General features: G+C 43.2%; 2 protein-coding genes across 2 annotated transcripts in view; both read right to left on the bottom strand.

Moving 5' to 3' along the window:
- Window positions 1-3490, bottom strand: part of LOC116971570 (neuronal acetylcholine receptor subunit non-alpha-3-like) — a 9630-nt gene extending 6140 nt beyond the window's left edge. Inside the window, exon 1 of the mRNA XM_033018803.1 lies at window positions 3350-3490. Coding sequence (XP_032874694.1) covers window positions 3350-3490 — 141 coding nt within the window. The remainder of the gene's footprint in view (window positions 1-3349) is intronic.
- Window positions 3491-45181: 41691 nt separating this feature from the next.
- LOC116971239 (neuronal acetylcholine receptor subunit alpha-3-like) lies at window positions 45182-57923 on the bottom strand. The gene is made up of 6 exons (XM_033018231.1): window positions 57699-57923; window positions 57360-57499; window positions 57206-57250; window positions 51966-52075; window positions 50871-51846; window positions 45182-45633 (listed from the first exon to the last, which is right to left on the bottom strand). The coding sequence occupies exons 1-6, from the start codon at window positions 57757-57759 to the stop codon at window positions 45511-45513; spliced, it is 1455 nt and encodes a 484-aa protein (XP_032874122.1). The 5' UTR covers window positions 57760-57923; the 3' UTR covers window positions 45182-45510.
- Window positions 57924-72089: the final 14166 nt, after the last annotated feature.

The following is a 72089-nucleotide window of genomic DNA, read 5'->3' as shown; positions in this document are numbered from 1 at the left end:
AGAGGCTCAGTCATAGTGCCATCAACTGCGCCAGAAGTGCTCTGTCAACATACCTGTGGCAAGGAACAGAGCGGCATTCTGTTGGGACACACCCTGGTAACCAAACTCATGAGGGGCATTTTAATGTTAATCCCCCAAGAACCAGGTACTCCCAAATATGGGATGTGAGCATTGTACTGACCATGTTAAGAAACTGGTCTCAAGCTACAGCTCTGGCCCTACAGAAACTGACTATGAAAACAGTCATGCTGATGGCCTTGGTCACGGCACAAAGGGTCCAGTCACTACAGAAACTAAGGCTGGACAACATGACTATTTCATCTGGAAATTTAACTTTTCACATCCATGAATTAGTCAAACAGAACAGACAGGGGTCAGCAGGCCTAAAAACAGAATTCAGGGCATACCCGACAGATGATCGTCTCTGTATTGTAACACACTTACTATTATATATGGAGTATACTAAGATCATCAGAGGGAAAGAAATGTCACTTTTAATCAGCTACAAACAGCCACTCAAAACAGTGACAGTCCAGACCATCTCTAGATGGCTAAAACAGGTCCTAATAAGGCTGGAGTAGACACTAGCATTTTAAATCTCACTCCACCAGGGCTGCAGCTACATCGGCAGCTATGAAGTTGGATGTTCCTATGGACCAAATCCTCAAGACAGCAGGATGGTCAACGGAGAAAACTTTCCAACGATTTTATAACAAACCAGTCATTGAACCTGGAACATTTGCAGAAACAATTTTAAGTTCTGTAATATAATTTACCCCATAAATAGGGGCTATAATTTGGTGTTAATATATTTATCGTTGGGTTTTCAATATCGTATTGATGTCTAATGATGTTAACACTATTCTTCCCATAATCAAGGCAGATGTGATGCATGGACTCGTTTCCACGGCATGAAATCACAGAGCTTTAAAATCTTCACGTAGTCACTCACGTGACTCCGAAGTAAAATAGTAAGATTAAACGAGAACTTACCAGTTTGAAGTTTGATCGTTATTTTATGAGGAGTAACTTTGAGGGATTACGTGCCCTCCGCTGCCACCCTTGATCATATACTCAACTGGTATCTCTTCTCTAATCTTACTATGTTTAGTCATTACAGTTATCTGTGATTTCACACCGCTGCTTTGAAGAATGACACGCATGCGTCCTGGCGGGGTTCTTCACGTAATCCCTCAACGTTACTCCTCATAAAATAACGATCAAACTTCAAACTGGTAAGTTCTCGTTTAATCTTACTATTTATTTTTATTCTTGCTTGTGTACTTAACCAAAGTCTTCGTCATGTTTGCTGCTAATTTCCAACTTGCTCTCACTTTCACCTAGTCCATCTCTGACTCTCGTCTCCCCTTCCTTGACATCTTTACAACCACCCTAAGAGATAATTTAGCTGGCAATACCTATTGCAAGTCTAAGGACTCTCACAGCTATTCTGATGACAGCTCTCTCTGTTTATATCATTCTCCAGCTCTGCTTTATTTGTTCTGGCGATAAGTCTTTCCACACCAACACTTCTGTTATATTCCCCTTTTTACTTAACCAAGATCTCTCCTCAGCCACAATTGCCATAGCTCTCAAATGCTTCTACTCCATTTCCCACACTTTTGTTCTTACCTGCTCTCTCCCATCTAGGACAATAATAAGGATCCCTTGACCTCACCTTCCATCTGTCCGCCTCTGCATACAACGGATCATCCTTTCTAATTTCTGTCACCTTCAACATGATACCATCACCAGATATCTTTCCCCTGTTATGCATCCCTCTCTCTCCATCCCTCCCCCACCCAAGTTGTTGTACTAGTTTTGTCTTGTTGAGTCTCATTGTCTGTAACTCGTTTTCACCTAGCCCACTGCTGAAATTGCCTGCTTCCTTTATCATCGTTACTTTTTTGCATATCTTTCATTCATTTGTTCTATATCTCCCTATATCATCATTGATATCTCTCAAATCCCTTTCCCCTTACTCAGTCTGAAGAAGGGTCTCGACTGGAAACATCACCTATTCCTTTTCTCTGGATATGCTGTCTGACCCGCTGAGTTACTCCAGCTTTTTGTGTCTTCAGTTTAAACCAGCATCTCCAGTTCCTTTTTGCACTATCTTTCCCCCAATATTCCAATTGATATCTCCCTTCGCGATTCTAGTGTTCACTCCTGCATCTCCACCAGCAACCACTTTGCTTTTCACTGCACAGGAGAAACAATACCTGTCTTTCTACCTTTCCCCTTCCCATCATCTCAGAAACCTTGCAAATGAAAGTGTAATTCACTTGTAATTGTTCCAATTTAGTGCTCATGATGCATTGATAAGTCATTGATAAGAATAGGGGGAAAACAGGAATATGGTGTTTGGGAAAATAAGGATCATTCCTGATTATATTGATGGTTTGAATGGCCCACATCAGTTCCTATTTTCCATGCTTCTGTGCTTAACTACACTTATAGAGCTGTATTATTGGTTTAAACTCAAGAGTCCTGACCAATTGATCTGGACATGCAAGTTTAAATCACACCAACATAACAATACAATTTTAATCATATAATTTAGAATGTAAACATGGTATTAGGGCGGCACAGTGATGCAGCAGCAGAGTTGCTGCTACAAAGCGCCAGAGACCTGTGTTCGATCCTGATGCCTGGTGTTGTCTGTGTGGAGTTTGCAGGGAATTCTCCCTGTAAGCATGTGAGTTTCCTCCAGGTGCTCCTGTTTCATCCCACATCCAAAAACATGCAGATTTGTAGATTAATTGGCTTCTATAAACTGTCCATGCGAAACTGGGATAACATAGAACTAGTGTACAGGTATTGGTCGGCGCGGACTTGGTGGGCTGAAGGGCCTGTTTCAATGGTGTATCTCTAAACTAAACTAGACTAATTAGTGACATTGAACCTACTGGATTGTTTTTTTTTTTAAAGCATCAGATTGACTAATGTCCTTGAGGGAAAGGAATATACTGTATATCTGATTGACTCCTTATTGACTGTCTTATGAAATAACCCAGCAAGATACTCAGATCCAGGGGTATTTATGATGTGCATAAATGTTGACCTGACCAGTGACATTCGCTTCCGATTAATGAGTAGAGACAAGTCCAATTAATGAGTAGATCTTGGGGCTAAAGGAATCATGGGAAATGGGGAAAAAAGCAAGAATGGGGTACTGATTTTGGATGATCAGCCATGATCATCTTGAATGGTGGTGCTGGCTCGAAGAGCCGAATGGCCTATGCCTGCACCTATTTTCTATGTAAGTAAATTTAATTTTAAAATACTTGGGCTGGACTACCAGTTTAAGATGCATTTTGCACAGATACCAACTCACAAACCTGCTTACCACATCAACGAGCTGGGAGATTTCAAGTCCAAATTTTACTCTTATTGTATCATTGCGGTTTCTCACTGGTCTCTCCCACTTCTGATATCCTAGAAACAAGTTCTTCAAGAGAGTATCCTCCATCTCCGCAAGGAACTTCATCGTTCTTGCAGCTGGAACAGAGCAGGATGGAGGAGAACATCAAGCACGATGATCAGACAGCAAAAATCAAAAGCAGACTGATAAAAGCAAAACAGAAGGCATTTATTTTTGGCAATTGCCACATTGAAACATAGACATCTTCCAAGCACAAAGATCTGGGGAAAAAGTACAGAGGGAAGCATTGCTATATCTCAGCCCCAATAATCCATTCTGTAGTTTTAGGGTTAGGATAGGGAAAAACAAAGTTTGCAAATGTAACAAATTTTTTTTGCAGTGCTCAGAGAATAGTATTAAGACTTTTTTTTGAGGATCAGAGGGTTTCAATCTTGGAATATCAGAAATAGAAGCAGTAGTAGGTCCCATCGTTTGAGGTATCAGATTTATTAACTTTTTTCATAATATGGTTTGCCAGACTATCCCTCTCCCCTGACTCTCAGTTTGAAGAAGGGTCTCAACCCGAAACATCACCCATCCCTTCTCTCCAGACATGATGCCTGTCCCGCTGAGTTATTCCAGCATTTTGTGTCTATCATCTCTATTTAATTATATTGGATCAAATCCAGATACACAATATCTTTGGCACCATGTTTTTTTCCCCCCAAATTACCTTAAATTGCTCTTTTAGTAATCTTGATTCTGCAGCTTGCTCAAGACACTTGACATACTCCTTTTGTAACAACTTCTGGGAGTGATAACTAATTGATGCAAGACAAGCGTAATTGCTTACAAGATCCTCAGAAAGGATGTGATTCCTCCAAACCAGGAGATGCTACTATTTTCAATCTGTTCTTGCTCATCAACCTGCAATCTAAAAAGTACGCAGATCACATTTTATCAATCTTGCCTTGAACACAACTCAAGATGCCAGACCTAATTCACCTATTTTGATAAACAACTATACCACAGTCTAACCAACCCTTACAAATCAAGTCCAATGGCATCCTGGGAATGAGCAACTTTATTAAGTTAAAGGAACTGATCACGAGGTTAAATTTAATCCAAATCCGACAACTGCTAGAAAAGTGAATCTGTCTGGCATGCTTCCGAATTCACCTGTTAAGTTTCAAACCACGTAATGTATCCACGTGAAAGATATGGCATCGCTCCAAAACTGGGATAGACATTTGTAATAGACAATCAGAAGATCATCCGGTAACACAGCCGCTCTTCGATCTACCAGGACTGCACTGGAAAAAGGAATCAGGGCAGCGAAACGTGCCTACGCGGGGAAAATCCAGGGACACCTCTGTGACACAGGAGACACCAGGAGGATGTGGAAGGGAATCCAAACACTGACGGGGTACAAGGCAAGGCAGCAGGTAACTGACACCGACACTTCTCTCCCAGGTGAACTGAACAACTTCTTTGCACGTTTTGATGCAGCAAACACCACACCCAAGGGGAGAGCCAGTCCCTGCTTACAAACCGACCAGCCAGTCCTGACCATAGACCCGATGGACACACGGAGAACCCTGTCCAAGGTCAACCCGTGGAAAGCAGTCGGACCCGACAACATCCCAGGACGTGTGCTCAAGGAATGTGCTGAGGAGTTAGCAGATGTGCTAACAGGCATCTTTAACATCTCCCTTAGTCAAGCCATTGTCCCCACATGCCTCAAAACTTCCACAATAATCCCCATAGCGAAGAAACCAGTGGTTGCCTGCCTAAATGACTACCGCCCTGTCGCCCTGACCCCAATAATAATGAAGTGTTTTGAACGCCTGGTGAAACCCCACATTACTGCCAGCCTCCCCTCATCGTTAGACCCCCTCCAGTTTGCCTATCGCCCCAACCGTTCTACAGAGGATGCCATCTCTACCACGCTGCACACAGTACTCATGCATCTGGAAAACAAAAACACATACGCCAGAATCCTGTACATTGACTTCAGCTCAGCGTTTAACACCATCATCCCACAGAGACTTGTGGAGAAACTAACCCTGCTGGGCCTCAACACCACCCTGTGTCACTGGATCTTGGACTTTCTGACAGAGAGTCCGCAGTCAGTCCGTGTTGGCAAGAACACTTCAGGGTCGATCACGCTGAGCACCGGCTCCCCTCAAGGCTGTGTGCTCAGCCCGCTGTTGTTCACATTGCTCACACATGACTGTGCTGCCAGATTCAGGGACAATAAGATCATAAAATTCGCGGATGACACAACAGTGGTGGGACTCATCAGCGGAGATGACGAATCAATGTACAGGGAGGAAGTAAAACAACTAGTGGACTGGTGCGGCAAAAATAATCTAGAATTAAATGTCAACAAAACAAAGGAGATGGTTGTCGACTTCAGGGCGCAGCCAAAGCATACACCCCTCAACATCAGTGGCACCACAGTGGAGAGAGTGGAGAGCATAATGTTCCTCGGTGTGCAAATTACAGACAGTCTCACCTGGTCCAGGAACACCACTGGGACCGTCAAACGGGCCCATCAGCGACTGCACTTCCTGAGGAAACTCAAACAGGCCTCACTCCCCATCAACATCCTCAGGACTTTCTACAGGGGTACGGTGGAGTCTGTACTCACGTACTGCATAAATACGTGGTACTCCACCTGCAACTGCTCGGACAGGAAGGCTCTGCAGAGGGTAGTGAGGGGAGCAGAGAGGATCATTGGCGTCTCCCTACCCTCGGTACAAGAACTGTTCCAGAGCCGCTGTCTGAAAAAAGCTCAGAGAATTGCTAAGGACAAATTGCACCCCTTCCACATACACCTGGATCTCCTGCCATCAGGCAAGAGATATCGCAGCATCAAAGCCCGGACTACAAGACTGCTAAACAGCTTCCTGCCACAGGCTGTGAGGCTGCTAAACAGTCACTCTGTACTCACAGTCACCTGATTCTGCGGCTTGGCACGGACACTTTAATAACTGGCACTGGCCACTTTAATAACTGGCACTGGCCACTCAAATCAGCTGCCCCGGAAATTTTTATGATTGGTTTATTGTATTTTAACGTTGTTGTTTTACCTGCTTTTAACTATTTATACTGTTCCATCAGGGACTGGATTGTTTTTAGTGTTATTATGTGTGAAATGTTTTAAATTTCATGTGCGATGCTCCGGTATTCCCTGGGAAACGTCTTTTCATTTTGCACTGTACAACTGTTGCTTGCAAGATGACAATAAAGGTTGATTGATTGATAGTGAAGTGTGCTTTTATTTTCTATCTCCTGTATTTTGCTTTGTCCATGATGCTGATTGAAAGTTAGCTGTTTAGTTTAAATAAACCAGTCTATCTACAAAATCAATAGCAGTTATCAAATAGGGTTTCCTCTTTTAATATTTCAGCCAAAGGGGTCATCATCCTTATTCATTGCCATCAATTCCATTACTTTACATGTTTTTTTATAACAGACTAATAGGAATATAACTCATGGATACTGTTTGAATACTACTCAAAATTAGGTACAATATTAAAATTAATAGTTTATTATTTCTAAGACCATCTAACATGATAATACTTCACATTTATATTTGCTCATTTATTAATCTAAGAATCATCTAACGTGATAATATTTCACATTTATTCTTGCTCTTTCCAGCCGGAAGCATTTTATAACCAGTTTGCATATTTTCAATTACATCTTAACCAGTTAAAGTGAGGATGTTCGTAGCCTGTGGCGGGTTGATATCATGAAAACAAGCACAACTGTGAGATTTACAAAATGTGTTTACATTTTTATGCAAAGATGATAATTCTGATGCCATCATTAATTATTGATGAAATGTAGCAGTAATCACCAATCATCATATGAGCCTTGGGCACATTATATAATTCAACACATTTGTTGTGATCAGTTTTCATTAAGTTAACAAAATTAATATTTGGGCCAGATACAGTTTTCATAATGAACGTCAATGGCAAAGATGCTTTGTACTTTTGATCCATGTATGGCTCCTGTACAATCAGGATTATTTCGTCCAGTAATTAGCCACATTTCTTTAGCTAAAGAACCAAGAGTCAATATAAAATGAATGTAATAATTACTTAAGATTGCAGTGGTCATCAATGAGAGACAAATATGTTTACAGAAATTAGCACAGAATGATGTAGCACGGTAGAGGTCAATTTGGCCTGTTGTATTCATGCCAGGAGTTTGAAGGTGTCAATTAATTACTCTTTTCCCCCAGCCACTTCATACAACCCTGCAAATGTTTCCCACTATCCAGTGCCTCCTGAATGTTAGTGCAGAATCGGCATCCTCCATTTTTCCAGATAGTGCATCCCAGATCATAAGAGTGGTCAAAGAGACACAATAATCTGCAGATGCTGGAATCTGGAGCAACAAACAATCTGCCGGAGGAACTCAACGATCGAGCAGCATCTGTAAGGGAAAGGAATTGTTGACATTTCTGGCCAATTGCCTGCAGCAGGTCTATTTTAATGCAGGTTCTTAATCTGAAACATTGACAACTCCTCCCCCCTCCCTTCACCCCTCAGAGACATTGCTTAGTCTGTTGAATTCCTCCAGCAGATGTTAATTGCTAGGGAATAATTTTTAGTCTTCGTGCCACATTTCCTTCATTTGTTGATCAGTTTAAATTATCGGCTTTTTTTCATGACCCTCTTACCACTGGAAACAGTTTACCCGTAAGTATAATAATAAACCTTGCTTTCTGAAGTGAATAGTTTTACACAATAAAATATACAATGTATTTTATAATCTTCTTCTTATCGAGTCCACTTCACAAGATGGCGCCGACCTGTAGGGGGTATGGCTGCCTAGCCTGCAGCTGTCTGTTTTTCATTTCTTTTTTCTTATTTTTAGTTAGTTTAGTGTTTTGTTTTTAAGGAGTTCTAGCTTTTTTATGTGTGGGGAGGGGGGGGGGGGAAGGGGGAAACTAATTTTCAGGGTCCCTACCTGGTCGGAGATGCAGCTTTTCTCCGGGCTGCACTTTCGACCCGTCCTCGCGGCCTACCAGCGGGCCTGGAGCGGCATTTCCTGAGGGGACCGCCCGGAGCCTCGGCATCGGCATCGGCGGCGGCGGCATCGGCGGCGGCTGCGGAGCTGTGGGTCTGAGGAGCGAGGGGACCGCCCGGAGCCTCGGCATCGGCGGCACCGGCATCGGCGGCGGCGGCACCGGCATCGGCACCGGCATCGGCGGCGGCGGAGCTGCGGGTCTGAGGACGGCGGTGCAGCACTGGAGCGCCATTGCGGGGCGGGCGGTGCCTTGCCTGGGTCACTGAGCTGGAACTCCGGTGAGCTGGGTCCGTTGCGGAGCTGCGGGTCTGAGGAGCGGCTGCGGGCGGTGGCGCTGAACTTTCCATCGGGAGCCTGGGATCTCGCGACGAGATCGCCAGTTGAGCTCCATTCGGCGCGGCCTTGTCGGCTCCGGAAGCCATGGTCTCGAGTAGGGAGGCGGCCGTTCCAGGGTTCCCATGCCGCTGAGAGGACTCTCCCGACGCCGGAACATCATCACCCGGCGAGGACGGCCTGGAACATCGGGCCTCCGTAGAGGCAACTGTGGAGGCCTCAATAGGCCCGACTATGGGTGGACATTGGGGATGGGACTGGACTTTGTGCCTTCCCCCATAATGGGAAGCATTGTGGGGGGATGTTTTTATGTTAAAGCTATTTATTATTGTTATGTTTGTATTCTTTTTTATGTGCTGCATTGGCAAAGAGGATTTCACTACATCTAGGTGTATGTGACAATAAATCAACCTTTGACCTTTGAACCTTTGAAGATTAGAAATTGTTCAGCCAGAGCTGAACACACATTTCGGCATCTGCACAATGGTGTCCCTCTTGCGCTTCTTGTGTGTGGTGGTGGAAAGATTGGTGGAAACAGGGCTGCGACATGAACGCTCTTTCCTTGACCCCGACTTTTATAATGCAAAAGGTGCTACATAGGCATACGGATAAAATACGGTAAAGGATAAAGATGAGGACCAGGAGAGTGATAATATTAAGTTTCAGAAACAGAGAGGTCAGCATCAAATCTATTTGATCAGCAAGTCACTGTCTTATGATACAATCCAATATTCTTGAAGTGACATTTGTCCAAGGTTACTTTAAAATATGATGAAAGACAGTTTATAATATCAGCTTTCAGTTCTGCACTGAGCTGCTACCATCTCCAGGGTGATCGTGGGTCTAGATATGATGATAAGGTGTTTGCAGATGACTTGAGGAAATGGAAACCCTGTTATATACTTTGATCTGCCTGATTACATAATGCATTCACCATATCTTGGATATCAATTGACTGTATTAAGACTAATGATACAACCCGAGTGTACAAGGGCAATTTTCATATGTCCTTTTTCATTCAAAGTAAAAAGACTCACGGCCCTCAAATGGTTTAGTTTTACTAACAGTTATGCTGGAAATGCTCCTGGAGCTTTATTGTAAAGTGCTTCCCAACAATAACAAAGACATGAAACAGTTCTCTGGTAAATTAGAATTTGGTAATTTAGTAATAATGGGTTTCCCTTAATAACCTACTAATGTATTTTGTTTCTTTCCTGATATCCCCAATAGTAATTCTTATTACATCTTGTCAGGGAAGATTAGGTTATATGTGCTGAAATTAAACCAAGAATCAATGATTCTCATGTTTAAATTATAATGCCTGTATACGAAAAAAATATGTTAAATGAGTAGTTGGATACAGTAAATGAAAAGTTGTTAATTCAATTCAATGCATTAAGGAGAAAATAATAGAATAACCTATTGTAAAGGCAAGATGAAGTAATAAGCAGAGAGGGAAAAAAAATCAGAATTAGCCAATTGAGGCAATTGGCCCATGCTGCATAATTCAGTTTAAAAATAAGAATTATCAACTATTTGGGGACAAAAATGGATATATGCAAAATAAGATTTTTCCAAAATATTAATATTCTGAAAATATTTTATCAGGTTGCATATATTTAATATTAATATCATTTTATGTTAATTACGCTTTTCAAGTAGTGCAAGATGCATTTTTGAACGCCGTCAATGGCTTTGATAGAGTTAGTGCAGTCAGGCAATGAATCATGTGCCAACAAATTATACATAGTCTGCTGCCATACAAAGCAAGATGCAACATATTTTAACTGTTAGAGAGGAATGAAAGATGAGAAGGAATGATACCATATATCAAGGAAATAGGTTTGTATCTATTTCTTAAGCTAAGGAACTAACATAGTAGGGAAAGTTCAAAGAGAGAAAATAATAAAATAAAATGAAACATTTTAGTCAACTCTTCATATCACACAATTGTTTCAAGTCATAGATGAACTCTAAAAAGTGTTGTACTCGTCTTTGTTTAAATCTGCATTAATAAATTAAATCAAATTGCTAAAAATGTTGAAATTTGAAATTATGTTTTCATTTTAATATTAAATGTACATATAAATAGATCTAATCTATAATTATGTACACTTTATCCATCCTATACAATGTTAGTTCATTTATTTTTGTATTGTGTAATTACATTTGTGTAATTACATTACTCCTTGAGCCCTCAATTCTGAATGCTTCAATATATTTCAAATAGGATTAAAACATCAGTCTTATCTTTATCCTGATTAAAATAAAGGCTATACAGTTTGTGTCTGTTTTCCATGGAGTTTAGAGGAATGTGGGGTGACCTCATTCAAACTTATAATATCCAAAGGGGACTTGGCAAAGTAGTTATTAAAATATTTCCACAAGTGGGAGACTCTTGAATAAGAGACCATAGTTACAAGATAAAGGGATGGTTATTTCAAACTGTTATGCAGAAATCGCTTGTCTCAATGAACAGCAGACAACCCTGGAATTCTCTGCTCCAGAGAGTGGCGGGGACTAAATCATTAAATGGATTTAATGTGCAGATAGATAAATCTTTGGAAGATTGACAAATTAAGCGTATGGAGAATTAGTACAGAATATGAGATGAGGCCAGCTGAGATCAGCCGTGATCATACTGTGATCAGTCGTGATGGCCAATCTTGACCGACTTGGTGGCCTAATTCCTGCTAATTTATTGAGATCCTGTGTTTTGTGGTATAAGGTTGCAATTAAACTAGACACTACAAGCCGACCCACTGTGCTGTTTTAAAACAATATATATATTTCAGTTACCAGAATCTGAAACAAAGGAATTTTATTCCAGATAATATCGGGTACCGTATTAATCAGGGTACCTTATTTTGTTGCTTTCATAATGCTTCAGTTTGTATTCTTCTGTAAAAGTGTGTTCTGAACAACATGTTTCTGAATGCAAGCCAGTCGTTTTTGTTGACGAATACATTTCAAACATCATCAGATTAAGATCCATCCAGATGGTGGAGTGCAGAATCGTTTGAAATATTCATCTCCGCAGTCCCTGAGACCTTGCCGAGTTTAGTTACATAATCTACTTTACCGTTTGTTTAAAAAAGCGTGCACATTCTCTGTAACATTAACCCCTTTCTAGATAAGCCGTGCATTGTATGTGCTATCTGGGACGAACTGAATAATGTCTAAAAGTAATATGTATCTGCACCAAATCCTTTAATTTTTATCTACATCAGAAATCTAGCATTATGCATGGGCAAACCGGCCTGACATCAAATCATGCCCTAATTATTAACTTGGCCGTTCAAAGATTGGGCAGTAAACAAAATAATTATGTAAACATATGCCATTAAACTAAGTATGTCAGCGCCAGTGAAGTCACTGGAAATATTTCCTAAACCACTGATATCATTCTCCATCTTTTACAGCTGGTTCCCACTCGGTCGCTGAGTCCAACAAGATAAGCCAATCTCATAAATCAGTCTGCTATCCACCCAAGCCTCATTCATGTTTTAACTGCGAGCGATTACGAGGACAGAAACACATAAAACCCTTTTTTTTCCTCATATGACTTATTTGCAAATTGGACACTAAGCAACAGAGATGCAAGCACTTACCTGCGGTGTCTGTCAGCGACAGCACGCACATAATCTGGGCTATTAACAACTGCATATCACCTCTTCAAAGGGGTGCCGTTGCAAACTGCCAGCCTTTGCCATCCGCAGCCCGAAACTGCAGCTCAACTTCTCTAAACCCCTTGTGGATAAGTGGAACAGAAAGCAAATGGATCTAAGAAAATCTCATGATGCGTGAGGTGGAGTGTGTATGTTCGCGTTAGCGCCAGCACAGCCCATTCTCCGGGAGAGAGAGAGGGAGAGAGAGAGAAACATCAGGAGCAACGCCCTGGGTCCTAATTGCCGTCGAGTTCCATTGCCTCTGACTCGGTACAACACCATTCATCGAACGAGCATGAAATAGACCGCTTCATTTAATGTTTTTTTGGGGATAATACATGCGACTCAGTGGAGCACAAAATTAACCAGTCAAGCATCATGTCAGAGGAAGGCTTTCTAGGTTAATGAGGTGGAAACCTTAACTGTGCTGATCTATACAATAAATTGCATTCTATTCTATTCTATATCCTGCTGTATACTTTGACAGCTTTCCTCACTGTTCACAGTCCCAGCAATCTGGTCTCATCTGCAAACTTACTATCCAGTCCGTCTTCCTTTGTGTCCAAGTCATTTATGTATATCATAAACAGCAGTGATCCCGGCATAGATCCCTGCAGAGCTCCACTGGTCACAGACCTCCATCATGAATATTGTCCTTCCCCCACAACCCTTTCTCTTCAATCAGTAAACCAATTCCAAATCCATATGGCCAAGTCACTGTTAATCCCACACATCTTAATCTATGGGATCATCCTAATATGGGGAGCTTTATTAAATGCCTTACTAAAATCCAACATCGACCATCATGCTTTCATCATCTCCTCAAAATACTCATTCAAGTTAGTAAGACATGACCTCGCATGTTGATTGTCCCATTCTCTTCCAAATTTGAGTAATTCCTACTCCAAATAATGTTCTTCAATAATTTCTTTACCACTGACGAGAGGCTTGCTGACCTATAATTCCTTTGATTTTTTCCCATTACTTCTCTTAAATAAATGAACAACATTAGCTGCTCCTCAGTCCTCCAGGACCTCACCTGCAGTGAGACAGGAGGCAACAATTTTCGTCAAGGCTCCCACAACCTCCTCTCTTGCCTCTCTCAATAACCTGGGATAAATCCCATCAGGTCCTGGGGATTTATCCACCTTATTGCTCTTCAAGAGCCCTAACACCTCCTCCTTCTTAATCTCAAATTGCCCTTGCATATTAATATTCTCCACACTGATCTCACTGTCCTCCTTGTCCTTCTCCTTGGTGAAAATAGATGCAAAGTATTCATTTAGAACCTTGCCTACATCCCCAGATTCCAAGCACAAATTCCCTCCTTATCCTTCAGTGGTCTTACCTTCTACCTAGTTATCCTATAGTTTTTAATATGGATATGAAGAGCTTTGTGATTTTATTTAATCCAAATCACCAAAACCATTTTGTGACCCCTTTTGACCCTTCCACTCACCTGTTAAAGTTCTTTCCTCCTTTCTTTATATTCCTCAAAGGCCTGCATGATCCCAACCTCCTAAACCATGCATGCACTTCCTTTTCCTATTTGACCAAATTTACATCCTCTTTAGTCATCCAAGGTTCCCTTACTTTACCATCCTTATCCCACCTCCCCACTTGAACATGCCGGTTCTGAATATTGATCAACTGGCCTTTAAACAGCTTCCACACGTCAGATATGGATTTACCCAACAACAATTGTCCCAGTGTACCCTCCCGAGCATCTGCCTAATAACATTGTAGTTTGCCTTACTCCGATTCCCACAACGTCCATTCTTCTCGCTATTCAAAATCATTTCCAAACTTATGGATCTGTGATCACTATCCCCATAGTGCTCTTTCACTGAAACACCAGTTACCTGGCCACATTCATATCCCAACACATCCCGTATATTCTCTTCTCAAGTTAGTATCCACATACTGTTTCAAGAAACCCTCTTCACAAATTCTGCCCCATCTAAGAAAGTGGCACTGAGTAAGTCCTAGTCATTAAGACCACTCACTTAGTCAACCCTGTTGCTTTGGCATCTTTCGGTAATCTGTCTACATATTTGTTCCTCTATCTCCCGCTAGCTATTGGGGAGTCCAGAGCATAATGTCATTAGAGTGCTTGCACCTTTCGTATTTTAACTCCACCCATACTGCCACAGTGGACAAATCCTCCAAATGGTGCCATGATAGTCTCCCTGATCAGTAGCATAAACCCTCCATCTCTTTTGCCTCCCTTTGGATCATGTCTGAAATATCGAACCTCCAGAACATTGAGCAGTCAGTCATGTCCCTCTTGCAACCATGTTTGCACAGTGGCCACAACATCATAGTCTCAAGCATCAATCCAGGATTAAGTTCATCTGCTTACTCCACAATACTTCTTGTATTGAAATTAAACACACTTCAGCCCATCAGCATCACCATATTCCTTCACCCCACCCTGCCTGTCCTTCATTTGAGACTTACTTGCCCTAACCTACACCCAAGCTGTATCTTTCAACTGGATTAAATGAAAGATACAGCATGGAAACAGGCCCTTTGGCCCATCGAGTCCACGCCAAGCATCAATCATTTATTCCCTCCAGTTCTATGGGTTGAAGAAGGGTCCTAACCCAAACCACCGCCTGTCAATTCCCTCTACACATGCCACGTGATCTGCTGAGTTCATCCTGCACGTTGTTATTTGCTTAGGAATATTAACTGATTGTCACATTCAACTCCGTTCTATTCACCCTTCAGGTAGACGAACAGTCTGTGGCTGCAGATAGTCACAGTTGGTCCATATTCAGGTTTTTGCATCCTGGTAATAAGGAACATTTGTGACACAATATTAGGTAAAATCCATGTCCCGCAAAAGGGAATCAGGCATTCAATATGTGGTGGACAAAGCCAAATCTTACATCTTCTCTGTTCAGAACTGTAAAGTTAATGACAGAATTTTGTTTCTCCTCACCACTCCCTCTCTCTTTTTCATACTGGATATCTTCCCTCTCCATGTTCAGTCCTGATACAGGGTTTTGACGAAATATTAACCATTCATTTCCATCCAAAGATGCTGTCCGACGCTTTGGGTTCATCCTTCATATTGTTTGGAGATTTAATGAATATTCCTTAAATGGGTAACCTTCATTTTCTTGACAAACAGCCTTGGAACCCAAGGCTCACCAGCGTCTCTTCTTCCTGAGGAGACTAAAGAAGGTCCATCTGCCTCCTCAGATTCTGGTGAACTTCTACCGCTGCGCCATCGAGAGCATCTTTACTAACTGCATCACAGTATGGTATGGCAACTGCTCTGTCTCTGACCGGAAAGCACTGCAGAGGGTGGTGAAAACTACCCAACGCATCACCGGTTCCTCACTCCCCTCCATTGAGTCTGTCCAGAGCAAGCGATGTCTGCATCGTCAAGGACTGCTCTCACCCCAACCACAGACTGTTTACCCTCCTCCCATATGGGAGGCGCTACAGGTCTCTCCGTTGCCAGACCAGCAGGTTCAGGAACAGCTTCTTCCCTGCGGCTGTTACTCTACTTAACTCTGCACCTTGGTGATTGCCAGTCACCCCCTCCCCCCGACACTCCTTCCCCCAGTGACTGATCCCCCCCCCCCCCCCCGAAATTTGCACTACTGCTACTGTATGTACATATATATATATTTTACTGTTGCATTATTCTGTGTTCGCAATTCTGGGTGAGATGCTAACTGCACAATGACAGTAAAGTTTGAATCTGAATCTGAGAATCTCACTCATTTGAAGACTCTGCCAAAGTAGTTTAACGAAGACCAGGAAATGCAAAGCAGACTTGGGCATTAATGCCAAGAACATGAATGCAATGAGGCCTAAATTGACAGGTTTGTGTGGGAAAGGGAAGGGGTTGAATGCCAAGAGCGTCTCCTGTAATAATATCAGCAGGATTACAATCTGAATTTCTAACTGAAAGCTAAAAGATAAATGAACTTATTCTTAAGCATTTCCATTTCCATAAAAAAATAATCTGAATAGCATTCAATCATTCAGCATTTATCTTTTCTGAGATGTTCTGCTGATTCTTTCTGCCTTCCCACCTTCCTATCTTTCAAAGTGACCTCAATCTCTCATCTTTGACTGTGCCACCCATTCTCTGTCATGGGCTCCTCATGGCTTTCACTTTACCCCTGGTGAACGTTTATCATATATTTTATCTTTATTTGGTAGGTGCTCTGAGATGCCCTCTGCATAAGTGGCAAACCTTATCAAAATGAGCTGTACTTGACCACAGTGGCAAGACTGCTGCCCTTTGTAACTCAGATTGTGCTGATTTATATTCAGTTGTAGTAAAGATTTATATACCCTGCATCAACATGAAAGGTGCTTCCTACTACTTGCCTCTCTGATAAATTGCACATCTCCTATCATTAAATTATTTTATTGTCATAAATGACTAAGAGTAATGTGTGGAGTAGTTAATATATAGTTTGTATGAAATAATAATAATTAGTGGATTATATGCCATAATTCAGTCTAACCACAGATGTTGGATTTTAGTTCATTCGCAGCACAGGGTGCAAATAAAAAATGAAACTGAAAAGCTCCGTTCTTTAAGAAATTGTTCTCTGGCTCAGTCTCCATTGATAATATTTAAGCCTGACCAGTATGCTTTGTGCAACTGCTGCCATTTGCAAGACAGGCAGATGGAATGTTATTTGTGGAGATCTGCACTTTGAGAGGGAGGTCTCCATGCCGCATGAGGGCAGGTGGATGGGTGTTTGGGTCATCTCTGAAAATAATCTGAATGGGAGGTTGTGCAGGAGAGTCTGGATGTGGAGATCCCCCAACCAGAGTGCAGGTCGATTGCACTCTGTAATCGTGAATAGCCCCAACAATATATAATTGGTGATAGTACCAAGTCCACAATAGAGGGTGGGTTGCAGTTAGCAATTCATAGACACATCAGTCTTTGGAGAAGGACCAGTTTTTAAATTACACACATAAAATACACATTAAAAATGATGTGTCAGGAAATCGGGTGGTGGGGGTTGGGGTCACATTAATCACAAACATTTCACTGCTTTCGACATGGAGTACGACTCAATTTGTTGAGAGTTATTTATCAAGGTTGTTCATCATAACCAAAGTATAGGCATCGGCAACAATTTGACCTGGGCCAACAACATCAGCGCTACAGCCAACAAAGCACACAAATGTCACCACTTCCTCAGAAGATTAAGGAAATTCAGCATGCCTCCAATGACTCTAACCAATATCCACAGATGCAGCATACAAAGCATCCTATCGGGATGCATCACAACTTGGTATGGCACCTGCTCTACTCAAGAGCACCAGAAATTGCAGGAAGTTGTGGACGCAGCCCAATGTATCATGCATATGAGCGTCTACTCTATCTACACTATGCTGCCTCGGAAAGCACCCAATATTCTGGGTCCAGGATAGATCTTAAAAGATATATGCACACTGAGGAATTTGAAGTTTTCGATCTCTCCACCGCCCTCCCGTCGATGAAGACAGGCTTGTGGATCCTCAGCTTTCCTCTTCTAAAGTCAGCAATCAATTCCTTGGTTTTCCTTGTTGTTCTGGCATCGTTGTGTCTGTTGATCGATTATCGATTTCTCCCCTATACACTGACACGTCATCACCCATAATCTATCCAACAAAAGTGCTATCATCGGCAACTTTAGAGATGGAGTTGGAACTGTGTTCGACTACACTGTCATGGGTATAGAGTGAGTACAGTAGCGGGTTGAGCACACTGCCTTTAGCTGTTCCTTTGCTGATTGTTATCTAGAAGGATATAGTGTAAAATAAGTAAAAATATATAGTGACTATAGTGCTATCACTGCAGACAAAGTACATATAATAATATGTGCAAGGTCTGCAAAAATGTAGGTTATAAGGTTGGGAATATATTCTTAGCATATGAGAGGTTCATTCAAGAGTCTGATAATAGTGGGAAAGAAGCTGTCCTTGAATCTGGTGGTACACAATTTCAAGTTTTTGTACCTTTGGCCAATCTGCGAGAGGAAAAAGGAGCGTGGGAGTGATCCTTGGTTATGTGGGGAAAGTATTCCTCTGTTTTCGTGTTACGCAGGAGTTGTTTAAAAGACGGAAGCTAATGACTTCTATTATCAGGAGCCAAAGTGACAATGAAGAATCCCAAATAAGGAAAGATCAAAGTTAATGCTGCACATCAATGATTTCTGCATGAGTTTCTTCAGTAAGATTATACTTTAGATTTTTCTGTCTCAATCCAAAGTCTATTTTGGGCTTATATCCAGAATGCCCGCCAAAAGCATTTTTTGCCTTTTGAAAGGCAGGCACTGCACAGGCAATCTTGGACTCATCACTTTTGCTTAAAGTATGTAATCTTCTGTCCCGTGTGTTCTATTTAGTCTGCTCTATTCTTTCCTTTGACCTTGGCTTGTTCTTGAACAGGTGTCCTTAATGAATCAGCCTTTACCATGACAGATTCTCAATCTCCATCCATGTTGAGCTGGTTTTGGAGTCAGTGCATCACATAGAAGGATTGAGCGAGGGTACACCCCAAGCATAGGTAATATCTCCAGTATATTTGTCTGGACCTAGAAAATAGAGAAGAATAATGGTTAATGTGTAGCAGCAAGGTAGCAGAGGAGTTGATCATTGGCAGCATAATTTCTGACCAGATTGTCAGACTGACACTGTTGAGTTTGTGATTGAGAGATTTAAATCAGAAGGGAAAGGAGAAGGTGGGTGGCCAAGCACCCAAATGTGCCTGGTTGTCAGCCAGAATATCTCCAGTGTTGTCTGTCCTTTATATGCCTTTGTTAGCTGCAACCTCTTCCTCTTATTGTGAGTATAAAATAAATATAAAAGCTATGAATAGACAGTTAAAACCTCTTATCCATGGTAAAAATGTAAAAGACTTGGGGGCATGGGTTTAAGATGAGATGGACAAAGTTTAAAGGAGATGTATGGTGCAAGTTTTCTTTACACAGGTGGTTGCAGGCAGATACAATATTGGTGTTTAGGAGGCTTTTAGATAGGCACATGAATATGCAGGGAATGGAATGATATGGATCATGTGCAGGCAGAGAAGGTTAGTTTAACTTGGTATCATGTTTAATACGGACATTGTGGGCTGAAGGGCCAGATCCTGAATAATATAAGGCATAGATATAGTGGATGTGAATGGTTTCCACTGGTGGGAGAGTCTAGGATCTGAGGTCATGGCCTCAGAATTAAAGGGCACTCTTTAGTTGGAGGGTAGTTAATCTGTGGAATTCATTGCCGCAGAGGGTTGTGGATGCCAATCAGTGGATATTTTTAAGGCAGAGATAGACAGATTCTTGATTAGAACGGGTGTCAAGGGTTATGTGGAGAAGGCAGGATAATGGGATTAGGCAGAGATCAGCCATGATTGAATGACAGAGTTGACTTGATGGACCAAATGGCCTAATTCTACTCCTATAACTTGTGAACATGTGACTGTACTGTTCTTTGAATCTCTGTAATGTGCCCGGACCTTCCCCTTTACTCTGATTCCTCCTGTTGTTTGGTGAACTTTCCTGCAAGTTGAGTGAAAAGATATTATGAAATGCCTGGGTCCTGAATTTATTAAGACTGTTTACCATAGTATGGATGATAACAAACAGAAGTAGCAAGAGTAATGATGTGGGAAGATAAGTTATTATTCCCTTTCAGCTTTGTGAGTGGGAATATAAGCATAAAATAAATGCAGTGAAGTGTTCTTTGATGTTCAGTTCATGGTAGTTGGTTCCACACAAGGCAATTTAGGATGAACAAGTTCCCATCTGTCATGTTGATCGTAGAAACATAAAAATATAGAAAATAGGTGCAGGAGTAGGCAATTCGGCCATTCGAGCCATCCAATATGATCATGGCTGATCATCCTAAATCAGTACCCCGTTCCTGCTTTTTCGCCATATCCCTTGATTCCGTTAGCCCAAGGAGCTTTACCTAACTCTCTCTTGAAACCATCCAGTGAAGTGGCCTCCACTGCCTTCTGTGGCAGAGAATTCCACTGTGTGCCAGAGCATTCCACGAATTCTCTTGAATTCTCACAAATTCATTCCACGAGAGATCAGCTCCACCCCAGATATTGTAGGTGAGGTGCAGCATTGTAGTGAGGAAGATTGAACAAAACTCTGGTGTAATGATGCTACCTTGTTTGACATCCACCTGCACTGAGATTGGGTCTGATGTGGACCTAGCAGTTACAATCATGGCCTTAATTATATCATGCAACAGACATAAAGATGGAAACACAGTCAAGGGTCAAGAATGTTTTATTGTCATATGTCCCGTAACGGAACAATACATTTCTTACCTGCAGCAACACAACAGATATGTAATTATAGTACTCTGCTATCACTATAATGAACAACATGAAGTGCAGTACACAGAAACTCCCCAACATACGTGAGGTTTATGTTCCATGGACCCTTATGTAAGTCAGATGTTGCATAAGTCAGAAAAGGAAGTGCTACTGTACATGTGTAAATTATTATTCAACGTGGAGACCAGGTGGGAGTTCCAACATGGAGACCAGATGGGGAGCTCCGAAAGGGAGACGAGGGGAGAACTCTGTTGTAGAGAGCAGGTGGGAACTCCCACCTGGAGACCGTGTGGGAGCTCTGACATGGAGATCACATGGGCATCAGTGGGCTTAAAGAATTGCTTCTGGAAGTGCGAGTTTACGTAAGTTACCTATTACTCAAGTCGGGGAGAGACTGTGTATATATCTAAAAAATAAGCAATAATAGTGCAGAGACAAGATCGATGACCTGGCAAGTTTATGTAGTTCAGAGCTAGTTGGAGGTTGTAGTGATTAATAGCCTGATGGTTGTTTGGAAGATGCTGTTCCTGAACCCAGAGGTTACAATTTTCTGGCTCCTATACCTTCATCAGGAGGATCCTGATGATAATGATATTACTCATTTTTTTCAATTTAGCATCTAACTGTTGACTAAAATATTTTAAATACTTTGTTTCAAAAGGTTTTTTTTTGTAAAGAATTCCATATTCTTTTATGTAAAAGTAACTATACTAATTCCCTCATTAAATCTTTGAGTTAGTGTTTCGGGTCTAAGACCCTTCATCAGAACTGGGAGAGAGAAGAAGGGTTTCGGCCCGAAACGTCGCCTATTTCCTTCACTCCATAGATGCTGCTGCACCCGCTGAGTTTCCCCAGCAATTTTGTGTACCTTCTGAGAGAGGAAACAAGTTGGTTTTAATAAAAGACCAGGGTTGCTGTGGGGATTAGCTGTGAATAAGATCACCGAGTTGATGGATTAATGGAGACAAAGAGAAAATCTGAACAAAGGAATGTAAAAGCCATGAATTGAGAGCTAGAGAGTGAGAGGACTAATAAAGGTTGTGAATTGTAGAACCTTAATCCATATCCAGCCGGTCAGGCAGTGATAATTGACAGAGATTTGCTGGGTGATGGCTGCGATATTCAGGTTTTTAACTAAAAAAACAATTCTCAGTAGAAATCCTTTAACAAAGACAGTCAGAGCTCAAGGAAATGGTTCTGATTTCCATTTTCTATGATTCCTTTGCAAATGTTGAATTATCAATGGTAGAATCTAGCTTCTCCCATTTTTCTCAGTGTTGAAATTGCCATTGTATGTAAAGACCATTTTGCCAGCTCACACATTTGGCTGACGGTACCGTCTGCAGCAAAAATAAATAAAAAGCTGGGCCTTAACAGTAATTAGACAAGGATTAAGAGTATTGTGTTCAGTTCTGGGCACCATGTTATAGGAAAGATGTATTCAAGTTGGAAAGGGTACAGCGAAGATATTCGAGGGTGTTGCCAGGACTAGGGTCTGAGCTAAAGAGAGAGTAGGCTGGGACTATTCCTTGGAATGCAGGAAGATGAGGGGTGATCTTATAGAGGTGTGCAAAATCATGAGAGGAATAGATAGGGTAGATGCACAGAGTCTCTTGCCCAGAGTAGGTGAATCGAAGACCAGAGGACCAGAGGTTTAAGGATCGTTTAAGGAATGGACATACATTTAGGGTCAGAAGTCTTCTTCAGATTCATTCAAATAGGGAAAAGATAACTCAAAAAGAGAAATGGGAGGCAGGACAAAGCCTGGCAAGTGATAGGTGAAGGAATGTGGTTGGCACATGGGTGGAGTACGTAACAAAAGCTAGAAATAAAAAGGAGACAAAAGAATGTCAGATTAGGAGGAGTGAAATAGAAGGAGTGAAAATATGAAGGAGATTGGTGGAGAGGACAGAGGAGGGAAAAGTGGGGGGTAACAGGGATTTGTAGGATTTGGGGTTGGGATATGAGCGTATGAAGGAGGGGATAGCAGCAGGTGAATAACGGGTGGGAGGTGATGGCACAGATGTGTTCGAACTGGGGCCGGGTGGGTGGGGGAATTATTATTTAAAAATGGAGAATTCACCATTCATACTATTGTGTTGCAAGCTACCCAAGTGAAACGTGAGTTGTTGTTCCTTCATTTTGCGTCTGGCAATGAAGGAAGCCAAGGACAGAAAGGTCCATATAGGAATGGGAAGAAGAGTTAAAATGGACAGCAACCAGCAGATCCAGTAGGTCTTGGTAGACTCAGTGCAAATGTTTAACGAAACAGTCGCCTCGTCTATGTTTGGTCTCACTGATGCAAAGGAGGCCACGTCGAGAGCACTGAATGTAGTAGATGAAGTTTGCAGAAGTGCATGTGAAACTCTGTCTCATCTGCAAAAGCTGCTGGGGACCCTGGATGGAAATGAGAGAGGTGATGGAAGGACATATGTTACATCTCCTGCGGTTGCAAGGGAAAGTACATGGAGGAGGATGGCTTGGGGAAGAAGGGTTGTGGAATTACATTGAAGGAAGCAGAAATGTGAGAGAATGTTGTATTGGAGCAGAGGCTCATCAGGTGAAAGGTGAGGACAAGCTCTATTCTTGTTCCATCTGAGGGGAAGGGGACCGACAGAGAGGAGACGCTGGTAAGGGTTCCATCCACAACAGCAGGGGGGAAACCGCTTTTACTGAAGAAAGAGGACATCTCAGAAGAAAACAAGGAGACAGTGCTCACTAGGGTTCTGTTTAACTTGGTCTGGTAATTTGTTTGTCAGTTATAGATTGTGCTTCACAATTATTATGGTCATCTGCTTACCAATAAAATCAAAGTCAAAATCGACCTGAATTGGGTACAGGTCAATGATTTACAATTGAACAATGGAAACACTTTAACCATTGAGTACCTTTTGGTCAATTACTAGTTCTTTAACTATACCCAATGTCCAATATATAGTCACTGCTGTAATCTAGAGTTGGACAATATGGAAACAGGTCAGTCGGCTCAACACATGAAAACCTAGCTACCATCAAGCACCCACCTATAGTAATGCAATGGTAATCCAATAATATTCCCCCCACATTCCGAATAATTATTTACCTCTACACCACTGGCAATTTACAGGGGGCCAATTAACCTACCAATCGCACATTTTTAGGATTATGGATATAAACTGAAGCGCCTCAAGGAATCTCATGACAAACATATTATCTTTACTTGTTCAAAATTCTGGAATTTGTTGTGATATGGCTTGCAACTATTCAAAGGAAGATCCACAATTAACATCGCAGGGCAACAAGGAAAGGGCAATAAACCATGATGTGCATTGTATCATCCTTATTTGGGGCAGTTGTACTATACACTGCTTTGTTTAAATGTGTTTTATTTTAAATTGAGCTTACCTGAGGTATGGTTATAACGTAGTGACAAGGTAAAGAAAAATCAGAGCAAAGTTTATCTGGTTTTGAACAATACATGAATATCCCTATTTACCTTGCTGACAGCCTTTATGAATGTCTATTCACCTTTTTGAACTAATATGAAAGGGCATGGAAGAAGAATTTTGAATAAGCATCAAACCTGGGTCAATTGCAATGTTTTCAGGAGACAAAGCAAAATAAGAAGCTTCCATCTGGATAGGGGTTTCTGAGTATCCTCCGGAAAGCACTTAATATGTGCAAATGGTTCAGTGAGGCAAATACCCAAACTACATTCTGCAGCAGTTTTTAACTAAATGCTATGTTAACCTGAAAATCCATTCTGCCCTTTCAACCAACATTTACCTCAAAGCTTTTCCAAAGCAAGGGTGGTATTTTTAGGTCTTGGCTTGTCTTTGAGAATTAGCCTTTGGATCTCACTTTCTGTTGGTCACCCCTGGGCAACAACCAGCTCCCCGAGCTAAAGTGTTAAACCTCAGGTCACCCAGCTCGCCAGCTGTGGACTTCAAATGGGAGACATAAATGGGAACCGGAATGGACAATGAGAATAATAAGTATACTTAAGGAATCTGGGTATCAGTTATAACTTTTTTGCCTTCCATCACAGTGAGGAATGTAGAAAATCCACTGTGGTGGATGTTTATGTTAACTTTTATGTAGTTGTGTGCCTTGTTGCTTTTTATTTTCGTATGGCTATTTGGTAATTCACATATCAGTGTACCTTAATTGGTACATGTGACAATAAAAGACCTTTGAAACTTTTCTGGATTTACAAAACAATTTTTTTGCGATACAATCTTTTGACTTACTTTTCGCTATATTGGTCAAACTGCATTTATCTCAAAGATTCTACTTCAAAGCCTATCTCTCAGGAACACTCTACAGAAATGAAAGAGGAGAACAATTTTAGAAGTTCCAGTTTCTTGTGTCTCAATGGATTCCAGGCAAAGCCGTCATGATTAATCACCTGCTTCTTCAGTCTCCCAAAGAGTGTGCTTTAATTGCTGTATTTTGTTAATGGAATTTTATGGAAACAAAAAAACATTGGTTTGATAAATTCACAAGGAAATACTTGAAATACTTTATTATACATATCTATATATTTTATAATCTGTATTATTAAATTGTTAAAACTTTATCTTGTGTTATATAATCTACAAAATTCCATTGAGAATGTTCAAGAATTACATCTACAAATTCTGTAGACTTTGTTTAGCATGTAACATCAGCCCTACACAACATTTCTGTGATATTTTATCCATTCCTGCAGGAAATTACTTAAATTAGTAATGTGTTGTATTGCAGATTGGTGCTCTGCTATGCCTCAGTTGCAGTAAAATATGTTTCGGGGGATAGTGTAAAAGCTTTTAGTCACCATGGACATCCAGTCACTCTACACCTCCATCCCCCACCAGGAGGTCTCAAAGGCCTCTGGTTCTTCCTCAACCGGAGAACCAACCAATCCCCGTCTACAGATACACTCCTCCGCCTAGCAGAGCTGGTCCTTACCCTTAATAACTTCTCGTTTGACTCCTCCCTTTTCCTCCAAATATAAGGCGTAGCTATGGGCACATGCATGGGCCCCAGCTATGCCTGCCTCTTAGTAGGGTACGTCGAACTATCCTTGTTCGAGACGTACCCAGGCCCCATCCCCGACCTCTACCTCCGCTACATCGATGATTGTATTGGTGCTACCTCCTGCACCCACACACAACTCACTGACTTCATCCACTTCACCACTAACTTCCATCCGGCACTCAAATACACCTGGGCCATTTACAACACTTCCCTACCATTTCTTGACCTCACTATTTCCATCGCAGGTGATAGACTTCTGACCGACATCCACTATAAACCCACTGAATTCCATGGCTATCTAGACTACACTTCTTCCCACCCTGCTTCCTGTAAGGACTCCATCCCCTACTCCCAATTCCTCCGTCTATGCCGCATCTGCTCCCAGGATGAGGTGTCCACACCAGGGCATTGGAAATGTCCTCATTCTTCAGGAAACGGGTGTTCCCCTCCCCTTCTGTAGATGAGGCTCTCACCAGGGTCTCTTCAATACCCTGTAACTAGGTATGTTGCAAAGCGTACCTGAAGCGTCTTTGAAGATCTGCCGCTGAGGGTGTGCGCGATTTTGGCGCCGTTTAGAGGGGGCGGGTTTAAAACGCGATTTTCTCTAAGCTGTTCCAATCGAAAATGTTCAGCCTAGTTAATTATTAACGAAAAATCGCTGGAAGACCTCGTCGCAAAAGCTATTATTAGGTTTAAAGGCCTTGAATAATAGTTATAGTAGTTTAAAAATCAATCTTTAAACCCGCGACCGTCAGCAACCGCAGAGTCTCATAAAGAAAATAGCAGAAGGTAGGTTGTATATTTTTACATTCAAAAGGGCTTCTAAAGATCCTTTTATACAAAATTTAATATTACGAGTAGCTCAATTTGGGCAAATTATATCGCGCAGTATTTTTCTCGGCATTTGAGGCACAAATCTACCGCAATGTGAACGTTCTAAACCAGCGCGTTCCACAGGGACCCACTGGAAAGCTGATTTAAATGGGCATTTATTTACAGCAATTGAACACTAAATTCCTTCCATTTGGCCTATAAATTAATGTAAATGAGATTTAAAAATCATGTTATATTGTGAATTATTTGTGAATATTCTTTAGGCTATTTAAAAATGTTAATCTTTCCTTAAGAAATGGATAGATGTTTAGATCTAGTAATTGAATTTTGATTAAACATGATTTTCTTTTTGAGTATTTACTATTTGTTTTAGCGTTTAACTTTATAATTTCTACCTTTTTTTCTAAAACTGCAAATAATAACTTGTTTCTGTTAATGCTGTTCAGTGTTTTTTTTAATTTACATTGTAAACAGATGTCTCCAAAGAAGAAATGTAAAGTTGTCAATCCAAAAGCCCAGCCAGGCATAGCTAGAGTTCAACTTGAGGTGAATTTCTCTGTCATGCCCGAGTCTCTGAGGGATCTTAAAAATGGACACATCTTGTACTTGTTTACCTCATTTGGAAAAAGTCTGCCTGAAACAGAGAAATCGCTGAGTTCACATTTCTCTTTGTCGGATGCAGAAGGCTATTCATGTGCTACTGTTAAGTTAAGAGTGCAGGCTCTCGTTAAACGGACTTTGCTTAAGTTTAAAAAACTCACCAATCCCAAGGAATTTGGAGCATTTATGGAAATTTGTGATGAAACTTTTAAACTTCAAAAAGGCAGTCAACACATTTCTTTAGATGACATTCCACTGCCTGGTGCTCAAGATCCTGAATTCTTGACATCAGCTGAAAGCCAAGTGCCCATATTTCAAGAGACCGAGGACATGGGCGATGACAGTCATAGTCTGCATCCTCCACTGAATCTAGCAACGCCAACGACAGCTACTGCCTCACCTGAACCAATGCTATCGACATCTGGTGTTTCAACAAGATGTAGCAGAGAATTTCTAAGTCTTTCACCAGGGAAACAGAAATTGAAGAAAAGACTACATTTTGTGTCCGAATCCAGGGCTGCTCTTTCAACAAAGTATCACACAAAGATCAGTGAACTTAGGGCACGGTTGAAAACTCCCAAACGTATAGTTAATCAAGCCTTAAAGAGAAAGCAAAAGCAAATAGATTTAAAGGACAGAAAGATTCAGGAACTCAAAACCAAATTACATGATAACACTTTGGCACGAGAGCTCTCTAACACCAAGGCAGAGTTTTTGAAACTTAAAAAAGTACACAGACAATTGCTGATGTTTCGTGGCAGTAAGAAAAAGAGGAAAATTGTTTCAATTCAACAGTTCAGAAAATGTCAAGAAAATTTAAAGGACAGGGAAGAGGATGTGAGACGCCTCGAATTTGACATTCTTGTCCTCAAAGAAACAATCGAAACTCTGCAGGCTGCCAGTATTGTCAAGGCAAAGGTGGGCAAGAAAACTTACTCCTCAACAATAAGGATGCATGTGTTTGACTGTATTGTAAACAAAACTCCCACAGCAAACATTCCAATCCTGATAAGCCAGTTCTACAAGCGGAGTGGACTTCATCTGGATCATGTTCCACAACGCAGTGCAGTTGAAGTTATGGCCCGAGAATTGGGGGCTATTGCTGAGTTGCAAACAGCAGAGATGCTCCTTGCAACAAAGGGTTTGACTGTGGGTTTTGACGCAACCACCCAGGAAGAGACCCACATTAACAGCGTTCATTTCACCACCACAAACAAATGTCTCTCTGCAGCAGTCGAGGAATTGGCTGGTGGGACTGCTGACGACTATGCACAACATATTTGTGAAACAATTGACAATTTATGTAAAACCTACACTTATTTCAATCAGCAAGCAAATTATCAAGAAACCAGACAAAATATAATCGCCAACATTTCAAACACAATGAGTGACCGGTGTGCAGCAAATCATGCTGCTATTAGAATTGTGAGTAGTGAGTGGGGTAAATATTTGAACGAGCTCTACTGCCACTTGCATCCTCTTGACTCCATTGCTACATCAGTTCGCTCAGCCCTAAAAATGCAGAAACAATCTGGAGGACAATTCTTGTTTGGGAAAGACTGTCTAGCAGTAAATGCCATTCTGCAGATGAGCAAGCTTCGTTATAAAAACGGAAAAGGGGACCCAAAAGGATTTGTCGCATTTTTAGATGACAGGAACATCCCCCGAGGTGTCCTCCCACGGTATCGTGGCAACAGATTGCACATACTGTTTCACATTAGTGGCAAGCTAATAGAATATTATGATGACTTTGTTGCACTGCTGAATAGTGGAATATCCTGTGGGGGGTTGAAAAGCGCCATCCTCCATGACTTCACCCAGGCTGAAGCAAAAGTAGAACTTCAGATATTGGGCTTTCTTGGCAAATATCTGACTGGGCCTTGGATGAAGCGCTTCTACACTTCAAGCCAGAATCAGATCAACCATGTTGATGGCATCAAAGTGGTTAAAGGGGTGATTGCTGCTCTAAAGGAAACCACAGAAGATCCAGAGAAATTGATATTGGCAAGGGAAGATTTCTTCGGTGAGGAGGTACATCTTGATGCCACATTGACAAAACTTCAGGAGCTACCAGTACATCCACAGTTCAGTTCAAAGATGAGGAGCTGTCTTCAAGCTGTCATCACTGTGTTGGAGAGGCAGTATAGTAAATACTTTGAACTTGATGTTACTGAGCAACTGAAGGAGGAGACTGCATCAGCAAGGTCACACAACATTGATGCGGAGGAGATAATGGGGATGTTTAGTTCATCGAAACAGAAATCTCCCAATGCCACCATGTGTTATTTGTCATGTAGGATGCGGGCCTGCAAGAATAAAACCGTCAACTTCCTTGATAATCTCGAGGAGCATCGTAGGGAGGAGGTGCTCTGTAAGGCAGTGACATGGGGGAGAGTGCAGAGGAACAGACGGAAGAAAAAACAGAAGGAATTGAGAGCAGAAATCATCAAGCGACAGAAAGGCAAGGAGCATGCTCGAGATACGAAAGAGAGGAAAGAACTAGGGAAAAAGTTGAAAGAGACTGATTTAAACAGCATTCGCAGAGATTATCCGAATTTGGACTATTCCAAATGTGATGATCTACACGACATTATTAGTGGGAAAGTAGTTGGCAGAAAGGCATGTCATGCGTGGTTTGAAGATCAAAAACTTGTAGTTTACAATGCCAAAATTGAAAAGTTGAGGAAAAACAACGTGTACAAAGTTGCTTATTGGTTGCAGTCTGAGGAGTATGATGATGCTACTGATTATAATATGCCAATGTACCAGCTAGCAGCTGATCTTCTCCATAAAGACTTGGTCTTTTGCTAGAAATTGTAATTTATTTACCTATCCATAACGGACTTACAGCATATTATACAATAATATTAAAGTTCTGATCTTGAGAATATCAGATTTTTGAATTTTCAAGGCAGTCTGGTTGTTTATTACTATTTCTGTCACAACGGTCAATTTTGTAATTAGCTACAATTAGGTAACTAGCTAATTATATGCTTTAATTTCAGGTCATCCAAGTAAGATTGTTTTATATTTTTTCAGAATGCTTCAATCTATGATAACTGAAATTTTCATTCAGTTCTCTTAATTCTTAAGAAAGTTACGGGCTTTTGACTATCCAAGATCACAGCTTTTTTGTAGTGTCCATAGAAAATCAATAGGGAACAAGATGCTAATTTTCGAGTATGAAAATGGCCATAACTTTTTTAATACTTGAGATATGAAAGTGAATTTGGTGTCAAATTAAACTTATTGTTATGCTTTATCTGATGGGATAAATTGCAGACTTGATTTTTTAAATCTCAAAATTTTGTAACATTGCTACTGTAACACTGCTCTCTCTCCCCATACCCCCACTTGTAACATGGGCAGAGTCCCCCTTGTCCTCACCTTCCACCCCACTAGCCGTCACATGCAACAAATAGTCCTCCGTCATTTTCGCCACCTCCAACGTGACCCCACCACTCGCCACATCTTCCGATCTCTCCCCCTGTCTGTTTTCCGCAAAGACCGCTCCCTCCGTAATTCCATGGTCAATTCTTCCCTTCCCACTCGCATCACCCCCTCCCCGGGCATTTTCCCTTGCAACCGCAAGAGATGCTAGACTTGTCGCTTTACCTCCCCCCTCGACTCCATTCAAGGACCCAAGCAGTCGTTCCAGGTGCGACAGAGGTTCGCCTGCACCTCCTCCAACCTCATCTATTGCATCCACTGCTCTAGATGTCAGCTGATCTACATCGGTGAGATCAAGCGTAGGCTTGGCAATTGTTTCGCCGAACACCTCCGCTCGGTCCGTAATAACCAACCTGATCTCCCTGTGGCTCAGCACTTCAACTCCCCCTCCAATTCCAAATCCAACCTTTATGTCCTGGGCCTCCTCCATGGCCAGAGTGAGCACCACCGGAAATTGGAGGAGCAGCACCTCATATTCCGCTTGGGCAATTCTCCAATTTCCGGTTGCCCTTGCTGTCTCCTCCCCTTCTCAGCTCTCCCTCAGCCCTCTGGCTCCTCCTGTTTCCTTTCTGCTTCTTTCCCCCCCCACCCTACATCAGTCTGAAGAAGGGTTTTGGCCCGAAACGTTGCCTATTTCCTTCGCTCCATAGATGCTGCCGCACCCGCTGAGTTTCTCCAGCACTTTTGTGATAGATAGATAGATAGATAGATAGATAGATAGATAGATAGATAGATAGATAGATAGATAGATAGATAGATAGATAGATAGATAGATAGATAGATAGATAGATAGATAGATAGATAGATAGATAGATAGAAAGATTAGTAATCTCTGTGCTGAGCTCACCTAAAGGTTTGCAATTGACTTCACATGAACAGATGGAAAACTTCCACCAACCAATTATTCACTTCCTATATCAAGGTGATAAATCTCTCTGCTATGGACAATTAATAGCTGTGCACTGTATCTTAACTCGCTGATGCTGATAAATTGGGAGCTCATCAGTAGGCTGCAGATATTACATTCTACCAGCAGTTCTGTCGGTGTTAACTCAGCCATACTAAATTTTAAAAACATTTTTGGGTTTCCTGATGAATTGGATAGAGTAGGTATGTTACAAAATTTACCTTCAGCGGCGCTGCAGTTCTGCCACTGGCCATGTGCACGACTTTGGCGCCTTTAAGAGGGGGGCGGGTTTAAAATGCCGTTTTCTCCAGCCTGTTGAAGTCGATCTTTGTCAGGCTGTTTAGCAGCTGCACAGAAATCGATCGGACTTGCGTTTTATCAAGTTTTTTAAAAACATTGCTGGATAATTTAATATCAGGAGTAAAATAAAAAGTGACTTCTAAAGCCTTCAACGCCGACAACAGGACGGATCACACGTACGGGGCAAAGTAAGGTAAGACGTTTATTTTTACATATAAACGTGCTTCTTAGGATGCCTTTAATCAAAATTTCAAGTTGCGAAAAGGTGATTTAGGCCCCATACGTACTGGCAGTGTTTTTCCTGCCAATATGAGGTTTAAATTCACTGCAACCGCAACGTTCCAAACGATCGTGTTCCACAAAATCTCACTCGCAAGATGATTTAAATGGCCATTAACTTACGGGAATTAAACACTAAATTCCTTCCATTTGGCCTATAAATTCATGACAATAAGATTTTAAAATCATGTTATATTGTGAATTCTTGTGTGAATGTTATTTGGACACTTAGGCTATTTAAAAGTGTTAACCTTTTCTTAAGAAATGGATAGATGTTTAGATCTAGTAATTGAATTTTGTAATTAGCTACAATTAGGTAACTAACTAATTATATGCTTTAATTTCAGGTCATCTAAGTAAGATTGTTTCATATTTGTTTCAGAATGCTTCAATCTATAATAACTGAAAATTTCATTCAGTTCTCTTAATTTTTAAGAAAGTTAAGGGCTTTTGACTGTCCTCGATCACAGCTTTTGAGTTAAGTCAATGGAAAAGCAATAGGGAACAAGATGCTAATTTCCGAGTATGAAAATGCACATAACCTTTTTAATACTGAAGATATAAAAGTGAATTATGTGTCAAATTAAACTTCTTTTTATGCTTTATCTGATGGGATAAATTGCCGACTTGATTTTTATAATCTCAAAATTTTGTAACATTGCTAGATAAAGTGGATGCAATTTCAGCTTTCTGATCTGAAAATACATTCCTGGACACATTTAATGGACCCTTAAACTGCCCAGATACAAAGTACATGCAAGGTAATAGTTGCTAAGGTTAGTGTTGTGTAGTGTTCAAGAGCCTGATGGCTACTGTTATTCTTGAACCTGGTGGTCATGGTTTTCGGGCTCTTGTACCTTCTTCCTGGTGGTAGGAGCAACATGAAAGCAAAGTGAACCAAATGGATAGCTCACACCTCACTCCGGATCCTAGATTCACTGACCCTATGCTAGATGCTTTCCTGGGGACTGCAATGGGAGATAAAGTCATCATAGTCTTTGCCTGATGGAGGGGGGAGGTACCCGCAGCTGGCACTAAATGCACATTACTGGAGAAGCCCACAGTTGGCAACAGTTGGATAGTGATCTCTCCCTCCTGGATCAGAAGCTGTAAGACATTCATTGTCCTCATTGGATCAGAATGCATGACCAAAGAAGCATGTTTTATTTTATCTTCATGGTATTAATCTGACCAACCCTCTCTCCTCCCTTTAGTCCTTATCCCTATTCTCTTCACTGCACTTTTCTTTTACGTATTCACTTTTCAATATCTGGGAATTCCTGGCAAAGCGATTGTTAATTACCCCAAGAGAATGGTGGTGAGCAGGTGCCTTGAATCATTGCACTCCTTTGTTGTGAAGTTATATTATTATCATAGTTCTGGTGTGGAGGGAGCTCCAAGATGTAGACAATGAAAAACCTGGGTTTATTTCCATGCCACGATGTTGTATAACTTTGTGTGAAACCTAATAGTTCTATTGGCCTGTTCTTCTTTCCCCTCCGAGTGTATTTCATGGGATTGGGAGATGTTGTTGGAGTACTATGAGTGAGTAATTGAAATGCATTTTATAAATGGCATACATTGGAGCCATAATGCATGAGAGGAGAAGGGATGCACCAATCAATTGGGCTGCTTTGGTCAATAGTGTTCAGAGACTTGGAAATGCACGTTCAGGCAAATGGAGAGTATATAGAGATGAGAGGGGAAAGATGTAATAGGAACCTGAGGGGCAGCTATTTCAGTTATTTCATACAGAGAATAGGGAATGAGCTGTCCAAGGAGGTAGTTGAGGCAGGTACTAAGACAACATTTAAAAGACATTTGGGAAGGTACATAGATTGGGAAGGTTAGGGACGGCACAGTAACGCAGCAGTAGAATTGCTGCCTTAAGGGCCTGTCCCACTTGGGCGTCATTTGCGCATCACGCAAATGGCGTGCGAGAATTTTGTACATCCCAAATTCCTGGGGCGTCACGCGCGGCCGCATGTCACTGCCTATGTCACCACGCACCATGTGTGCATAATGCGTACCATGCGCGCATCACGTGCGTCGTGATGCATAAATTGTCACGTAAATTACGCGCAAATGATGCCCAAGTGGGACAGGCCCTTTGCAGTGCTAAAGACCCAGGTTCGATCCTGACTATGGGTGCTGTCTGTGCAGAGGTTGTACATTCTCCTTGTGACCATGTAGGTTTTCTCTGAGTGCTCCGGTTTCCTCCCACACTCCAAAGACATACAGGTTTGCAGGTTAATTGGCTTCTGTAAAAAAATTGTACATTGTCCCTAGTGTGTAGGATAGTGCTAGTGAACGGGATGATCGCTGGTCGTACGGTGGGCGAAAGGGTCTGTTTCCGTGCTGTATCTCTAAAATCTAAAGTAAAGAATAAAGTTTAGAGGGTTATGGGTCAAACACAGGCAGATGGAAACAGAGAAGATGCGGCTTCTAACCTGGGGAAGTTGAGCCAATGGCCTGTTTCTGCCACTTCTCAGCCCATGCCTGAATATTGTCCAGTTGTTAGTGGAATTGAACAGCGTGCGATTATCAGTGAACATCCCACCTGATCTTATGATAGAAAAAGAGGTAATTGATGAAGCAGCTGAAGATAGTTGGGCCTAGGACACTATCCTGAACAACCCCTGCTGTGATGCCTAAGTACTGGGACATTCAACCTTTGACAGCCACAGCCATCTTCCTTTTTGTCAAGCCATCCATGTGTTAGGTGCCCTTGATTTCAGTTTGACCTAGCCTCCGTTATGACAACTCCAGATGAATGCTGGCTGGGTAGTAAGGCCAGTAACTCACCTCATTTCTTAAAATCAGCTGTATGGTCCATGTTTTATTCAGGGCTGTGTTGAGATGTGGAACCCAGTGGTGCTGAAGATATGAAAGTTAGGCCTGGGTGAGTAGATTATTGTGTAGGAAGGAACTGCAGATATCTTTAAACCAAAGGTAGACACAAAAAGCTGTAGTAACTCAGCGGGTCAGACAGCATCTCTGGAGAATAGGAATAGGTGACATTTCTGGTCAAGAGTCTTCTTCAGACTGAGAATTAGGGGAAAGAGAAATGAGAGATATGGATGGTGATATAGTATAGAGAGATATAGAACAAATGAATGAAAGATATGCAAAAAAGTAATGATGATAAAGGAAACAGCCCATTGTTAGCTGTGAGCTGGGTGAAAACAAATTACAGACAATGAGACTCAACAAGATGACTTTGAAAGTAATACAACGACTTGGGTGGGGGTGGAATGGAGAGAGAGGGGATGCAAGGGCTACTTGCAGTTAGAGAAATTAAGGTTCATACCGCTCGGTTGTAAGCTGCCTAAGCAAAATTATTGGCAGGTTAGTGCCACTTGAAAGCACAATAGCCAAAATCTTCTATTAGTTTAATTAGATGATGAAAGTAGACAGGTTGTGCGGTAATTAACTAGCCTGCTTTTTATGGACAGGTCACATCTGGCAGTATTCCATACTGCGTGAAGATGCCAGTGTTGTAACTTTACTGCAATAGTTTGGCTGTACTACATAGGTACAAGAAACGGCAAATGCTGGAGACCTGATCAAAATGCACAGTGCTGGAGGAACTCAACGGTTCAGAAGGAATGGACAGGTGAGGTTTCAAGTCAGGACACTTGTTCAGACTGGTAGAAATGGTAGGAGATGAGATTGATTTAGGACAAAGCCTGGCGAGTAATAGGTGATTACAGGTGAGGGGGGTTTGATTGGCAGGTGGGTGGAATAAGTAACAAAGGTTAGGGGGGGAAAGGGGACAAAAGTATATCGGAAAATAAGAGGAAGAGTGAAATTTAAAGCAGGAATAAAGGATGTGGGTGGAAGGGGATAGCGCAAGATGGAAAGATGGGGGTTACAAGAGAATTGGGGACGGGGGATAAATCTCTTCTTCATCCTCTCTCACATTTTTCCGAAAGTGTAATGCCCAGAATGGACACAACCTTCTTTGTGCCCCAAACAATATCTTAATAAAGGGTCATTGTAACTTCCTTGTTCTTATACCCCATGTCTCTATTGAAAATCCCTGGACTCCAGATGCTTTTTATTCACTTTCTCAGCGTGATTTCAATTAACCATGAACAACCTGTTTCTAATGAACCATGCACATGGCCCCCCAGGGCTCTCTATTCTTGTAGCACTTGTATAATTGTACACCCTAGTTCATATTATCTCTTTTTATTGCATGCTTTATGTTTCCCAACATTATATTTTATCTGTTACTTATCCATCATTCCACCAGCATGTCTATATCTCCTTGAAGCCTATTATTAACCTCCTCACAGTTCACTACTTCTGTACATTTTGTGTCATTTCCAAATTTGGAAATTATGTGCTATACATCCATGTTCAATCTATCTATCTATCTATCTATCTATCTATCTATCTATCTATCTATCTATCTATCTATCTATCTATCTATCTATCTATCTATCTATCTATCTATCTATTCTATCTATTCTATCTATTCTATCTATCTATCTATCTATCTATCTATCTATCTATCTATCTATCTATCTATCTATCTATCTATTATATAAAAGTCTGTGCCTGTCGCCTGCCGTCCGTCCGGCTGCCTTTCTGCCTTTTGATTCGTTTCCATCGTGTGATGTCACAATGCCCAATGCTCGCAGATGTCCAATCACAATGCCCAATGCTCGCAGATGTCCAATCGGAATGGATCCATTTACATGTATGGCTTCCGGCTGCATTTCTTCCTTTGATTCACTGCAACTGCGAAACCAGACGCAGAATCGCAGACATCTTTTCCATTTCGGTAGAGATTTCACTTTTCTTTCTAAGTATCCGCTCCTCATTACATTTCTTCGTGTTTAAGTACACGTTTTTAATCAAATCCTTCCCCCCCCCCCCCCCCAATATTTCAAAAATAAACTGGCTTCTCACCCATAGAATCAGCACCAGCCCCAGCCCCTGGTGAACGTTCCATCGTGTGATGTCACAATGCCCGATGCTCACAGATGTCCAATCGGAATGGATTCATTTACATATGCCTTTGCAGGAGCCCCAGCCCCTGGTGAACGTTCCATCGTGTGATGTCACAATGCCCAATGCTCAAATGCATTGTTGCCATAGAGGGAGTACAGAGAAGGTTCACCAGACTGATTACTGGAATGTCAGGGTTTTCATATGAAGAAAGACTGGATAGACTCGCCTTGTACTCGCTAGATTTTAGAAGATTGAGGGGGTATCTTATAGAAACGTATAAAATTCTTAAGGGGTTGGACAGGCTAGATGCAGGAAGATTGTTCCGGATGTTGGGGAAGACCAGAACAAGGGGTCACAGTTTAAGAATAAGGGGGAAATCCTTTAGTACTGAGATGAGGAAAACATTTTTCACACAGAGAGTGGTGAATCTCTGGAATTCTCTGCCACAGAAGGTATTTGAGGTCAGTTCATTGACTATATTTAAGAGGGAGTTAGATGTGGCCCTTGTGGCTAAAGGGATCAGGGGGTAAGGAGAGAAGGCAGGTACAGGATACTGAGTTGGATGATCAGCCATGATCATATTGAATGGTGGTGCAGGCTAGAAGGGCCGAATGGCCTACTCCTGCACTTAATTTCTATGTTTCAATGTTTCCCTCTCATCACCCCTCTCCCTCTCCCACCCATCCCTCTCTCCGCCACCCCCTTCCCTCTCTGCCCCACCCCCTTCCCTCTCTCCCCCCGCCCCTTCCCCTTCCCCTCTGTCCCTCTACCACCAGTCCCTCTACCCCTCCCTACCCACTCTTCCACTTCTCTCCCCTTACTCCACCCCTCTCCCTCCCTCACCCCTCTCTCTTCCCCATCCCTTCCCCTACCCCTCTGTCCCTCTTCCACCACCCCCCCCATCCCTCTTCCACCACTCCCGCTACCCCTCCCTCCCTCCCCACTCTACCACTTATCTTCCCTTCTCTCCTCCCCCTCTCCCTCTCCTCACCCCTCTTCCATCCATCTCTCCCCCACCCCTTCCCTCTCTACCCCACCCCCTACCCTCTCTCCCCCGCCCCCTTCCCTCTGACCCTCTTCCACCACTCCCCCTACCCCTCCCTCTCCCACTTCTCTTCAGTTACCCCCCCCCTCTCCCTCCCTCACCCCCCCTCCCTTCCCCTCTCTCCCCACCCCTTCCCCTACCCCTCTGTCCCTCTTCCACCACTCCCCCTGTCCCTCTTCCACCACTCCTGCTACCCCTCTCCCCCTCCCTCCCCTCTCTTCCACTTCTCTCTCCCCCCACCCCTCTCCCCCTCCAATCCCACTCTCCCCCTCCCTCCACACTCTTCCCCCTCTCCCTCTTCATTCCCTTACCATGCACAGTCTCTGTCTTTAAGAAGGAACTACAGATGCTGGAAAATCGAAGGTAGACATAAAAAAAGCTGAATAAACTCAGCGGGTGCGGCAGCATCTATGGAGCGAATTGAATGGTCAACGTTTTTGGCCGAAACCCGGAAGAAGGGTTTAGGCCAAAAACGTTGCCCTTTTCCTTTGGTCCATAGATGCTGCTGCACCCGCTGAGTTTATCCAGCTTTTTTGTTGTTATACCAGCCTCTCTCTCTCTTTCTGCCCTTTTCTCTTCTCTCGACTAATGCACGCCCGCTCCAACCCTCCCCCCCCCCCCCCCTTCACCTCTCTCCCCCATCCTCTTCTCCCCCCCCCCTTCCCCCTCTCCCTCTCCACCCTCCTCCTCCCCTTCCTCACACAATATTTTTTGTGGGGGCGGGTCCACAGTGTGTGTGACTGTTTGTGGAGGCGGCCACGCGCTCTCCATTCAAGAAGACGCTCATCTGTTTGTGGAGGCGCGTGCTTAGTATGTGACCAAAGATCTTATAGTGGAGCTCTCCGCTACAAGATCTTTGTGTGTGACGACACACGCTCCCCCCCCCCCCCCCCCTTTGGTGCAGGAGCCGCTCACAGCATCTGAACGCTCAGCGAATATTCAAATTCTTTACTAACCGTCATTCTGACTTTGCTTGTGAAGTGAAAAGTCCTGAATTGCATTTGTCTGATGCAGGAAGATTGTTCCCGATGTTGGGGAAGTCCAGGACAAGCGGGTCACAGTTTAAGGATAAAGGGGAAATCCTTTAGTACTGAGATGAGGAAAACATTTTTCACACAGATAGTGGTGAGTCTCTGGAACTCTCTGCCACAGAAGGTAGTTGAGGCCAGTTCATTGGCTGTATTTAAGAGGGAGTTAGATGTGGCCCTTGTGGCTAAAGGGATCAGGGGGTATGGAGAGAAGGCAGATACAGGATAGTGAGTTGGATGATCAGCCATGATCATATTGAATGGTGGTGCAGGCTCGAAGGGCCGAATGGCCTACTCCTGCACTTAATTTCTATGCTTCTATGTTTCCCTCTTCTCACCCCTCTCCCTCTCCCACCCATCCCTCTCTCCCCCACCCCCTTCCCTCTCTACCACCACCCCCTTCCCCCTACCCCTCTGTCCCTCTTTCACCACTCCCCCTACCCCTCCCTCCCCACTCTTCCACTTCTCTCCCCTTACCCCACCCCTCTTCCTCCTCCACCCCTCTCTCTTCCCTTCCCTTCCCCTCTCTCCCCCACCCCTTCCCCTACCCCTCAGTCCCTCTTCCACCAATCCCCCGTCTCTCTTCCTCCACTCCCGCTACCCCCTCCCTCCCTCCCCACTCTTCCACTTCTCTCCCCTTACCCCACCCCTCTTCCTCCTCCACCCCTCTCTCTTCCCTTCCCTTCCCCTCTCTCCCCCACCCCTTCCCCCTATCCCTCTGTCCCTCTTCCATCACTCCCCCTACCCCTCTCCTCCTCCCTCCCCACTCTTCCACTTCTCTCCCCCTTCCCCTCCACTCTCCCTCCCCACTCTGTCCCCTCTCTCCCCCACCCCTCTCCCCCTCCCTCCCTCCTCCCCATCTTCCCCATCCCCCCTCCCCCACATCTCTCTGCCCATCTCTCCCCCCCTCCCCCGCTCTCCTTTCACTCCCAAATCTATCCCGTTTCCTCCTCCTCCTCTCCCCTCCCTCCCCTCTTCTCCCCCCCCCCACAAACGCCGTTGGGGAAACAGACCCAACGGCTCTGCACTTGGTCTAGTTAATATATAAAACTGTGTGTCTGTCGCCTTTCTTCCTTTTGATTTGTTTCCATCGTGCGATGTCACAATGCCCAATGCTCGCAGATGTCCAATCACAATGCCCAATGCTCGCAGATGTCCAATCGGAATGGATATATTTACATGGACGGCTGCCGGCTGCATTTCTTCCTTTGATTCACTGCAACTCCGAAACCAGACGCAGAATCGCCGACATCTTTTCCATTTCGGTAGAGATTTCACTTTTCTTTCTAAGTATCCGCACCTCATTACATTTCTTCGTGTTTAAGTACACGTTTTTAATCAAATCCTCCCCCCCCCCCCCCCCCAATATTTCAAAAATAAACTGGCTTCTCACCCATAGACGCAGCCCCAGCCCCAGCCCCTGGTGAACGTTCCATCGTGTGATGTCACAATGCCCAATGCTCACAGATGTCCAATTGGAATGGATCATTTACATATGCCTTTGCAGGAGCCCCAGCCCCTGGTGAACGTTCCATTGTGTGATGTCACAATGCCCAATGTTCACATATGTCCAATCGGAATTTAAGAGGGAGTTAGATGTGGCCCTTGTGGCTAAAGGGATCAGGGGATATGGAGAAGGCAGGTACAGGATATTGAGTTGGATGATCAGCCATGATCATATTGAATGGTGGTGCAGGCTCAAAGGGCCGAATGGCCTACTCCTGCACTTAATTTCTATGTTTCTATGTTTCCCTCTTCTCACCCCTCTCCCTCTCCCACCCATCCCTCTCTCCCCCACCCCCCTTCCCTCTCTACCCCACCCCCTTCCCTCTCTTCCCCCGCCCCCTTCCCATACCCCTCTGTCCCTCTTCCACCACTCCCGCTACCCCTCCCTCCCCACTCTTTCACTTCTCTCCCCTTACCCCACCCCTCTCCCTCCCCCACCCCTTCCTCTTACCCCTCTGTTCCTCTACCACCACTCCCCCGTCCCTCTTCCACCACTCCCGCTACCCCTCTATCCCTCCCTCCCTCCCTCCCCACTCTACCACTTCTCTCCCCCTTCTCTCCTCCCCCTCCCTCTCCTCACCCCTCTCCCTCTCCCATCCCTCTCTCCCCCCGCCCCCTTCCCTCTATCCCTCTGTCCGTCTTCCATCACTCCCCCTACCCCTCTCCTCCTCCCTCCCCACTCTTCCACTTCTCTCCCCACACCCCCTCCACTCTCCATCCCCACTCTTTCTCCTCTCTCCCCCACCCCTCTCCCCCTCCCTCCCTCTTCCCCTCCCTCCCCATCCCCCCCTCCCCCACATCTCTCTCCCCATCCCCCTCTCTCACCCCCTACGCCGCTCTCCTTTCTCTCCCAAATCTGTCCCGTTTCCTCCTCCTTCTCTCCCTTCCCTCGCCTCTTCTCACCCCCCTCCCCCCACCTGTGTGTTTGGGGGGTGGTTAATGTGAGTGTGATGCCACAGCCCCCCCCCCCCCCCACCCCCCCCCCCCCCCCCCCCCCCCCTCCCCAATATTTCAAAAAATACTGGCTTCTCACCCATAGAATCAGCCCCAGCCCCCGGTGAACGATCCATTGTGTGATGTCACAATGCCCAATGCTCAAATACATTGTTGCCATAGAGGGAGTACAGAGAAGGTTCACCAGACTGATTACTGGGATGTCAGGACTTTCATATGAAGAAAGACTGGATAGACTCGGCTTGTACTCGCTAGATTTTAGAAGATTGAGGGGGTATCTTATAGAAACTTACAAAATTCTTAAGGGGTTGGACAGGCTAGATGCAGGAAGATTGTTCCAGATGTTGGGGAAGTCCAGAACAAGGGGTCACAGTTTAAGGATAAAGGGTAAATCTTTTAGGACCGAGATGAGATAAACATTTTTCACACAGAGAGTGGTGAATCTCTGGAATTCACTGGCACAGAAGGTAGTTGAGGCCAGTTCATTGGCTATATTTAAGAGGGAGTTGGATCTGGCCCTTGTGGCTAAAAGGATCAGGGGGTATGGAGAGAAGGCAGGTACAGGATACTGAGTTGGATGATCAGCCATGATCAAATTGAATGGTGGTGCAGGCTCGTAGGGCCGAATGGCCTACTCCTGCACTTAATTTCTGTTTCCCTCTCTTCACCCCCCTCCCTCTCCCACCCATCCCTCTGTCCCCCACCCCCCTTCCTTCTCTACCCCACCCCCTTCCCTCTCTCCCCCCGGCCCCTTCCCCCATACCGCTCTGTCCCTCTTCCACCACTCCCCCTACCCCTCCCTCCCCACTCTTCCACTTCTCTCCCCTTACCCCACCCCTCTTCCTCCTCCACCCCTCTCTCTTCCCTTCCCTTCCCCTCTCTCCCCCACCCCTTCCCCTACCCCTCTGTTCCTCTTCCACCAGTCCCCCGTCCCTATTCCACCACTCCCGCTACCTCTCTACCCCTCCCTCCCTCCCCACTCCTCTCCCCCTCCTCATCCCTCCCCACCCCCCTTCCCTCTCCCCCACCCCCCTCCCCTCTCCCCCACCCCCCTTCCCTCTCCCCCACCCCCCTTCCCTCTCTATCCCCACCCCCCTTCCCTCTCTATCCCACCCCCTTCCCTCTCTCCCCCGCCCCCTTCCCCCTACCCCTCTCCTCCTTCCTCCCCACTCTTCCTCTTCTCTCCCCCCCTCCCCCTCCTCTCTCCCCACTCCTTCCCCTCTCTCCCCCCACCCCTCTCCACCTCCCTCCATCCTCCCCTCCCTCCCCATCCCCCCTCCCCCACATCTCTCTCCCCATCCCCCTCTCTCACCTCCTACCCCGCTCTCCTTTCCCTCCCAAATCTGTCCCGTTTGCTCCTCCTCCTCTCCCCTCCCTCCCCTCTGCTCACCTCCCCTCCCCCCACCTGTGTGTTTGGGGGGTGGTTAATGTGAGTGTGATGCCGCAGCCCCCCCCCCCCCCCCGCAAACGCCGTTAGGGAAACAGACCCAACGGGTCTGCACTTGGTCTAGTTATATATTAAAAGTCTGTGGCTGCCGTCGTCCGTCCGTCCGGCTTCCTTTCTGCACTTTGATTCGTTCCATCGTGTGATGTCACAATGCCCAATGCTCGCAGATGTCCAATCGGAATGGATCAATTTACATATGCCTTTGCACCAGCCCCAGCCCCTGGTGAACGTTTCATCGTGTGATGTCACAATGCCCAAAGACATTCTTGCCATAGAGGGAGTACAGAGAAGGTTAACCAGACTGATTGCTGGGATGTCAGGACTTTCATATGAAGAAAGACTGGATAGACTCGGTTTGTACTCGCTAGAATTTAGAAGATTGAGGGGGGATCTTATAGAATCTTATGTTTCTATGTTTCCCTCTCGTCACCCCTCTCCCTCTCCCACCCATCCCTCTCTCCCCCACCCCCTTTCACTCTCTACCCCACCCCCTTCCCTCTCCCCCCACCCCTACCCCTCTGTCCCTCTTCCACCACTCCCCCACCCCTCCCTCCCCACTCTTCCACTTCTCTCCCCCCTTCCCCGCCACTCTCCCTCCCCACTCTTTCCCCTCTCTCCCCCCACCCCTCTCCTCCTCCCTCCCTCCCTCCCCATCCCCCTCTCCCCCACATCTCTCTCCCCATCCCCCTCTCTCACCCCCTACCCCGCTCTCCTTTCCCTCCCAAATCTGTCCCGTTTCCGCCTCCTCCTCTCCCCTCTTCTCAACGCCCCTCCCCCCACCTGTGTGTTAGGGGGGTGGTTAATGTGAGTGTGATGCCGCAGCCCCTCCCCCCCCGCAAAACGCCGTTGGGGAAACAGACCCAACGGGTCTGCACTTGGTCTAGTTATTATATAAAACTCTGTGCCTATCGCCGTCCGTCCGGCTGCCTTTCTGCCTTTTGATTCGTTCCATCGTGTGATGTCACAATGCTCAATGCTCGCAGATGTCCAATCGGAATGGATCCATTTACATATGCCTTTGCACCAGCCCCAGCCCCTGGTGAACGTTCCATCGTGTGATGTCACAATGCCCAATGCTCAAAGACATTCTTGCCATAGAGGGAGTACAGAGAAGGTTCACCAGACTGATTTCTGGGATGTCGGGACTTTCATATGAAGAAAGACTGGATAGACTCGGTTTGTACTTGGTGGAATTTAGAAGATTGAGGGGGGATCTTATAGAATCTTATGTTTCTATGTTTCCCTCTCGTCACCCCTCTCCCTCTCCCACCCATCCCTCTCTCCCCCACCCCCCTTCCCTCTCTACCACCACCCCCTTCCCCCTACCCCTCTGTCCCTCTTTCACCACTCCCCCTACCCCTCCCTCCCCACTCTTCCACTTCTATCCCCTTACCCCACGCCTCTCCCACCCCCACCCCTCACTCTTCCCCCCCCTTCCGCTCTCTCCCCCACCCCTTCCCCTACCCCTCAGTCCCTCTTCCACCACTCCCCGTCTCTCTTCCTCCACTCCCGCTACCACTCTACCCCTCCCTCCCTCCCCACTCTTCCACTTCTCTCCCCCTTCTCTCCTCCCCCTCTCCCTCTCCTCCCCCTCTCCTCACCCCTCTCCCTCTGCCATCCCTCTCTCCCCCACCCCCCTTCACTCTCTACCCCACACCCTTCCCCCTCCCCCCACCCCCTACCCCTCTGTCCCTAATACACCACTCCCCCTACCCCTCCCTCCCCACTCTTCCACTTCTCTCCCCCCCTTCCCCCTTCACTTTCCCTCCCCACTCTTTCACCGCTCTCACCCTACCCCTCTCCCCCTCCCTCCCTTTTCCCCTCCCTCCCCATCCCCCCCCCTCCCCCACATCTCTCTCCCCATCCCCCTCTCTCACCCCCTACCCCGCTCTCCTTTCCCTCCCAAATCTGTCTAATTTCCTCCTCCCCCTCTCCCCTTCCTCCCTTCTTCTCACCCCCCCTCCCCCCACCTGTGTGTTTGGGGGGTTAATGTGAGTGTGATGCCGCAGCCCCCCCCCCCCCCCCCCCCGCAAACGCGCGTTGGGGAAACAGACCCAACGGGTCTGCACTTGGTCTAGTTAATATATATTAAGAAAAAAACAGACACAATCCATGAGACGATTTCATGGTTAATTTAGCTTGCAATGTTAAAGAGGCGCATTTTCATGAAATATTCATCACATCTCTCGCAATATATTCTGGACATGTTCTCCGAGTCTTAAATATGGTAATATGAACAGTAATATAGATGATTTGTGGTTTCATACATAAATGGCCACATGAACAGTGATTTGTTAACAGTCAATCTCTCCACGGTATTATAGATGGAGATTTTAGTGAAGTAATTTTTTTATTTTTGTAATGTTGTCATGCAATATAGGTTTTGGTGTGACATATGAAACTGGTATTGCACATACTGGACCTTAATACCAATAACTTTTATAGGTATCAAATGTTACACAATCATTCTGTAGCCATCAATGGCTGGAGAAACAACCCTGCAGTTCCCAGAACACAAACTAACGAGAAAATCCATAGGAATATCCTGTCGATTACCAGAGCCACATATTTCCAATCATCTTCCACCTGCAAGGCATAAAATAGAATAAACTATTACCTACCCAGTACTTAAACAGAATTTGTAGAGCAAAAAAATGGGATAGGAAAAAATGATGATGCAATTAAACTGACACATTCGTAATCTGTAACATTTTCCATGATGTGATGTAATCTCAGTTCACATATTCTGTATTAAACGGACGTAACAAGCAAATCAAGGAAATCAAAATCAATATTGCCGACGAAGGAACTGCGGATGCTGGAATCTTGGGCAAAACACAAAGTGCTGGAGGATCTCTGTAGGTCAGGCAGCATCTGTGGAGGCAATGCACAAGTTTGAATGAACTGAATCAGTCTGAAGAAGAGTCCTGAACTGAAACATCACTTGTCCATTCCCTTCACATATATTGCTTGACCTTTTGAGTTCCTCCAGCAGTTTGTGTTTAGCATCAATACTGCATTTTGTAATTATTGTGATGTAGGCAAAGGTGACAGAAGCAGCAATCAGATCTTTGTTTGTTGACAATGATTGGGAGATTATTGTGTAGGAAGAAACTGCAGATGCTGGTTTTAACCGAAGATAGACACAAAATGCTGGAGTAACTCAGCTGTACAGGCAGCATCTCTGGAGAGAAGGAATGGGTGATATTTCAGTCTGAAGATGGGTCTCAACCCAAAACGTCACCCATTCCTCAAGTTTCTGGATCATTGGGACCTCTTTTGGGGAAGGTGCGACCTGTACAGAAAGGACGGGTTGCACTTGAACTCAAGGGGGACCAATATCCTGGCGGGGAGATTTGCAAAGGCTACTGGGGAGACTTTAAACTAGTATGGTTGGGGGGAGGGACTCAAATTGGGAAAGCTAGCAGTCAGTGTGTGAAGCAGGGGGCAGAGAATGGTAGCACTCTGACCCAAAATGTAGGGGAAAGAGAAGAAAAAGAAAATAATCAGAGAATAAGAGAGGGTGGGTTTCTTAAATGTGTATATTTTAATGCCAGGAGCATTGTAAGAAAAGTGGATGAACTTAGAGCCTGGATTGACACCTGGAAGTATGATGTTGTGGCGATCAGTGAAACATGGTTGCAGGAGGGCTGTGATTGGAAACTAAATATTCCAGGATTTCGTTGCTTCAGGTGTGATAGAATTGGAGGGGCAAGAGGTGGAGGTGTTGCATTGCTTATCAGGGAAGATATTACAGCAGTGCTTTGGCAGGATAGATTAGAGGGCTCGTCTAGGGAGGCTATTTGGGTGGAACTAAGAAATGGGAAAGGGGTAGCAACACTTATAGGGGTGTATTATAGACCGCCAAATGGGGAGCGAGAATTGGAAGAGCAAATATGTAAGGAGATTGCAGATATTAGTAGTAAGCACAAGGTAGTGATTGTGGGAGATTTCAATTTTCCACACATAGACTGGGAAACACATTCTGTAAATGGGCTGGATGGGTTGGAGTTTGTAAAATGTGTGCAGGATAGTTTTTTGCAACAATACATAGAAGTACCTACTAGAGAAGGGGCGGTACTGGACCTCCTGTTAGGAAATGAGATGGGTCAGGTGGCAGAGGTATGCGTTGGAGAACAGTTCGGGTCCAGTGATCACAATACCATTAGTTTCAATATAATTATGGAGAGGGACAAAACTGGACCTAGGGTTGAGATTTTTGATTGGAGAAAGGCTAACTTTGAGGAGATGCGAAAGGATTTAAAAGGAGTAAATTGGGACAGTTTGTTTTATGGGAAAGATGTGGAAGAGAAATGGAGTACATTCAAAGGTGAAATTTTAAGAGTACAGAATCTTTATGTCCCTGTTCGGTTGAAAGGAAATCGTAAAAATTGTAAAGAGCCATGGTTTTCAAGGGAAATTGGACACTTGGTTCGGAAAAAGAGGGATATCTACAATAGTTATAGGCAGCATGGAGTAAATGAGGTGCTTGAGGAGTATAAAGAATGTAAAAAGAATCTTAAGAAAGAAATTAGAAAAGCTAAAAGAAGATATGAGGTTGCTTTGGCAAGTAAGGTAAAAGTAAATCCGAAGGGTTTCTACCGCTATATTAATAGCAAAAGGATAACGAGGGATAAAATTGGTCCATTAGAGAGTCAGAGTGGCCAACTATCTGCAGAGCCAAAAGAGATGGGGGAGATATTGAACAGTTTCTTTTCTTCGGTATTCACCAAGGAGAAGGATATTGAATTATGTGAGGTAAGGGAAACAAGTAGAGTAGCTATGGAAACTATGAGGATCAAAGAAGAGGAAGTACTGACACTTTTGAGAAATATAAAAGTGGATAAGTCTCCAGGTCCGGACAGGATATTCCCTAGGACATTGAGGGAAGTTAGTGTAGAAATAGCAGGGGCTATGGCAGAAATATTTCAAATGTCATTAGAAACGGGAATAGTGCCGGAGGATTGGCGTACTGCGCATGTTGTTCCATTGTTTAAAAAGGGGTCTAAGAGTAAACCTAGCAATTATAGACCTATTAGTTTGACGTCAGTGGTGGGCAAATTAATGGAAAGAATACTTAGAGATAATATATATAAGCATCTGGATAAACAGGGTCTGATTAGGAACAGTCAACATGGATTTGTGCCTGGAAGGTCATGTTTAACTAATCTTCTTGAATTTTTTGAAGATGTTACTCGGGAAATTGATGAGGGTAAAGCAGTGGATGTTGTGTATATGGACTTCAGTAAGGCCTTTGACAAGGTTCCTCATGGAAGGTTGGTTAAGAAGGTTCAATGGTTGGGTATTAATGGTGGAGTAGCAAGATGGATTCAACAGTGGCTGAATGGGAGATGCCAGAGAGTAATGGTGGATGGTTGTTTGTCAGGTTGGAGGCCAGTGACGAGTGGGGTGCCACAGGGATCTGTGTTGGGTCCACTGTTGTTTGTCATGTACATCAATGATCTGGACGATGGTGTGGTAAATTGGATTAGTAAGTATGCAGATGATACTAAGATAGGTGGGGTTGCGGGAAATGAAGAAGAGTTTCAAAGTCTACAGAGAGATTTATGCCAGTTGGAAGAGTGGGCTGAAAGATGGCAGATGGAGTTTAATGCTGATAAGTGTGAGGTGCTACATCTTGGCAGGACAAATCAAAATAGGACGTACATGGTAAATGGTAGGGAATTGAAGAATGTAGGGGAACAGAGGGATCTGGGAATAACTGTGCACAGTTCCATGAAAGTGGAATCTCATGTAGATAGGGTGGTAAAGAAAGCTTTTGGTGTGCTGGCCTTTATAAATCAGAGCATTGAGTATAGAAGTTGGGATGTAATGTTAAAATTGTACAAGGCATTGGTGAGGCCAATTCTGGAGTATGGTGTACAATTTTGGTCGCCTAATTATAGGAAGGATGTCAACAAAATAGAGAGAGTACAGAGGAGATTTACTAGAATGTTGCCTGGGTTTCAGCAACTAAGTTACAGAGAAAGGTTGAACAAGTTAGGGCTTTATTCTTTGGAGCGCAGAAGGTTAAGGGGGGACTTGATAGAGGTTTTTAAAATGATGAGAGGGATAGACAGAGTTGACGTGGAAAAGCTTTTCCCACTGAGAGTAGGGAAGATTCAAACAAGGGGACATGACTTGAGAATTAAGGGACTGAAGTTTAGGGGTAACATGAGGGGGAACTTCTTTACTCAGAGAGTGGTAGCTGTGTGGAATGAGCTTCCAGTGAAGGTGGTGGAGGCAGGTTCGTTTTTATCATTTAAAAATAAATTGGATAGTTATATGGATGGGAAAGGAATGGAGGGTTATGGTCTGAGCGCAGGTATATGGGACTAGGGGAGACTATGTGTTCGGCACGGACTAGAGGGGTCGAGATGGCCTGTTTCCGTGCTGTAATTGTTATATGGTTATATGGTTATTCCTCTCCAGAGATGCTGTCTGTCCTGCTGAGTTACTCCAGCATTTTGTGTCTATTGAGAGATTATTATTGGCTAGATGACTGCGAGAATAATGCAGATCTTCCCTGAATCATTTCATGAGATCTCTCCTTTACCTGGCAGATGAAGTATTATATCAGTCTTCTCTAAACTAGCATCTCTGCAAGCATAGCACAAATGTGAGTGAATGTTTTTAACTCAACCAATGCTACCATAGGCTGAATATTCTGGATCTTATGTTTAAGTCTGCAAGCGTCTTTTGATAATGTTGTGGTATAAATGTGGCAGCTGGTTTGGGTCATGATTCCAGAGATTCTGATCTTTAGAAAAATGGAAGAATGTAATTCTGAAAATGACCCCCTATTTGGGTCACATGCAGGCTGAAACCAGTAAATAAAACTCCGATAATCCACTATGCAATTGTGTAGCATCTGGCTCACTGGCCGATGATTCTTGCCCTCACTTTAAGAGGCTGGTGGCCCAAATTGCCCACGTCCCCTCTAAACACACATGGCCCTTGCTTCCTGTGCTCCCTTGAAATTCACCTAATTTTTTTACCATTGAATCTCACTTGGACCCAGTTTCCTGTGCTATCTTTAAACTTATTGTCCCATCCATTATTATTATTATTATTATTATTATTGGGTTTGCTGTAAAACTTATTTTAGAGGGAATGCATGGTTTACTTGAAATTGGAGAAATCAATATTCATACTCTAATTTCAAGTAACCCATGCATTCCCTCTTACTCTGTCCCTTTCCCAACCTTGCTAGTTTCATTGTTTGTATCCCTTTGTTATCACCTCTTCCACAGCCAACAATGGATCATTGTGGGCTCCTCTTTTCCTGGGTCATCGATGCCGGCTCAGATTTGTTCTGTAGCTTTTCATACCCCTAGTTTCCCTCTCCCCAGGCTTATTCTGAAGGTGGGTCCCCACCCAAAAAGCCACCTATTCCAGCATTTTGTGTCTATCTACAATGCTGTTTCATCTTTTGCGGAAGAACAAGATTAATGCCCACATGACAATCACTAATAACACTAAGGGGCAATTCAGGATTACTGCCTTATCCAGTAAGTGCCTAGAATGTGGAAATCATTGCCTCATACAGTGATGAAGACATATACTATAGATATATTTATACGAAGCAAGAGTGGCATGTGAGAGAAAAAAGTGGAATGTTATGATGACAGGGTCTGATGCAGTTGAATGGCAGCGGGCACAAGTAATGGCAAACCCATGGTAGTGACTAATTGGGCTGAACATTCTGATTTATTGTGAATTAGGATATAATTTACATCAAAACAATAAAGCAATGGGGTGGTCGGTGTGCACTGCCTTAATCTTACTCAAATAATGGAGACATACACAACAGATTTACTCACGTCTTTGGCTTCATTCTGACTCCTTGTGTTTTCCGCAATATATTTGATACTTTCTATTGCCTGTTGGATCTCAAAAGAAGGAACTGAGACATGTGTCTGCCTTTGCAGGTTAGAGGTCACATTGCCCATGGGTTCCTTGCAATATTGGCAGTGGGATTTTGCCTGATCTTTGGCTGCCTTGAAGTCATCATATTCCAGGGGGTTGGAGCATTCGTTCCAGGTACACTTGACCTTCCTTTGGCAGCTCCCTACACCCTCAGTTTTATTTTCCTCTACAGGCCTCTTCATCAACATAACTTTAGGTAGAACTTCCAAAAATACCTTTTGCACCCACCCTGGCATGACGTGGGTGGTTGGCGTCCGGTAGTGGATGTTCAGGACAAAGACTGTTATGATGATCGACAGAGTTACAAAGATCATAGTGAATAAGAGGTACTCGCCAATCAGAGGAATTACTAGTGAGGTGGAAGGGATGGTTTCAGTGATAACCAGCAGAAACACTGTCAAGGAGAGAAGGACAGATATACAGAGCGTGATCTTTTCTCCACAGTCAGAGGGTAGATAAAAAACTAGAACCGTGAGGAAAGAGATTAACAGGCAGGGAATGATCAGGTTGACAGTGTAAAACAAAGGTAGTCTACGAATGTAGAAATAATAAGTAATGTCTACATAAATCTCTTCACAACAATTATACTTAAGTTCATGTTTATATCCAGGGGCATCTATGATCTCCCATTCGCCACTCTCCCAGAAGTCTTTCAGATTCACTTTAGACCCTATGATTGCGAGGTCAATCTTAGCTTTATCATAGGTCCATGAACCAAATTTCATGGAGCAATTCTGATAGTCAAAAGGAAAATAGGTGATGTCCATTGGACAGGAGCTTTTGAAAATAGCAGGAGGCATCCAGGTAACAGTGCCGTCATACTTGAGAAGGGCCTTGTTTTTATCTTCAACTTGGAAATCTCCAACTGCGCTGCAAAGGAGAAGAAGCCAAAAGTAATCAGTTCAACCTACAACACGTGCAGATGTAATTATAATTCCTCTCATCAAACTGATGCACTGATTTCCATCTACTGATCTTGTGAAACTTACTTGTTATACAGAACAATGTCTGGTTTCCAAATCTTGTCTGATGGAACTCGGATGTACTTGATCCCATCATAGTCAACTGGATTCCATTGGAATTTGTAATCATTCCAGATCTGTCAGAAGTACTCAGAAAAGAACGATTCAGTGCATTCAGTGTAAGGATCTGTATTACTTTATCAACAATGTATTTATTGATGGGCTATAATGCTCTATTTGTTTATTGATATGGTTTTATGACGTTCACTCAACTCATAATCTTGTTCTTCAAAAATGGCACATTACAAAGAAAATGAAACTCATAACCTAGCATCACAGATCATTTCAATTTTAACTTAACATTAATAAAGAGGTGATGATAATAATTAGTAAAATAAGGAAGGAAATCAGATTTCCTATTGCTGCCACCAACCCACAACTTAAGAAGGGTCTCGACCCGAAACATCACCCATTCCTTCTCTCCAGAGATGCTGCCTGTCCCACTGAGTTACTCCAGCGTTTTGTGTCTGTCTTCTATTACAATGAAGTCAGCTGTGGTTGCAAAGATATTGGTAAGTATTTATTAATCAATAACATCCCACAGGGTCCTGAGCAAGGAAACATATATGATTCTGTTACTGCCTCCCTGGTGCCAAGGTCTCGGACGTGTCTCAACGCATCCAAGATATCCTGAAATCAGAGGGAGAGGAGCCTGAGGTCGTGGTACATATTGGTACAAATGACATAGGTAAAAAAAGTGAAGAGGTCTTGAAGGGAGGATTTAGGGTGTTGGGAGGAGAGTTAAGGAAAAGGACCAAAAAGGTAACAATCTCAGGATTACTGCCTGTACCACGCGACAGTGAGAGTAGGAATGGAGCGAGGTGGAGGATAAATGCGTGGCTGAAAGACTGGTGCAGAGGGCAGGGATTCAAGTTTCTGGATCATTGGGACTTCTTTTGGGGAAGGTGGGACCTGTACAGAAAGGATGGGTTGCACTTGAACCCGAGGGGGACCAACATCCTGGCGGGGAAATTTGCAAAGGTCACTGGGGAGACTTTAAACTAGAATGGTTGGGGCGAGGGACTCAAATAGAGAAAGCTAGTAGACAGAATGGGAGGCAGGAAGCAGAAAAGGGAAGCACTCGGACACAAGAGCAGAAAGAAAAAAAAGGAAATAAACAGAGAAGAAGAGACGGGGGGTTTCTTAAATGTGCATATTTTAATGCTAGGAGCATTGTAAGAAAGGTGGATGAGCTTAGAGTCTGGATAGACACCTGGAAGTATGATGTTGTGGTGATCAGTGAAACATGGTTGCAGGAGGGCTGTGATTGGAAACTAAATATTCCAGGATTTCGTTGCTTCAGGTGTGATAGAATTGGAGGGGCAAGAGGTGGTGGTGTTGCATTGCTAGTCAGGGAAGATATTACAGCAGTGCTTTGGCAGGATAGATTGGAAGGCTCATCTAGGGAGGCTATTTGGGTGGAACTGAGAAGTGGGAAAGGTGTAGCAACACTTATAGGGGTGTATTATAGACCGCCAAATGGGGAACGAGAATTGGAAGAGCAAATATGTAAGGAGATAGCAGATATTAGTAGTAAGCACAAGGTAGTGATTGTGGGAGATTTCAACTTTCCACACATAGACTGGGAAACACATTCTGTAAATGGGCTGGATGGTTTGGAGTTTGTAAAATGTGTGCAGGATAGTTTTTTGCAGCAATACATAGAGGTACCTACTAGAGGAAGGGCAGTGCTGGACCTCCTGTTAGGAAATGAGACGGGACAGGTGGCGGAGGTATGCGTTGGGGAGCACTTCGGGTCCAGTGATCACAATACCATTAGTTTCAATATAATTATGGAGAAGGTCAGAACTGGACCTAGGGTTGAGATTTTTGATTGGAGAAAGGCTAACTTTGATGAGATGCGAGATGATTTAAAAGGAGTGGACTGGGACATTTTGTTTTATGGGAAAGATGTAGAAGAGAAATGGTGGACATTTAAAGGGGAAATTTTAAGAGTACAGAATCTTTATGTTCCTATTCGGTTGAAAGGAAACAGTAAAAATTGGAAAGAGCCCTGGTTTTCAAGGGAAATTGGACATCTTGTTCGGAAAAAGAGGGAGATCTACAATAATTATAGGCAGCATGAAGTAAATGAGGTGCTTGTGGAGTATAAGGAATGTAAAAAGAACCTTAAGAAAGAAATTAGAAAAGCTAAAAGAAGATATGAGGTTGCTTTGGCAAGTAAGGTGAAAGTAAATCCAAAGGGTTTCTACAGCTATATTAATAGCAAAAGGATAACGAGGGATAAAATTGGTCCATTGGAGAAACAGAGTGGGCAGCTATCTGCAGAGCCAAAAGAGATGGGGGAGATATTGAACAATTTCTTTTCTTCGGTATTCACCAAGGAGAAGGATATTGAATTATGTGAGGTAAGGGAAACGAGTAGAGTAGTTATGGATACTATGAGTTTCAAAGTAAAAGAAGTACTGACACTTTTGAAAAATATAAAAGTGGATAAGTCTCCAGGTCCTGACAGGATATTCCCTAGGACATTGAGGGAAGTTAGTGTAGAAATAGCCGGGGCTATGACAGAAATATTTCAAATGTCATTAGAAACGGGAATAGTCCCCGAGGATTGGCGTACTGCGCATGTTGTTCCATTGTTTAAAAAGGGTTCTAAGAGTAGACCTAGCAATTATAGACCTGTTAGTTTGACTTCAGTGGTGGGAAAATTAATGGAAAAGATACTTAAAGATAATATATATAAGCATCTGGATAAACAGGGTCTGATTAGGAACAGTCAACATGGATTTGTGCCTGGAAGGTCATGTTTGACTAATCTTCTTGAATTTTTTGAAGAGGTTACTAGGGAAATTGACGAGGGTAAAGCAGTGGATGTTGTCTATATGGACTTTAGTAAGGCCTTTGACAAGGTTCCTCATGGAAGGTTGGTTAAGAAGATTAAACTGTTGGGTATAAATGCAGGAATAGCAAGATGGATTCAGCAGTGGCTGAATGGGAGAAGCCAGAGGGTAATGGTGGATGGCTGTTTGTCGGGTTGGAGGCAGGTGACTAGTGGGGTGCCTCAGGGATCTGTGTTGGGTCCTTTGTTGTTTGTCATGTACATCAATGATCTGGATGAAGGGGTGGTAAATTGGATTAGTAAGTATGCAGATGATACCAAGATAGGGGGTGTTGTGGATAATGAAGAGGATTTCCAAAGTCTACAGAGTGATTTAGGCCATTTGGAAAAATGGGCTGAAAGATGGCAGATGGAGTTTAATGCTGATAAATGTGAGGTGTTACACCTTGGCAGGACAAATCAAAATAGGACGTACATGATAAATGGTAGGGAATTGAAGAATACAGTTGAACAGAGGGATCTGGGAATAACCGTGCATAGTTCCTTGAAGGTGGAATCTCATATAGATAGGGTGGTAAAGAAAGCTTTTGGTATGCTAGCCTTTATAAATCAGAGCATTGAGTATAGAAGCTGGGATGTAATGTTAAAATTGTACAAGGCATTGGTGAGACCAAATCTGGAGTATGGTGTACAATTTTGGTCGCCCAATTATAGGAAGGATGTCAACAAAATAGAGAGAGTACAGAGGAGATTTACTAGAATGTTGCCTGGGTTTCAACAACTAAGTTACAGAGATAGGTTGAATAAGTTAGGTCTTTATTCTCTGGAGCACAGAAGGTTAAGGGGGGACTTGATAGAGGTCTTTAAAATGATGAGAGGGATAGACAGAGTTGATGTGATCAAGCTTTTCCCTTTGAGAATAGGGAAGATTCAAACAAGAGGACATGACTTCAGAATTAAGGGACAGAAGTTTAGGGGTAACATGAGGGGGAACTTCTTTACTCAGAGAGTGGTAGCGGTGTGGAATGAGATTCCAGTGGAAGTGGTGGCGGCAGGTTCGTTGGTATCATTTAAGAATAAATTGGATAGGCATATGGATGAGAAGGGAATGGAGGGTTATGGTATGAGTGCAGGCAGGTGGGAATAAGGGGAAAAAAAATTGTTCGGCGCGGACTTGTAGGGCCGAGATGGCCTGTTTCCGTGCTGTAATTGTTATATGTTATATGTTATATGTTATATGTAATGTCACTTTGCAGCTCTCCTAGAATGAAGTTGCAGAAGGCCTCTTGAGTTCTGGGATATAGGTTTCTTCTTCTCTAATATCACTCACAGTGAAATATCAGTTCCACAGTCTCGCTGGCATCCAGCTACTGTGATGGACTGAAGCTTGCTAACCAACCAATTATATTGAAAACACTAAACCGCATTTGAATGGCACAATTTATGACTAATGTTTTAAACACTGTTGTGAAACATAAAATAATGATAGGAAATTGCACAAAAGATGGAGTGAGAAACTGCTATGAAAATGAACCGATTAAAAGTGAAGGAAAATTCTTATTATTTGAACATCTATTATTTTTTTAAATCTTTATCTGAAAGTATTGTATTCTACATACACAGTATTAAAAAATATAGGTCTCCTTAAGTTTACAAAATGGTAACAATGTCCTTAGATGTATATCATTGAAAACTTACTCCTCAAATGACAAAGCAAAACATTTTCAAGTATGTCATAGTTGGACTGACAATTCACAGACTTCCTCGGCTTTTATTTAACACCTGATATTTTACAATTGCGGTGGGTCTCAGATTTGCAATGCCAACACGTCAGTTGAACTGCACCTCCAATCATAACTAGTTGCTGTTGAGCAAAATGATCCAAGTTTCTCAGCAGTTCCTGCCTTGCATTTCTGATCACATCGAATGGTGGGTAGCACAATCCTATACTTATTTAGGTTCCCTGCTAATTACTTTGCTGATTAATAGCAGAAATAGTAAATGGCTACATCTGCATTGCTGAAGTTCTAGATTTCTGCTAATGTGGGAAGAGTGAACTGAAACAACTCGTGAGCGTGCTTTCCTGGTGATAAATATTACTGTGGAACGACCCATGCATTTTTGTTCCGAACATCTTTCCACGAAACCAAGTGCACGCTGATACATCTGCTGCTAATATTTCAGTGCACATCTCACAATGCATCGCTTGCTGTTGATAATGAAATTAAATGTGATGAAAATAAGCCCGGCAGACTCACAGAGCCTGGAAGTAAATAGAGAACAGAAACTGCACCCGGCTCTGCTTCCCACATCTGAGAAACGTGATTCGTGGACCACGTATCGGCCTAACGCAACAGCTGTTACACTAGGAGTACATCTGTACAATGTACCTGATACAACTTACATGTCGCAGCCATAGATTTGTCTCCATTATTTGGTTGACTTCATCCTGCCAAAGAGGTGATTGAGATGAAACGAATTAAACTTTAAACGGTAACAGACCAGCCCATTCAAGTACACACGTACAATAAGTTGGCTACATATATAGGCGCACTTACCACTTTGACCAGCTGGGACATGGAGACTTCGAACTGCACTGTCACCGGGTCAGACACATTCTCTACCGGTCTGATGTATTGATTATATCGGCGGAATATCCTCCGGAAAAGGCGGTCCTCTGCTTTGGAGCCAGAGCAATCTGTACACACACATACACATATTTAAACATCACGCATAATGGGCACAACATTTTAATTATAACATATCTCATTACATTCCACAAACATCAGAAATCACATTCTCTGCAACAATCCGGCTTTCGACCTATAACGAACTTCTTATGTTCGCAAATATATAGATATATATCTTTTTAATTGAGGTTAAAACGATCCCCTTACCGTTCATAAGTAAAAGCAAAATTATGAGCATTAATAGATGCGTCTTCCTCAGAGTTGTCATTTGTTCCCTTTGAGGGCAGACTCGCTGCTTTTGGCCGGAGTTGAGGTACCAAAGGCAGTTCTGGTTGGAAAGGACTTTCACCCGGACAGCAGAGTCGGGACAATGCTGATGACAAACAAGCTCCAGGCTCTGCTCTCTCCTTCGGATCTCGGGCTGCTGGCAACTCGACTGCTCTTCTCCTGCCAGTCATGCTCAAGATACCCCGCCTGCGCTCCTCCCCCAGCGTATGCAGACTGCGGGCTGAGAGCAACGCGGGCAATCGCCCAAAGGGAATAAGCTCTTCCCTCTCTCACACACACACACCGCCGCCCTTCGGCTCAGCAGGTTGCCACTCTCAAGTCTGGACAAGGTGGTGTGGAGTTTCCTTTTATGGTTTAATGCACATTTCCTTAGAAAGTGGAAATCATGCCACGTCTGCCGCGCTGTTCGAATCCAAAAGTTGTATCCGAAATATGGCCATACAAAGGATGCTGCAGAGATTATTCTTCAACCATCTGTTGATGTGTGGTGTGTGTGTGTGGATGGAGGAGGCAGATGCACTGTGGCCAGATCCTTCCTGTCCGGGAGAGCTGTGCCTCCTGAAACTCATTGAGGGAACTAGAACAGGATAGGTAAGGCCGCCTGCCCTTCATCCCCGTCCACCATGCTCACTACATTCATATATGTATTAGGACGGTGATCAGGGACTATTTCGAAAAAGCCTTCAGAGAAATGCAAAGTAGTCTACCCTCAATTGTTCCTCATACAACCACTAGACTTCCTCTATTCCCCAACCAATAATACGTTTGGTTGACTTCATCCTGCCAAAGAGGAGATTGAGATGAAACTAATTAAACTTTAAAATTGGTGATGTTGTTGATACCGAGGATAGTCAGATGCTACAGGATAGCATTGATCAGTCAGCAAAACGGGCAGAGCAACAGAATATGGAATTTATTCCCAATTGCTCCCAATTTACTTCAAATTCTTGATTAGTACAGGTGTCAGAGGTTATGGGGAGAAGGCAGGAGAAACAGATTAGGAGAGAGAGATAAACTAGCCATGATTGGGGTAGACTTGATAGGCTGAATGGCCTAATTCTGCTCCTATTCCTTATGACCGAATATTAGGTGACTCAGTGGCGCAGCTGGTAGAACTGCTGCCTTACAGTGCCAGACACCCAGGTTCAATCCTGATCTCGGGCGGAGTTGATTTGTGTGAAGTTACCTATGCCTGGGTGAGTTTCCTCCAGGTGCTCCAGACGTACAGGTTTGTTGGGCAATTCGGCCTCTGTACATTAGGTTTTGAGGAAGATATAACGAGTTTAAAGGGGATCAGAGGATGATTTTCATCCTGAGGCTGTTTGAATCTAGAAGTTATTGGCCGATGGGTTGGCGGAAATAGAGACCCAGAACAAATGTATCAAGCACATGAATAGAAGGCTTAGGCATACTGACTAAGTATTGCAAAATTAATTAATATAAATTGAAAAATGATGGTCAATATGGACATTGTAGGCTGAAGACCCATTTTATGACCTGTGATATAACACCATGAATCTATGAAGAGAAGATGGTGACATGGTGGCCAAGAAATGGGAAGCTTAGTGATTCTTGGAAGAGGACAAAATCATGAGAGGAATAGATTGGGTAGATGCACAGAGTATCTTGCCCAAAGTAGAGTAATCAAGGACCAGAGGGCATAGGTTCTTGAAGGGGAAAATATTTAATAGGAATCCAAGGCATAACTTTTTCACACAAAGGGTGGTGGGTGAATGGAACAAGCTGCCAGAGGAGGTCGTTTTCGGCTGGAACTATTCATCGTTTAAGAAACAGTTAGAAAGATACATGGATAGGACAGGTTTGGAGGGATATGGACCAAGCGCAGGCAGGTGGGACTAATGTAGCTGGGACATGTTGGCCGGTGTGGGCAAGTTGGGCCATAGGGCCTGTTTCCACACTGTATCACTCTATGACTATGATTTGGGTGGAGCTGAAAAAGTTCACTTAAAGGATAGACAAAGTGCAAATTCTTAAGACCATACAAAGCTTTAATTTAACGTCTGACAGGTGTGGACTGAGAGACTCAGAGACAACAGTTTCACGTCTGAATCTCCAGCAGCACACACAAAGAAATACCAGAACACGCGAGTTTATATACGTACTGAAATCAAATCAAATGCATGATTTAATGTACAAAAACCATCATCCACCTCCAAAGATGGAGTTGTTTTTCACTCTTTGCCAAAAGCCAGTCACCCCAATGGAATCCTCTGGACCCCTTTTTATCTGATTAACCTCTTCAACTTACATAAAAAACCTTGCAAGAGAGCTGCAAACTTTTCACCTTAAGTTAAAAAAAAACCCATTGTCACAATGGACGTTGTCCAAATCCCATCATGCATTACAATTGGCCTTTTACAACAGGAAAGCTTAAATATGACAAAATCAATTAATAACTAACTCTTTCAGAGCGACCTAGGTGGGATGGCTCTGTGGCCTAGTTTCACTGGAGTGCCTAAAATAAAACGGAAGATTCTCAGCAGCTCAGATTGTATCTGTGGTAAAGTTCAGATCAAAAACAAAAGGTTTTAAGTTTTGGAAAATATCTGTTTGACCTGAAATGCTAAGTATGTGTCTTTCTCCACAGATGCTGCCAGACCTGCTCAATTTTTCAACCATTTTCTGTTTTTATTTTAGGTTTTCAGCATCTGCACTTTGTTTGATTTTTATTCGCAGCACTTGGAAACTCTCATTTGCTTGGTTTTATGAATAGAAATATACTTAGGAAATGGCAGGCAACCCTTATGTCCATGATAACCCCTCTGGGCTGTACTGGCCATTATATCTATTCACCAGTGCTGATCTCCTCAGAAAGGAGGTATGAGTTCTTCCCAGAAATATGATCTTTACCATGTGGAAGTTCTTCTTGGAATCCACAGTAAAACGCAAATTGATGGAGTTTAGTTTAGTTTAATTTAATTTAGTTCAGTTTAGTATATTGTGTACTGAGGTACAGTGTACTGAGGTACAGTGAAAAGCTTTTGTTGAGTGCTGTCCAGTCAGCGGAAAGACAATACATGATTACAATCATGCCATTTACAGTGTATGGATACATGATAAGGGAATAACGTTGAGAAAATAGGTGCAGGAGGAGGCCATTCAGCCCTTCGAGCCAGCACCGAAGTGCAAGATAAATCAGTACGACCTGAACAAGGATAGTCCGAGTGTCACCAATGAGATAGATAATAGTTCAGGACTGCTCTCTGGAAGTGGTAGGAAGATTCAGTTACCTGATAACAACTGAGTGGAAACACTTCCATTTGATGAACAAGACTGGGCTTATTGACATCTTATTCAGTAGATGCCTGAAGTCTTGGAAAGCCAGCTGGGAAAAAAAATCTAGTTCTGCACCAGAATCAAAACATGTGGTAATTTCTTCCTCAACAAAGAACAGTTGATCTCCCTGATGCGGCGAGGAGCAGTGAAATGGAGGAAACTATGTGATGAATACATTGTTAATCAGAGAGGTCCAGGTAGGATGTGAGATGCTGCAAGCTTTGTGTTTCCTTGCCTCTTGCCCATCCTGCACTGAGTGGCCAATTAAATGCATTGCATTAAGATAAAGTTGGCAGGAGAAATGTTAAGGAAAACATTCACTGCCAGCTGAAGCACATTCTGCAAACTTTGGAAGGTGTCAAAGTAGTTTGAAGTTACTTCTGATGGTGCCTGGTTCAGGTTTTCTGAACTCTAGGTAACTTATAACTATAAGTAATGGAAAAAGTAACAAACATTCACTATGAGTCTATCATCTATTCAATGACAATCACTGTGTCTTTAATTAGTTATTGTTGGAACAGGCAGAACCATGCAGTGCTCAGCAATCAAGCATGGTAGATGCATGACTGCCACCAGGAGAAATTTGGGCAAATTGACATGTAACATATGGAGGAGTGTATATTTCAACTTCACAACTGATGTGTTTTCATTTGGAAATAATCTCCAGTCTCATCTACACCAGGCAAAATGGAAAATGAAATGTAGCATCAAATAACGAACAGGTAGCATGCAGTGTAATTTATAAGCCTCGATTCTTATGTAGATACTTTGAAACCTCATGTTTAGACATTCTGTGTAATTAATTGTGTAGGAAGGAACTGCAGATGCTGGTTTAAACCAAAGATAGACACAAATAAGCTCAGTAAATCAGCAGGACAGGCAGCATCTCTGGAGAGATGGAATTATAGATATTTCGGGTCTGAAGAAGGGTCTTAACCCGAAGCGTCACCCATTCCTTCTCTCCAGAGATGCTGCCTGTCCTGCTGAGTCCCTCCAGCTTTTTGTGTCTATCTTCTGTGTAATTAATTCTCTTTCTGGGATAAAAATAATGCATGGAAGGCTGGGGTCCTAAGCGAACTTCAGTGAAGGAAGTGTTCAACTTTATACCCTGATACTTTGCAATCAATTCACACATGAAACTGCAGCTCAGTAGCAGGGACATGAGCAATTGACAATGAAGAAAACAAGGAGGCTTCAGCCTATTGTTCTCACTAGTTCTCTATTACTTGGAAGAGCAGTATACTGCAAATTAAATATCAAAGTACGTAAGCGCTCAATTTTTGAGTGTTCAAAATATGCAAGTAATCTACAGAATGTAGAGGAAATACTGTAGACCTGCACAATTTGACAATGCAATTACTTCAATCTATTTTGCAACTTATTGTGTGAATTTCAAATCAACTGCTTAAAATTATAGTTTTTAATGTATCATGAGAAACATGGGAATATACAGCACAAGAAACTGTTCTATTACTAAATACTATTTAATTTGAATTGAAATGTAAAGAATTCTTCCTTGGTATTTGGTCACGATTGCACAACTCTTTTGGCCTCTTGTTTTGGAGCATTTCCGACAAAGATTCATGTTCTAAGCTCATGCTCCTGGTATAACATTGACTGGAGGACATAGATATTGTCACAGATCTGAAATCTGTCTTGTTTCAAATGTCAAAATACTGTAGCTTTATTACGCTGTTCTTGGTGGATGGCCAGATGGTATCCAATTATATTTGATTATTTCTAGCTGGAGAAAGTCTGTATATATTAGGATTATTTTTCCCTTGTGCCAAAGGGTGAGTGAGTCAGCTAATCCATGTGAGTCGTCTAGCTAGACATAAATGGTAAAATTATTTCCGGTGTCAAAAATAGTTTTTGGGCTGGGAATAGCAGATGGAGCATCATTTAGGAATCAGTAACTGTCGCAATCATCTCAAAAACTGTTACATTTTCCCTGAGTAACATTTTGTTTCCAGTTGTAAATATAGCAGTTCAGTCTGTCAGACTAACCAGGTTATGCCTTTAGCATGGATTGTCAACTGAGAATAAGTCAAAGATCGATTAAGTGAATGAACAAAAGTTGGGATATGATGGAGAAGTGTTGGGGACACTTTTGAACTTTTGAATGATGACACAAAGTGAATGTAAATTTGTACATGCTTGTATCTCTATTGCATGCATATTCTTCCATTACGTCACCTTTTGAGCATCAAAGCAATGTCGGCATATCTATTATCCTGTTATTAGATTTCTTTATTCTAGCAGCAACAACAGATTCTGATTAGAATCTTTTGATGTTACAAAAATATTGGCCAGGACTCTACGGAAGGCATTTGAAAACAAATCAACATCTTTAATAGAATTAGTGCAAACATTGATATATACTTCTTGATTATTTGAAGGATCCATTTATAATACAATAAAACAGGGTCTTCATTGCTGTGATCTTGTGAAATCAGCTGTGAATATTCCTGTTTCCTTTTAACGTTCATTTTTAATCTATCTAATTCATACCTTATAGATTCAGTGATTTTTATATTTTAAAAGTGTGCATGAAATATCCAGCTGGGCTGTAGCTAGGATGTCCTAGCAGGGATCAAACCCAATCCAGGAAAACATTTGGGTCATTTTACTTTAGTTTAGACACCATGGAAACAGGCCCTTTGGGCCACCGAGTCTGTGCCAACCAGCGATCTCCTGTACACAAGTTCTATCCTACACAGGGGACAATTTACAGAAGCCAATTAAGACAAACCTGCACATTTTTGCAATGTGGGAGGAAACTGGAGACCCATGTGATCATAGGGAGAATGTACAAACTCCATATAGACAGGATTTAATCTGGTCCACTGGTGCAGTAAGACAGCAACTGTACTGCTGTGTCATTGTACCATCATGTTTTATGTGTAACTCCACTTACCTTCTCCAGGATGCCACATCTCTGCCCAGTCAAAAACAGGGCCAGCAGGTCCCCGAGAGGATTCAGAATGAGCAGCCACACACATACTGGTAATGTATTCCAGGGGTTTACTACTCTCTTAGAAATAAACGATTTTCCAAACATCTTGTTGCAGATGAGCAAAAACCAACCTGTTAATCGAAATAAAAGGCTTCTAGAAAATCTAGCGAGGAGATATAGAGACAGATATTGCATCACCTGCATTGCAAGTGGAAGTGCCTGGGGAGGAGGTGGGTTGGGTGGGAAAGAATGAACAAACCAAAGAATTTCAGAGGGAATGGTGATAAATAGTAAGATTAAACGAGAGCTTACCAGTTTGAAGTTTGATCTGTATTTTATGAGGAGTTACGATGAGGGATTACGTGAAGAACCCTGCCACGACGCATGCGTGTCATTCTTCAAAGCAGCGGTGTGAAATCACAGATAACTGTAATGACTAAACATAGTAAGATTAGAGAAGAGATACCAGTTAAGTATATGATCAAGGGTGGGAGCGGAGGGCACGTAATCCCTCATCGTAATTCCTCATAAAATACAGATCAAACTTCAAACTGGTAAGTTCTCGTTTAATCTTACTATTTTACTTCGGAGTCACGTGAGTGACTATGTGAAGATTTTAAAGCTCTGTGATTTCATGCCGTGGAAACGAGTCCATGCATCACGTCTGCCTTGATGACTGTAGGAGGAATTGTGTTAACATAATTTGGACATGAATTCGACATTGAAATCATAAAATTTATTAACACAAATTTGTAACCCCTTTTTATAGGTTTAAATTAATTTACAGAACTTAAATTTGTTTCTGCAAACGTTCCAGGTTTCATTACTGATTTATTGTAAAATAATTGGAATGTTTTTTCCCCCAGACCATCCTGCTGCCTTGAGGATTTGGTCCATTGGTACATCCAACTGTATCGCTGCCGATGTAGCTGCAGCCCTGGTGGAATGAGATTTTAAAATATTAGTATCCACCCCAGCCTGTGTTAGCACCTGTTTCAGCCATCTTGAGATGGTCTGGACCGTCACTCTTTTGTGTGGTTGCTAGTGGCTGACCAAAAAGTGCCTTCTCATTGCCTCTTAGGATTTTCGTTTTCTCCATGTATAACGACAGATGTCTTACTATACACAGACGGTCATCTGTTGGGTATGACCTAAATTGTATATTGAGGCCTGCTGATCCCTGTCTGTTCTGCTTACTAACTCATAGATATGAAACGTAATATTTTCTGTTGAGGAAGTCATGTTGTCCAGTCTTAGTTTATGCAGTGACTGTACCCTCTGTGCCGTGACCAATGCCATTAGCATGACTGTTTTTAATGTCAGTCTGTGTAGGGACAGAGCTGTTGCTGGAGACCAATTCCTGAGCATCTTCAGGATAATAATTACATCCCATATTTGGGAGTACCTGGTTCTTGGGGGATTAGTATTAAAATTCCCCTCATAAGTTTTGTTACCAGTGGGTGAGTCCCAACAGAGTAACGCTCTGTCCCCTGCCATTGGTAAGTCGATAGGGCATTTCTGGCGCAGTTGATGGCACTGTAACTGAGCCCCTCATCATAGTGGAGGCCTGCCAGATATTCCAGAACAGACGGGATGTTCATGTCTCTGTAGGTGATGTTGTTTTTATGGCAGTGCATCGCCCACTTCCTGATATAGACCAGATACTGTTTTTTGGTTGACTGTCTTTGGGCAGCCGAGATCATGTTCACTGTTCGGTCCGTCAGTCCCAGTTGTGGTAGAGGTGTTTTTAAAACTCTACAAATTAATAAGTTCAAATGTTTATGGAATGGGTGGCTATCCCTTGTTACGGGATGTAGCAATAATCTGGTCTATGTGGGATGGTGATACATGGTTCTAATACCATGTTTAATACCACTGGGAACCATGGTTGAGTAGGCCAATCGGGTACTACCAATACCAGACGCAGAGTCTTGTTGTATTTTCCTTAATACCCGACTGATGAGGCAGGAAGGAGGGAATGCGTAAATAAACAATTTCCCCCCCAATGCAGCGAAAATGCATCTGTCGCCGCTGCCCCAGGGTCTGGTTCCCATGAAACATAATTTGATAACTGGTGGTTAAGTCTGGATGCGAATAGATCGATATCTGGTGTTCCATATTTTGCTGTAATATCAGCAAATACCTTTTTATTCAACATCTATTCGGTGTTTTCATTAAATTTGCGTGACCTGGTGTCTGCCACTAAATTTAGTCTTCCTGGTAGGTAAGTGGCTGATATCCAAATATCTCTCTGGATACACCATTGCCAAGTTGTATTAGCCAGATTGTCACATGATATCGATTTGTTTCCACCCATGTGGTTAATGTATGCTACCACGGTGGTATTGTCAATCTGTAGTCTAACATGCTGGTGATATGATCCAGTACAATATGACTTTAGGCCATGGAATGCACCCAACATTTCCAGGTAGTTTATGCCCAGTGTGAGTAATAATGATGCCTCCTGAGCAGTCCATCTACCTCCACAGCTGGTGATGGTATTGGTGGCTCCCCACCCAAGTACACTGGCATCAGTTTGTAGTACCATGGAAGGGTTACTGACAATGATTGGATTGGAACAAAGCCAGATGTTATCTATCCACCATTTTATTCCATTTTAGCTTGATTGGTAGTTTCATAGGTCTGTCAAAGTGACCTGCATTAATTTAGAGTGCTTGTATTTTTGCTCTCTGTAAGTTTTGGTAATGTAGAGGTCTAAATTGTGTGGCTGGAAAGGCAGCCACCATTTGCCAATTACTTTTGCTACCAATCTGATGGATGGTTTGCTGATGTCAATGAGGTTATGCAAGCCTCTATTAAATCTCTAGCCTTTCCCTTAGGCAGAGTCACCGACATGTGAACTGAGTCAATGGTGAAACCCTCAAATAGTCCATAGTAGTGGAAGGCGTTAGTTTAGATTTAACTGGATGGATAATAAATCCCAGTTTTTCAAATAACTGTTTTGTGGCTGTTACAGTTTGTTTGGCCAATTCCAAAGTTTTGCCCACAATGAGTATGTCATCTAAATATGCCATGACCATGTGTTTCCGTTTCCGTAGAAACGCTAGGGCTGGTCTCAAATTTTTTGTGAACAGCCTGGGGGTGATGACCCATTTGGCAGTGCTTTATACTGCCAGAGTTGCCCATCCAGTTGAATTTTAAGTAACATCTGTGGTCACCTCGTATAGGCACTGAATAGTAAGCATCTTTTAAATCGATGCTGGCCATGAAGTAACCTTTGGAAATTAATTGTTTAGCAGTAACAAAGGTATCCATTTTGTCAGATCTATGGTGATGCGACAACCACCATCTTTTTTGTTTTTGATAAATATATTGGACACGAATTCTAATGGTTCGTGTTGAGTTTTCTCAATTACACCTTTTATGTAAAGCCGCTCCAGTTCAGCTTGCGCTTTTGATTTTTCTTTATCAGAAGGCACGAACATTCGGTTCGGTATATGTTGAACTGGAGGGCTGTACTTGTGTATAAACTCTATTGTATATCCCTGGATACTGCTTAAGATGTAAGTATCGGTTGTTAACATGCTCCATGCATTCAGAAAAGAGTGTAGTCTCCCCCCCAACCTCCATGCTCCCTGTATTTTGTAGGGAACCAGACCCACCTACCTCCATAGTTACCAGTGGCAGGTTTACTTCTATTTGTAGGTTCTTCGCTGCTGTTGTTGCGCTGGTGTCTGGATTTTCGGTTTGGTTGGCGTTGGAGGTCCCCGCATCTTCCAAGAAGGCCGGCCTGGGCCATGGCCTAAAAAGACTCATGTTTTGAATACCGGGCCTTCGAGCTTTCACCAGTTCTGCTGGTGGGTGCGTAGGGGTGCTGTCTTTGACTGTAGTGTTTGCTGGAGTCCATTTTATTAGTCCAGTAGGTTCTCTTGTTCCTGCACCTCTTGCACACTTGTCTTTCCTTCTGCGGACCCCTCTTCCAGGTCAGCCCAGAACTGACTCGCAGTGCTCCCCTCTGATGAGGTAGAAGCACTGTGCAGCCCTTCAAGAGGTACTGCTGTGGGTTTATCATAGGGCCCACAGTGACCCGACTCCATCTCCCGGAGTCTGTCACATTGGAGCAAATGCTCCACACACCGCTCCATCCGGCTCCAGCGCTCTCGGTCGCTGGCCGCCCGCGGTTGTTCAAAGTCGGACTCCTCTGAGTCCACGACCTTGTTTGTTTTTGTGTCTAGCCTTTCCGCCCGGCTGCGTGGATCTGGCCGGTGCGGAGGCGACATTGGGCACAGCTGATCCCACTATCGGTGATCCGAGTGCCGCTGGCTGCTGCTGGCTGCCCGCTGCTCCGCGGTCCTCCCTCACCAGCTTTGTCCTTACTGCCCTGCCGTGGAGTGGATCTGGCCGGTGCGGAGGCGACATCGGGCACAGCTGACCCCATCTAGCCCACCAGCTTTGTCGCAGCCCGTTGGTTTCTCCACCTGTAATTAGCATGGTAAAAACACAAAAAAGACCGCAGCTCTTACCTGCAGGTCCAGGTTAAAATTGTCGCTACGGGGGAACGTCGTTCCACCACGTCTCCTGCCGTTTTCGACTTGTCCAAAAAGTCGACGGCCCCATTTGAATAGTCTCCCGCCCGGCCGTGGTGTTCTGGCCGGCGCGGGACCAAACGTCGGCACAGCTGATCCCTTACGGGGCTTGTGCCTTCAGCTGCTGCTGGCTCCCGCAACTTCGCGGTCCTCCCCAGCCAGCTTTACTCGCAGCACTTGTGGACACTATTTTGTCCAGCTTCGCCCCCTGTGTAAAAACAGCGTGGGGACAAAAACTACCGCAGAGTAAATCACTTACCTGCAGCTCGCGGTTTCAAACTTACCGCTGCGGGGGACGCTCCACCCCGCCTGTCGTTTCGCAAGCGTGAAAGCGATATGACACGCATGGGTCGTGGCGGGGTTCTTCACGAAGTCACTCATGTGACTCCGAAGTAAAATAGCCAGGATTTCTCCATAAAAGCCATTTGCATTTTCATGCCTTTTTTGATGATTTCACCAGGATAATGCCTTTTTCAAGATCGAGTGCCTAAATCAGCCTTTTTTTGCCGTTTTGGTAAAAGGCCGTGCTATTTTCTCTAGTTGTACTGTGATTACAATGACATTTTCTATGTTAACACGTTAATATTATTATTAACGTGTTAACATAGTATAACTTACAAGAAAACTGCCACTACCGGGGCTACCTTCGGTCATTCATTCATTTGTGCTGCTGCCCACTGGTTCAGTCTTCTCCAAGATCTATTTAAGAAAGAACTGCAGATACTGGAAAAATCGAAGGTAGACAAAAAATGCTGGAGAAACTCAGCGGGTGAGGCAATATCTATGGAGGGAAGGAATAGGCAACGTTTTGGGTCAAGACCCTTCTTCAGACTGATGTGGGAGGGGGGGGGGAGAAAGGAGGAGGTGGAGACAGTAGGACTAGAAGGAGAACTGGGGAGGGGGAGGAGGGAGAAAACAAAGGCTATCTAAAATTAGAGAAGTCAATGTTGGGGTGTAGACTACCCAAGCAAAATACCCAAGCTTGTCCCCTCACTACATTTACTGCTGGCTCCAGTCACAAATCTGAGTGTTCGAGTGATCTGTGCAAGGCATTCATTGATGCTGGGATTCCACTGTGGAAATTGGAAAACATATCTCTCAGAGGTTTGTTAGAGAAATACACAGAGGAACATATACCAAGCGAGTCATCATTACAGAAACATTATGTTGACAGCAATATCAACATTGCTGTGCAGAAAATTAGAGATGAAGTTGCATGCAACAAAATATGGATCTCAATAGACGAGACAACCGATGCTGTGGGGTGATATGTTGCCAATGTGGTCATCGGTATACTGGAGGCAGGTCAACCATCAAAGGAAGATTTGTTGACATTGGAAGTATTGGAGAAGTCAAACAGCTCAACTATTGCTCAGTTGTTTAGATCTTCACTTGCTGTACTTGGGCCAGAAGGAATAAAACACGAGAATGTTCTTCTGTTTGTGACTTAAAGTTTTACTCCCCAAAATGTTGCATTTGACATGCTCAGCTCAAGGACTTCATAGAATTGCCAAGCACATACATAGCTTGTTTCCAAGGGTCGATCGCCTAGTTTTCAATGTCAAGTAAATCTTCCTCAAAACACCATCACATGTGCAGTTGCTCAAGGAAATGGCACCCAAGATTCCGCACCCTCCTCAGCCCAGTTTGACTAGGTGGGGTACATGAATCTCTACTATGCTGCAAATTTTGAAAAGATAAAATAAATTGTCAACTGTTTTGCAGAAGAAGAATCTGCTGCAGTCAGGATGGTCTGTGAAATCATGCAGAAAAAGTCCCTCCACCGCGATCTTGTGTTTATTGCTTCCAATTTTGCAAACTTCCCACAAGCTATCACTTCCCTTGAGCACCGTGGTGAAACATTAGTGAATAACTTGCAGATTTTCAACAAAGTCACTGCCGATATTCGTAAAGTTCCTGGTGATGTAGGTAAAGACGTACAAGGAAAATGTGAGAGAGTGATTTTAGCAAACAAAGATCTTGAAAAAATACAAAACATAGCTAAGGTTCTCAAAGGTAGTTGTAATGCACAAGATATCGACATTAATGTAGTCTGTAGCTTGTTTCAGGTATGCACCAGTGACCTCAGCTGAGGTAGACAGAAGTTTTTCACAACTGAAGCATATTCTGTCTGACAGACGGCATCGTTTAACACCAATAATTTGAAAAAAATGCTGGTAATTAGGTAACTTTGGTCATTTAATGTAGTATGCCTTTATAATATCACTTTAAACCATATTTTGGTGGTGGAAATAAATGCCTTTTTATGCCTTTTTTTGTCAATAAATGCTTTTTTCGTGCATTTTTGTAATTTTATTTTGCATTTTTGCCTGCCTATTTCAATGTTTTTTAGTACCTAAACATCCTGGCTCTAGTGATCAACAATTGATAATAGGAGAATCATAATTTTAAAAAACTGGGTGAATGGCATTGAAAATTGCCAAAGTAAAAACAGATGTGTTGGTTATCAGAGTTATTACCATTTCTCTAGAGGTATGCATTCTGCACAAATGAATGCATTTTTAAAGTATATAAGATGTGATCCTGCTGCTTTAAATTATTTTGTATGTTTTTTTTTATAGCCACATCATAATTCTAGAAGTTCTATACTTTGGAAATTCCTAAAACAATTTAAATGTTTGCATTATTACACATAAATAAAATAACAATACGGCTCTCAACCTGTTAGATATAATCTCAGTCTTCAGATATTTTCAAAAAACATTATTTTCAATAAAACTTAATATCAGTAATACATCTGCATAACTGCTGCTCAGCTGCATCTCATGTCACAAGTATCAGTGAGAAAAATAGTGCAAGGACCTTGGAAGGATTTTGATAAAGATTTCTGAGAAAACAATCTCTCAAAGAAAAAGTAAGATATGTTTGAATAGAAAAGCTGCACAAATTAGGATTGCATGTTTTCATCATTTCTATAGAAATGCCATCAACGTTTTTACATTAACTCTGGACATTTATGGTCTGATCAGCTGGGTACCATGCACATGTTGCTTTACTTTTAAATATTTAGAGTTTCCATTGGTCATTGAGACTCATGTATGAAAACAGGAGTGGATTTGAGCCAGATGCAGCAGTACTTCATATTGATGTTTAAAATACCTTAATCTTTTAGTACGATGGCAGCCTCGCCAACAGTCTATCTCGTCCTTTTTTTTCTTTTGTTGTTTTTAGTCTGTTGTTAAATGTATGTTTTATGTAACTTTTGTTTTTTTATTATGTGCGGGTTGTGAGGGATCGACTTTGGGAGCTCCAACCATGGGAGCCTGCGGACTTAACATCGTGGAGCTCACAGTCCCTTGGTTAGGGATCGACTTCGGGAGCTCCAACTGCATGAGCTTCGACCGCCCTGATGGGAGCTTCAATTGCCCCGACGCGGGAGCTTAGATCGCCGACTGCGGGATCTTCAATCGCTCCGACTGCGGTTGGTTCGACTGTTCCGACCGCGAGAGAAAAGGAGGGAAGGAGATAATATGTCATTGCTTTCCATCA

The sequence above is a fragment of the Amblyraja radiata genome, chromosome 3 (genome assembly GCF_010909765.2).
Source record: "Amblyraja radiata isolate CabotCenter1 chromosome 3, sAmbRad1.1.pri, whole genome shotgun sequence".
Classification (NCBI taxonomy): domain Eukaryota; kingdom Metazoa; phylum Chordata; class Chondrichthyes; order Rajiformes; family Rajidae; genus Amblyraja; species Amblyraja radiata.
This window is presented reverse-complemented; position numbering and strand designations above follow the sequence as displayed.

Excerpts from the sequence above, each read along its gene's own strand:
- LOC116971239 (XM_033018231.1), bottom strand. The coding sequence starts at position 57,759 with ATGACAACTCTGAGGAAGACGCATCTATTAATGCTCATAATTTTGCTT. Across the intron at positions 52,076-57,205 it reads CAAATCTATGGCTGCGACAT|ATCTGGAATGATTACAAATT; the intron begins GTAAGTTGTATC and ends TACTTCTGACAG. Across the intron at positions 45,634-50,870 it reads GTCAGAATGAAGCCAAAGAC|GTGGAAGATGATTGGAAATA; the intron begins GTGAGTAAATCT and ends TATGCCTTGCAG.